This window comes from Saccostrea cucullata, unplaced genomic scaffold, assembly GCF_032062105.1.
Source record: "Saccostrea cucullata isolate Sc308-1 unplaced genomic scaffold, CSIRO_AGI_Scuc_v1 ctg1081, whole genome shotgun sequence".
NCBI lineage: Eukaryota > Metazoa > Mollusca > Bivalvia > Ostreida > Ostreidae > Saccostrea > Saccostrea cuccullata.
In genome coordinates, this window is record NW_026933989.1 from 49224 (window position 1) to 113050 (window position 63827).

General features: G+C 33.1%; 3 protein-coding genes and 1 non-coding gene across 4 annotated transcripts; 1 reads left to right on the forward strand and 3 right to left on the reverse strand.

Annotated features, from left to right (window-relative positions):
- Positions 1-22576: 22576 nt before the first annotated feature.
- LOC134239754 (uncharacterized) lies at positions 22577-24124 on the reverse strand. The gene has a single exon (XM_062721908.1). It carries the CDS (start codon positions 24108-24110, stop codon positions 22599-22601), a length of 1512 nt encoding a protein of 503 aa, XP_062577892.1. The 5' UTR covers positions 24111-24124; the 3' UTR covers positions 22577-22598.
- A 7367-nt stretch (positions 24125-31491) lies between these two features.
- Positions 31492-31563, reverse strand: Trnad-guc (transfer RNA aspartic acid (anticodon GUC)). Its single transcript has one exon. It is a non-coding gene; the product is annotated as a tRNA-Asp (tRNA).
- Positions 31564-34021: 2458 nt separating this feature from the next.
- On the reverse strand, positions 34022-35569 carry LOC134239755 (uncharacterized). The gene has a single exon (XM_062721909.1). The coding sequence runs from the start codon at positions 35289-35291 to the stop codon at positions 34074-34076; it is 1218 nt and encodes a 405-aa protein (XP_062577893.1). The 5' UTR covers positions 35292-35569; the 3' UTR covers positions 34022-34073.
- Positions 35570-41763: 6194 nt separating this feature from the next.
- On the forward strand, positions 41764-60576 carry LOC134239757 (SCO-spondin-like). Its single transcript, XM_062721911.1, has 22 exons — positions 41764-42031; positions 48319-48471; positions 48802-49200; positions 49432-49536; positions 49692-50165; positions 50742-50837; positions 51165-51332; positions 51906-52076; positions 52205-52375; positions 52447-52617; positions 54492-54599; positions 54691-54864; positions 55288-55458; positions 56538-56708; positions 56989-57096; positions 57280-57453; positions 57793-57963; positions 58551-58721; positions 58919-59032; positions 59386-59565; positions 59970-60091; positions 60457-60576. The coding sequence occupies exons 1-22, from the start codon at positions 41764-41766 to the stop codon at positions 60550-60552; spliced, it is 3936 nt and encodes a 1311-aa protein (XP_062577895.1). The 3' UTR covers positions 60553-60576.
- The last annotated feature ends 3251 nt before the right edge of the window (positions 60577-63827 follow it).

Below are 63827 nucleotides of genomic sequence, written 5' to 3' on the forward strand. Positions count from 1 at the left end.
CATAAGAACTATAGTCAGCTACAAATTTTTTTTCTAGTTAACGGTGGTGTTTTTGGTAAATTGAGTTAAATTCCCGATTTGTGTTTCGTCATCAGACAATCGCATTAAAACTGTATCTTTTCTATACAGTATTTATGACCCTTATAACTGATTTTTTTAATGAAGAAAACTTCCTTCATTTGCAATAATTAAATGGTATCTTTCTGTATGAATCAGATTAATTTATACGGAACATATGGAGAAACCCAACAGTATTCAAGATAAAAAATCCATGAAACAATACAAAATAGGAGCAGAGCATTCACGGACCTAAGAAACATCAGGGGTGGGCTCAGGTGCCATGGATAAATTAAGATGTTTAAAATTTCCTGTTTTCAAAACACAGAGATGTTTTTGCAAGTTGTTTCTTAATAACGAATATGTATAGTTCATAAACCATTAGTTATTTCGTGGCAAAGTTCAATTTCAAACAGTATGTTTTAATAACAAAATATTATATTATGAGGTACAAAATCGTCAATATCCGTTCATTATATTTGCAATAAAGTGACAAAGAAGTTCATTAAACAATATTTCAAAATATTTGCATAGAAATCTATGTGCATTGTCAGTTCTTTTTTTCTAAATTAAGAATCCAAAATTCTAAGTTTGAATCTTTTATACATACAATATGCACTCATTCCAGAAAAAAATCTAAAATATATCGTCATAGGTACAAGAATAATTTTCATGTGACCGAGATCAGAAAAACCCTTGTGGCGACTGTGTGCTAGTAAGCTGGAAGGGTTGTAGGAATTAAGAAACCAGAACATCAGATTGGTGGTTAACAGTATAATTGCACAAGAAGATAGCAATTTTGATCCAGCTCGTCCCACTGTAAAGCAACGAGAATGAATAAAGAGCCAAGTCTGTAAGAATAAGTCAAGCATCGAAATTAAGCAAGTAGGTATGGTGAATTTTGTTGGCGTGCTACCAGAGAGACCAGCCAAAAGGGCATATGTATAATATGCCGTTATTCCTGTGAGGCTAAAAATTAAAATATACTCTCGGTAAATCATCGACTTCCTAGTATATGCAAATTTTTTCTTTAGTTCACATCTACAAATATACACTATAACAGAAGTACATAATGCATTTATAATTACACTAGTTTCCAAAGCAATGTTTATACCTTCATTTCTCTTGTCGTACACAAAATTCAAGAGAACCACTGTTAGGAATATTGGAAGGTTTATGAATATTCCAAATATGAGAGCCAAGATGTAAGTTCCATTAGTTTCAGTATGTTTTGTACCTCGTCTTTCAAAATCATCTAAGGTCAATGCAGTGTAAGAATTATCTGGGTGCAAACTTTGAATCCTTTTAGCGTTTTTCCACAGAGACACCAGAAGGGTTGAAGCAAGAAAACAAAACTCTAGCTTTGGTGGTAGGAATATCGGAGATACTATTTTATCTAATTTCTCTTGAATTTCTGAATTGTTTAGACATTCGTTATAAAATTCTGTAGTATTCTTATAAACGTTTATGTTTTGCATTGTTGAGCTATACCAGATGGAAAAGTTAGTAGCAAGGATGCAGGCAATGCTAAAGTGAAAATAAATCGTTGGCTCCAGTTGGGCTCCTTTGTTATATGTGAGGACTACAATTTCGAGAATAATAAATAAAACTTGCAAAATGTTGGAAATAAACACAAATAAGTCAACCGCAAAACTACCGTCTTCTTTTCTTACGCATTTTTGATAAGCAATTATGTGCAGGCACATATAAGCCATGTTGGCCAATCCAAATAGCCATAAAAATCCTAGTTGTAAATTTAACGAAGGATCATCTTGAGTACAAGTAGACTGAGCCGCAGGCCTTTGACGACAACTATGAATCAGCAATATCAAGGCAGACAATATACCAAAAAGGACACATATAGTAAGCACAATCAACTTGCTCATTTGAAGAGTATCACTTGTGCTCTTTCCTGCTGATAATACTCCAAATATAACAAAAAGACCAGCACACACTTGAACTAAAAATAGCTGTGACGAAGCCTGTCCATCTTGAAGAGTTGTGTTTTGTAATGCTGCCGGAAAAACAGGTCGTAATATAAACTTGATGACGGATTTCGGAAGATTCTTCATACTGTATGCCAGGATCTCAAGCAAGGAAATTTTGTATGAGGACATTCTATTTAAATTAAATTATCATCAATCAATTTCCTTGTTACTCTACGCAGCATATGTTTCCGTTTCCTCATTTAATTTTAAAAGAAATGTATAATTGATATAAAGGATGATATGCAAAATGGTTCCAGTAAATTGACAAAAAAAATCTAAAATATATAAAATTCACAAGTTTTTTGCATGCACAGAGAATACTTCTAATACCAAAACGAAATTTGGAGGATATGTATCTTTATTTTGAGTAGAGGTACCTTGTTTGCATCAAATTCCCATAGATTTTTTGTCCCGACCCGCTCTTTGAAGCCCCTTAAATGTACACAAGCAAGTAGGTATTTTTCTCCTTCGGCTGGCCGAATCTTCCTTATGTGAAAGGAGAATATTGTACGTAGCTAGCATGTTGTATTTGAAATATTGTAAAAGCTAGCAGGCATATTGTATAGTTTCATAGGTTAAGTGGCAATTAGCTATATACGTAGTTCCGAGTATAAGTGAATACAAGTCTCATGTGCATTCTTTGACCCCTAATGATACATGCGGAGTTTCCATGAGTATTATCATTTATAAAATGCATTCAATTTTTTTCTGCATTATTCTGAAAGAAAAAAAAATAATGTAAATAAAACAAGAATTAATTCAGATAGTTCATACTAGTTTCAAAGATTGGCAATGTAATATTTACCTAAATATATTTTAATCTTTAATATTTAATGATAGAAAATTAGAAACATCAATAAATTCATTTTATATGGAATATACATTAAACTTAAGTCATTGTTTAAAGGTACTTGGACACAGATTTGAAGTTAATTTTTTCTGTATAATATCACAAATTATATATTTTAATAGCATTTCACACAAAAATTAATTAAAAATCTTATTTCACAAGTATTGTCATTCCGTTGTGTACAGAGTTTAGCAAATCGAGCACACTCGTGTTATGTACACATTTTTTGTAAACATGGCACGAGTTCTGTTTTTGTTTATGTTTATGAATTCACCGGGTGCGTTTAAACGCCAAAGTCTGCTCACCACAACTGCACGGACTGACAATATATTGTGTGTTTGTTTTGCTTTCGAACATGTCTGCTCTGAATTTTCTGGATTAAAGTATTAATATTTTTCATTAATACACAACAAGATAGCCATTTTTCCAAAGGATTAAGATTAAAGTTAAAATTTGTGAAAGTGCAAGGACGTGTCAATCAAACCCGCCAAAAAAAATAAAAATTTTAATAACTTAGAAGTGAAATAAGATTTTTATTTAATTTTTGTGTGAAATGCTATTAAAATATATAAGTCGTAATATTATAGAGAAAAAATTAACTTCAAATCTGTGTCCAAGTACCTTTAATCACTTCATAAACTTAAGGTTGTATAAAGATTGGACATAAAGCCACTATTAATCTGCAGCTAAAAGTCATATTAATGGTAGCATAATGAAGTTTGGACATCAAGCACGTATTAATTAGAAACTGCAGCTTAATGTTTGCTTAAGGGGCATAACTTCTATAAACAAACAGTACACGATAGCTTAAAAGTGCTTTTCGAAGTTCATTTTTTCCTCGTAGCCAAATTTAGCATTAATAGGCGTGGACCGCCAACGTACTGTGCTTCAAATTGTTACTGAAATCGAAACATTATATGGAAAGTATTATCAAACATTATTGTTATATAAACATTTGTGGGTGCGAGAGGATACCAAGATTATTCTTGACAAATGACATGAAGGGAGAAGGTAGTGCTTCGTAGCATTTCTTAGTTGCTTTAGGTGTTATGGCGAGATGCTCCTATAACTTGTTGTGAGATACTTACATCGAAGTCTCTTCCTTATTTAACAACTGTCCATGTTCAAAAACTGGTAATTAGAACGTAGTGAGATTTTCCCGTATTGTTGCATATATATAATAGCTCTTTTTTCAATAAATATGCCTATTGCTTGATTTTATCAAATCACAGTAAAGTTTTAGAAAGAATTTCCATGAACGTTTGAATCAATCTTCGTATGTATATGAACATTTTAATTTTCAACTGGTAGGGGGAAAATCATCGATTCAATTACTGGACATAGTTCGCAAACTCTTTCTTTTTCTTTATTATCAGAATTATAAGAAGAAAACTGACATATTTTATCAAGTTTACTAGTATCAGAGTATTTTCAGATACCAAGAAATTAAAGTCTCTGAGTTACAATATTCAACTGAGCAAACCTCAAGAATTATTTCATTGATATTTGAATCTTTTGTAGATGGTATATGCACTCATTCCAGATGAAAATCTAAAATATATCATGAGGGGTACATAAAATATTTCTACTCCTATCATGTAAGTGGTGAAACCCCTGTAGCGATTTTGTGTAAATATATGCCTTTTGTAGGAATTAACAAGCCAGTACATCAAATTAGTCGTAACAAGAATAATGGCACACGAAGATATGAACTTTGATCCTTTCCCTCTTACTATAAAACGACGAGAGTTGATCAGAAATTCAGTCTGGAGGAATATCTCAAGCATCCCAAAAATGGCGCTAAAAATGGAAAGTTTTGTTGGAGTGCACCCAGAGACTGTCGCTAAAAGTTCAAATGTAAAGTATGCCATTATTCCAGTGTTACTTAGAATTAAAGCATGCTCCCGAATTATCATTGGCTTTCTTGTATATTCAAAGTTTGCTTTGAGTTTGTAGCGGCAAATGATTACTATAATACATGATACTAATGCACTTACAATTACACTGACTTCTAAGAAAATGTTTACAACATTATGACTTGTATCATATACAAAATTTAGGAGTACCGCTAACAAAAATATTGGAATGTTTATGACAATTCCACATATTAAGGCTATGATGTACGTTCCTTTGCCTATGTTGACTCCAGTATAATCCCTGCCTCGTCTTATCAAATTATCACATGTCGTCAGAGCATTTGAGTTATTTGCTGTTAGATTTTGAAACTCTTTAGCATTTTGCCATAGTGATACCAATTGTGTTGAAGCAAGAATGCAGAACTCTAGTTCAGCTGGCAAGAACACTGGAGACACAATTTTCCCCAATTTTCTATGAATATCAGAGTTTTGGAGACACGTGTTGTTACGTAACTCAGTTATATTCTTAAACACGAACATTTTGTGCACCGTCGAGCTAAACCAGATAGAAAAATTAGTTACTAAGATACAGGCAATGCAACAATGAAGATAAAACGTTGGCTTCCATTGCGATCTTTTATTATATGTGAGAACTGCGATTTCGAAAATTATAAAAAGCAGCTGTAGTATGTTTGAAAACATCAAAGGTAAATCGTCAAGAATTTTCACTAATTCTTGTTTTACACAGTCTAAATAAACAATTATATGTAGGCATAAATGCGTGATGTTTGCCAATCCAAATAACCATAAAAATCCAAGTTGTAGACCAATAGATGGATCTTCATCTGATCTATTTAAATGTAAAACAGTTCTTTGACGACAACTTTGAATCAGCAGACTCAATACAGACATTAAACCTAGAGAGACGCATACAATGATAACAGTCCTCTTGCTCGTTTGAAAATTGTCAATTGTCTCTGTTGATGATGCTCCAAAAATAATAAAAAGAACAGCAAATGCATGGACCGTGATTAATTCTGAAGCTATCCGTCCATCATGTAGGTTGCTATTTTGGAAACCTGTTGGACAGAAAGGTTGTAATATAAATTTTATGACAGATTTTACTTTGCCTGCCATGTTTTATTTTGAGCAATGATCTTAATGAAACAATTTTTGTGGTTAAATATCACAAGGAATATACTGATGTGTTTCCTTGTCTCGATAGCATTTTGCTGTTCCTTATAAAACTTTATTTTTTTTAAATTGAACAAGCACAATGTCTTAAAAAATCACGTTCACTTTCATATTTAACGGTTTGAAAAAATATGAAAGAGGAATACGCAGAAATTGCTTTTACGATTAGGAAAAAATAATTAGTTTATTTAATATATGATTTTTAAAAAATGCAAAATGAATGTTCAGAAGTTTAAAAGCAGGAAAGATTGTCAAAATGTTTTATGAAGGCTATGTATAAAACAAGCCTTAAATAATTTGCTTGTTAAATAAATAAACACAAAGGAGACAATAAGCCAAAAGAAATTGCAAGACTATTCAACATATTTGATTTTTGACATAGCTGCCTCATTCGATAAACTACTCCAGATTAGAATGCTTGCATGTATGTTGTTTTACGTCCTGTTCGAGATTTTTTTTACTCATAGAGATGCGTCACAATTTCCTTGCAAAGTACTTAAAATTGATTTGATTTGAACATATTTTATTATGTAAAATACATAAATGGATTGGGCAGCAGGCATAGCCTATATAAGCCCTCTCCATGAAAATTGAAAGCTGTATTCTGTGCTTCAAGTCACTCAGCAGTGAGGGATCCATATTGAGTAACTGTCTACTGTGGTACAGGGCCTCGGTTTTTAAGGTCTCATCTAAAGAACTCACAACTTCCACTTCAAAGTGCTAAGCGCACACAACCTTCCAGTTGAACCTCAATTAACTAAAATGTAGCAATCGCCTTTATAGGAAACACATTACCCATATCATAGACAAACAAGTCAATGACAACACAGCTTGCATTACAATATTTTATTAAATAATTCTTATGACGACATGCTAAACAAAGTTTTAAAAATGTAAAATTCATCATATCAATCAAAATTTGCATATGATACATATTTTCCTAAAGAATCCAAAGACACTTTATTATATTTAGGAAATGGGGTAACATGCTCATATTCTCCAATGAAACATATGGAGATAACGAACAGTATCCATGATCAAAAGTCCATTAAACTATACAAAATAGGAAAAGAGCAAACACGGACCTCGAAAGCATAGTACGTGGGGTCAGGTACCATAGAGGAGTAAGCATCACCTGCCGACCGGTCATACCCGTCGTGTGCTCAAGTCATGATACGTATTAATCGAAAAGATGTTAATAATAGGACATCATAAATGAAACTTAATATTTTTCATTTCAGGATAATTTTTAAGTATGTTTTAATCATAATTAATGTCATATCTTTGTGCTTTTATGTTGACCACCTGCCTTTTTGTTCCTGGGTTTCACAATTTCTGGTCTTTTTTGTATTTTCCTTCCAGAAATACCTGGTATAGAGCTATCCAGGCAAGGAAACCATGGGAATTTAAATGATAATAATTGCTGTAGTACCAGGCACTTCGATATTGATGCGGAGATTCATAATTCCTGCAAACTTTAACTTTATGAAATTGATCATGTTGTGTAAAGTGATTTTGGCTCAGATGGCAAATAAAAAAGATACGTAAAAGAGGGTTTAGAAAAAAATATCTGGAATATAATGTCCGAATCATTTGGTGTTCAGTTTAGTTTACAGGTATGTTAATTTCATCGATTATATTTTTTGTTTGTAGACAGTCAGCAATTTACGTATCCAGGTCAGCCTTTCCTCTGTCATTCATTCAAATATAATGTAAAGGGACAACAATAAGCTGGACACTTCAAGACATAAGATTTATACATATCGAAAACTTATCTTCTATGATACTTGGAATGTGCTGCTAGAATCGCGAGGTACGAATGGTTTGAAGAAAAATCTAGGGTTATATGTATGAAATTCAAAACATCGGGTAAGGTTTCGTACGCATAAGTGTAATACTTATTTTACCGACCGGACAGTGGGATTCTAGCAGCAAATTTTAGGAAGAAGAGATGTTTTTCAACTATTCATTTACTTAAAGAAATTATTAAACTCCGGGGTACTGTTGTTCTGTTAACTATTTAATTATCAAGGAACATTTTGCTATTAATAGAAGTAACGTGATTGCGTGGTAGTGGTATACTTGTTTGCCTCAAACACTCTTTTATCTTTATGTAATACTAGTAGTTAATAACAAATTGCGTTTTATCAGTGGCTTTGATAAATCATTAACCTTAATTTTCATCAAAAAACTCTAAATTTCCTGAGCAATGATTTGAATGCTTCCTTAACATACACGCGTACCTTGTTACCAAACGCATAGGGAAGTTTTCATCAATTTTACAAAGGAAATTGTAAAACAATAATTATCATTTACTTAATACAAATTAAAATGTCAAGTTTACGTTTCTCGACTAGCAGAAAAACGCAGATACGTTAAGGCAGCTCACAGATAAGAATTCGGCGAATTTACACTTTTTTGGATGAAAATTTTTCCCATCTATCTTTATCAACGCTGGAGTCTTCGATGGGACTTAACTACAGGAAGCACTCCACATTTACGTCATCTTATGACGTCTATAAATAGAAAAACATGGCTTTAAAAAAGTGAAAAGGTAAACAAAATCCTGGGGATAATCCGACTTAACTCAATAAGAGTTAAGTCCCGTTATGGAGACAAATAGAGATAAAAAGTTCAGGGAAGATAACTCTCACTCAAATGCACTGGCTTCATTTAGCCACATCCATTACGCATGTGCATTTGCTCTTCCTTTCCATCTTCCGTCATCCATTGAAGCTCAGCATCGAGTTTAGTCTCAACAATATTCATCTTCATCTTGTGTTCCTTTGACTGTCCAACGTCGGAAATATGAACATAATTAGGGCAAATAGATCCTGGACTAAACGCCCATCCATATTACATGTACCCGATGTGAGAATAATATCATGGCATATCTAAAGTATCAACATCCCCAACGACGATATTACATTGTAACCACGTGTGCAGCAACCATCGCAGTAGATTAACTCTTGTTTGCGAACATGACCTCAGTGTATCAATACATTGGTGAAATCAAACCAACTTTTCCTTGTTATTAAAACCAACGTTTACAAATGGTGCCTACATACATTGGCCATTAGTGATCACGTGCCTGTTGGATCCGCCACGACATAGATGTCACATATCATCGGGTTCGGACTGCAAAATATTCCATCCATCATGGCTTCCGTGTAAACATATGTCGGTAAAATTGTTTTAATTTTTAAGTGCAGCGAGGAACTTGACTATCAATCAACCTTAAGAAGGACATTTTCTGCGCATTCAACCATAGTAGCATTTATCACTTTGATAATTTAACTGTTAATATCTACTTGCCATTTAATTTAATTATTTTTGTCAGTTTGTAGGTGACAAAAATAAATAAATAACTAAATAGATAAAATAATAAATAAAATAAAATAAATGAATAAATTCCACGGATTCCTTATAGAGTGTTCGAACTACTCAAACATTTCAATAAATTTGTCAGGAAATAGGAATTCCAATTAATGCAGATTAACATTGAAAGCCCAACCACTATATCTAAAATAAAATAAATAAATAAATAAATTCCAAGGATTACTTAGAGTCTTAGAAACCCCCTTAACATTTTAACAAAATTGTCTGGAAATAAAAATTCCAATTAATCCAGATTAAAATTGTAGGCCACACAATATAAAATAAATTTCAAGGATTCCTTAGAGTGTTAGAAACTACCTAAACACTAACAAACTTGTCAGAAAATAGAAGTTTCAATTAATTCAGGTTATAATTGAAGGCCCAACCACTAATTTAACATTTCTTGTTCTAGTTAAAAATTTCACAAGCCAAGTTGAAGTTCAAGTTTAATTTATTCACTCAAACCATATAAGTGGTACATGAGGTTCAACAATGTATGTACAATATATACAAAAAATAATATAAAAGATACACGTGAAATGGCGGAAATACATTCTTATGAAGTAACAAAAATAATTATGCCAAAACATATTCATTCCAGAGCACATTTGGAAAGAGTTAAAATTTGTTTGGCTGATTATTGTCAATTTCAAGAAGCCCACCTTTCAAATGCAGTATTGTTCAATGCCGTGGCCTTTGTCATTCAATTTTGGCTAAACAGTAAAGTTTAATCAGGAAGCGTGGCATGTAACTGAAGATTTCACGATGCAGCTTTAACAAAACTCTCTCTCTCTCTCTCTCTCTCTCTCTCTCTCTCTCTCTCTCTCTCTCTCTCTCTCTCTCTCTATATATATATATATATATATATAAGGAAAATGTTGTAGAAGTCCATGGTATAGGTTAAGTTATAAATCAAAATTAAATCCAAGATAAACAAACAAGTTTACGTTTAATTTTTTACACTAAGCGCTTTCGCCGTTACGGCTCTTCAGAGTGTAACAATGATAATAAAAACAATACAACTTCGTTGTTATGACGTCGTTATTATGACGTCACAAAGGCAGCGTTATACATTGGCACAGGTAAATGTCAAAAAAGCGCCAAATGTATAGAGTTAAACACATGTACATTGTAATAAAATGGAACATTTCTTTAGAGCTAAAATGTTCAATTTACATTTAATTTAGGCTGAAATAATTTAACAAAATAATCTTCCTTGGCCCTCCGTAATTGTTCATTATCTTCTGTGATTTTATAAAATGGAAATATCAAAAAGTTTCCATTCGCACATGAATCAAAATGTTCACTGCAAGGTGTATTCCTGACGGAGGGGTCTCGTATTTGTTGTTTATGGACTCTTACACGGTCAGCTAGTTTGTTACCGGTCTGTCCAATATAGTCTTCCCCGCATGAAGTACAAGTCATACAGTATATTAAATTTCTAGTTTTGCATGACATATTCGCATTGACGGTAAACGTTTTACCACATTTAAATGTAAAATTTTCTCCGGTTTTTAAATAAGGGCAGGTTCCACACAGGGGATCCATACATTTGGCTACAGTGCGTTTTTCCTCATCCGATGAGAATCTGGCTCTTGTTAGGAGTTTCTTTAGGTTTGGAGGTTGGCGTCGGCTATAGATGATGCTCTTCGGGTCAATTAATTCCTTTAAATTTTGGGATTGCTGTAAAATAGGAAAACACTGTTTTACGGAGTTATATATATTAAGGTTCCGTGGGTTATGGGTAACGACCAGCGGGATTTCCTTATTGTTTTCCTGGCGTCCTCGTCTAGTAGAACGGAGATCTGCAGTCGGTATTGACTTGGCCTTTTCAATTGCTATATCTATTAAGTCGTTAGGATATTTTTGTCTGAGCAAAAATGTTTTTAATTCCTGTAGACGGCCATTTCTTCTGGTTTCATCTATGACAATGGTACAAACACGTCTAGACGGGAACGAGAAGCTATCAAAAGCCTTGCAAGTGATAATTCTATTATTATAAAGGAAGCAGATAAAGGGGGAGCAATTGTCATCATGGATACGGATCATTACAAAGAAATGGTTTTGGACCAACTTAATGACAACAATTTTTACAAAGAATTAGTCTCTAATGAAGACAGTAAAACCATGCGCAGGATTAGGAAATTTACAAATAATTTTGCGGATAATTTAACCAAAAAGGAAGTGGATTATTTAACCAATTTTGAAATTAAATCTAGTAACTTTTATGGTTTACCAAAGATCCACAAATCCAAAGAAATACAGAACGGACTTGAAGGTAAAAACTCATTATATATAAAATTACCTCGACCAACGGATTTAAAACTTAGACCAATTGTAGCAGGCCCTGCATGCCCCACGCACAGACTCAGCAACTTGTTGGATATACTTCTAAAGCCTCTATGCCAACTTGTACCAAGTTATGTAAGGGATGATTTGGATTTTCTCGGCCACATTCCAGATACAGTTGAACTAAATACTGAGATGGTTAGTTTTGATGTAACGAGCCTCTATACCAACATACCGCATACACTTGGACTAGAAGCAATCGCTTTTTGGATTGACAAATACCACAATCAAATTCACGAAAGATTTTCTAAAGACTTTATTCTAGAAGGAATAAAAATAGTATTAGAGAATAATCATTTTGTTTTTGACGGGAGAAATTTTCTACAAATTAAGGGAACAGCGATGGGCACGAAAGTTGCCCCAACCTATGCAACCCTAGTTCTCGGTTTTTTAGAAGAAAAACTGTTCAACGAAACAGAGAGACGATTTGGAAATCCTTTTGCGCAATACATACGATTTAATTGGAAACGATACTTAGATGATTGTTTCATTTTTTGGACGAGATCTACTGAGGATTTACAAGAATACCATACCATTCTTAACAATCTACATCCTTCTATTAAATTTACCTTGGAAAAGAGCAGGTTAGAACTACCCTTTTTGGATATTCTTATAATTAAGGAGGGTCGCAAAATCATAACAGATTTATACTACAAGAAAACGGATTCCCACCAATATCTCGTATTTAATTCTTGCCACCCGTCACACGTTAAACGTAACATATAATATGGCAAGACGTGTTTGTACCATTGTCATAGATGAAACCAGAAGAAATGGCCGTCTACAGGAATTAAAAACATTTTTGCTCAGACAAAAATATCCTAACGACTTAATAGATATAGCAATTGAAAAGGCCAAGTCAATACCGACTGCAGATCTCCGTTCTACTAGACGAGGACGCCAGGAAAACAATAAGGAAATCCCGCTGGTCGTTACCCATAACCCACGGAACCTTAATATATATAACTCCGTAAAACAGTGTTTTCCTATTTTACAGCAATCCCAAAATTTAAAGGAATTAATTGACCCGAAGAGCATCATCTATAGCCGACGCCAACCTCCAAACCTAAAGAAACTCCTAACAAGAGCCAGATTCTCATCGGATGAGGAAAAACGCACTGTAGCCAAATGTATGGATCCCCTGTGTGGAACCTGCCCTGATTTAAAAACCGGAGAAAATTTTACATTTAAATGTGGTAAAACGTTTACCGTCAATGCGAATATGTCATGCAATACTAGAAATTTAATATACTGTATGACTTGTACTTCATGCGGGGAAGACTATATTGGACAGACCGGTAACAAACTAGCTGACCGTGTAAGAGTCCATAAACAACAAATACGAGACCCCTCCGTCAGGAATACACCTTGCAGTGAACATTTTGATTCATGTGCGAATGGAAACTTTTTGATATTTCCATTTTATAAAATCACAGAAGATAATGAACAATTACGGAGGGCCAAGGAAGATTATTTTGTTAAATTATTTCAGCCTAAATTAAATGTAAATTGAACATTTTAGCTCTAAAGAAATGTTCCATTTTATTACAATGTACATGTGTTTAACTCTATACATTTGGCGCTTTTTTGACATTTACCTGTGCCAATGTATAACGCTGCCTTTGTGACGTCATAATAACGACGTCATAACAACGAAGTTGTATTGTTTTTATTATCATTAGATATATATACAAGTCATACAGTATATTAAATTTCTAGTTTTGCATGACATATTCGCATTGACGGTAAACGTTTTACCACATTTAAATGTAAAATTTTCTCCGGTTTTTAAATAATGGCAGGTTCCACACAGGGGATCCATACATTTGGCTACAGTGCGTTTTTCCTCATCCGATGAGAATCTGGCTCTTGTTAGGAGTTTCTTTAGGTTTGGAGGTTGGCGTCGGCTATAGATGATGCTCTTCGGGTCAATTAATTCCTTTAAATTTTGGGATTGCTGTAAAATAGGAAAACACTGTTTTACGGAGTTATATATATTAAGGTTCCGTGGGTTATGGGTAACGACCAGCGGGATTTCCTTATTGTTTTCCTGGCGTCCTCGTCTAGTAGAACGGAGATCTGCAGTCGGTATTGACTTGGCCTTTTCAATTGCTATATCTATTAAGTCGTTAGGATATTTTTGTCTGAGCAAAAATGTTTTTAATTCCTGTAGACGGCCATTTCTTCTGGTTTCATCTATGACAATGGTACAAACACGTCTTGCCATATTAAAAGGTATGTTACGTTTAACGTGTGACGGGTGGCAAGAATTAAATACGAGATATTGGTGGGAATCCGTTTTCTTGTAGTATAAATCTGTTATGATTTTGCGACCCTCCTTAATTATAAGAATATCCAAAAAGGGTAGTTCTAACCTGCTCTTTTCCAAGGTAAATTTAATAGAAGGATGTAGATTGTTAAGAATGGTATGGTATTCTTGTAAATCCTCAGTAGATCTCGTCCAAAAAATGAAACAATCATCTAAGTATCGTTTCCAATTAAATCGTATGTATTGCGCAAAAGGATTTCCAAATCGTCTCTCTGTTTCGTTGAACAGTTTTTCTTCTAAAAAACCGAGAACTAGGGTTGCATAGGTTGGGGCAACTTTCGTGCCCATCGCTGTTCCCTTAATTTGTAGAAAATTTCTCCCGTCAAAAACAAAATGATTATTCTCTAATACTATTTTTATTCCTTCTAGAATAAAGTCTTTAGAAAATCTTTCGTGAATTTGATTGTGGTATTTGTCAATCCAAAAAGTGATTGCTTCTAGTCCAAGTGTATGCGGTATGCTGGTATAGAGGCTCGTTACATCAAAACTAACCATCTCAGTATTTAGTTCAACTGTATCTGGAATGTGGCCGAGAAAATCCAAATCATCCCTTACATAACTTGGTACAAGTTGGCATAGAGGCTTTAGAAGTATATCCAACAAGTTGCTGAGTCTGTGCGTGGGGCATGCAGGGCCTGCTACAATTGGTCTAAGTTTTAAATCCGTTGGTCGAGGTAATTTTATATAAAATGAGTTTTTACCTTCAAGTCCGTTCTGTATTTCTACAACCTATGCAACCCTAGTTCTCGGTTTTTTAGAAGAAAAACTGTTCAACGAAACAGAGAGACGATTTGGAAATCCTTTTGCGCAATACATACGATTTAATTGGAAACGATACTTAGATGATTGTTTCATTTTTTAGACGAGATCTACTGAGGATTTACAAGAATACCATACCATTCTTAACAATCTACATCCTTCTATTAAATTTACCTTGGAAAAGAGCAGGTTAGAACTACCCTTTTTGGATATTCTTATAATTAAGGAGGGTCGCAAAATCATAACAGATTTATACTACAAGAAAACGGATTCCCACCAATATCTCATATTTAATTCTTGCCACCCGTCACACGTTAAACGTAACATACCTTTTAATATGGCAAGACGTGTTTGTACCATTGTCATAGATGAAACCAGAAGAAATGGCCGTCTACAGGAATTAAAAACATTTTTGCTCAGACAAAAATATCCTAACGACTTAATAGATATAGCAATTGAAAAGGCCAAGTCAATACCGACTGCAGATCTCCGTTCTACTAGACGAGGACGCCAGGAAAACAATAAGGAAATCCCGCTGGTCGTTACCCATAACCCACGGAACCTTAATATATATAACTCCGTAAAACAGTGTTTTCCTATTTTACAACAATCCCAAAATTTAAAGGAATTAATTGACCCGAAGAGCATCATCTATAGCCGACGCCAACCTCCAAACCTAAAGAAACTCCTAACAAGAGCCAGATTCTCATCGGATGAGGAAAAACGCACTGTAGCCAAATGTATGGATCCCCTGTGTGGAACCTGCCCTGATTTAAAAACCGGAGAAAATTTTACATTTAAATGTGGTAAAACGTTTACCGTCAATGCGAATATGTCATGCAAAACTAGAAATTTAATATACTGTATGACTTGTACTTCATGCGGGGAAGACTATATTGGACAGACCGGTAACAAACTAGCTGACCGTGTAAGAGTCCATAAACAACAAATACGAGACCCCTCCGTCAGGAATACACCTTGCAGTGAACATTTTGATTCATGTGCGAATGGAAACTTTTTGATATTTCCGTTTTATAAAATCACAGAAGATAATGAACAATTACGGAGGGCCAAGGAAGATTATTTTGTTAAATTATTTAAGCCTAAATTAAATGTAAATTGAACATTTTAGCTCTAAAGAAATGTTCCATTTTATTACAATGTACATGTGTTTAACTCTATACATTTGGCGCTTTTTTGACATTTACCTGTGCCAATGTATAACGCTGTCTTTGTGAGGTCATAATAACGACGTCATAACAACGAAGTTGTATTGTTTTTATTATCATTGTTACACTCTGAAGAGCCGTAACGGCGAAAGCGCTTAGTGTAAAAAATTAAACGTAAACTTGTTTGTTTATCTTGGATTTAATTTTGATTTATAACTTAACCTATACCATGGACTTCTACAACATTTTCCCTATATATATACATATATATATATATATGTAATAATAAATAAATAGACAATTATGTATAAATAAATAAATGAATAAGTGAATTAATTAATAGATTAAATAGATATTTAAAAAATAAATACATAAATGAATGAAATAAATTAAGCAAAAAAAATAGAAATAAATAAATAAATAAATAATGATAATATAAAAAAATATAAATAAATAAATAAATTAAAAAATAAATATTTCAATAAAAAAAGAAATTGACAAATAAATATAATTAAATTTAATTACTTGATTTAATAGATACAATTCAAAAAAAAAAAAAATAATAATAAATAAATAAAAAAAAAATAAATAAATAAAATAAAATAAATAATAATAATATAGATAAATAAAATAAAATAAATAAATATAAATAAATAAATATATAGACAAATAAATATAATTAAGTTAATTAATTAATTGATTAAATAGATACAAAATGCAAAAGCATAATCATACATGTATATATATCTTCCACATCTTGTCAAACAAATACTTCACAGCTACTTGTCAATTAGTCCAACATTCCACGTTCAGTTTTTTGCTTACCTTGGCATGGAGCCTTCTCGTCATTCCAATTTACTTCAATGCTACAGAAATCTATTTCATTTGTTGGCTTTGACACTAAAACATTTAAGGGTAATACTTTTAGAATTGGGGGCGCTACACACTTGAATTTATCAGGCTTGTCTGAAGATTATATAAAGATTAAACGGGGATGGAAGTCCATGCATTTCAGACTTACTTTCAATTTTAGTCAGTCAGACACTTGTCAACACCTTTTTACTGTTTTTTAACATATCTTAAGTTTGCAGGTACTTCTGTCAAGGTATGGATTATTGAATCATCTTTAATAGTATTATGCAAAAAACCACACATTCATAAATTTAGATAATGCGAATTGGTCTTAGAACAATACAACATCAATATCAGATGGTTTGGTCAACAAGGAATGACCTGGAAAAAAGTTCAACCATTCAAATGTTCAAACACTAGTGTCATAATATGACAACCCACATGTTATAATGATTCATTGTGGATAATAATATTGGTTCCATGTCCCTTTCACATCTACAAAAGTTTATCAAGTTAACTGTCTGATTTTCGATTATGTTTAATACCAAGGTTAAAATTTATTGGGTCACAAATACTGCCAAGAAATTATTTCAGGCCCATGTTGTCACACAAGGCTTGCATTAGGATAAATAGCTCATTATACTGGTTCATTACTACAAGGGGTAGGGGTATATTCACTACCCCAATATTCAACAGGGCTCATCAAAATTGTATCCAGAGGGTGTCCACCTTTCTCATATAGCACATTCTACCATTATCCTCTGTACCATTCAGTGTGACATAATCAAAATAATTTGTCAAAATTTGCAGTGCTACCTACCAATTCCATTTAGTTATTGATCATTACATATATTATTGATCTTTGCAACTATTGATCTATTGAAAAGTTATCGATCATTACATATATTATTGATCTTCATATAAATTTCCCCAGTTCTACGGTATACTGCATATATATCAAGCAGTAATTAATTTTGCATAACTTTAATAAATAGCAGTTTTGTCATGGCATGGGCAAAATTTGCCGCATGTGGCGGATGTCTTCACATGCCACGCTTTATTAGCTCCCATGTGAAGACATATGGCCGAATTTTGCTAGAAGCTCGCTGCTGATCCTGTTATCTTCCAGGGCCAGTGGCCAATAATTGAGCTTCCGTCATTGTGCCATTGCTATTGATTCTACGTCATATACTATTGATAAAGTCGACGTAGACCATTGTCTTTGTAATACATTGCTACCTGCTCATTGCAATTCATTTATCATTGAATATCATTGCATATCATTGAATATCATTGCATATTATTGCATAACATTGCATATCATTGAATATCATTGTACCCATTGTGTAAATACATGTATACACTTTGCATACATCATTGATTGAATATCATTGAATATCATTGTACCTATTGTGTATTAATTATTCAATATACACTTTGTGTACATCATTGAATTGATACTTTATGTACATCATTGTAGAGATACCTTGTGTACATCATTGTATTCATTGTATTGATGATTGATTTGACTATTGATTGTATTGATGATTGATTTGACTATTGATTGTATTGATGATTGATTTGAATATTAATCAATAAAGCCATGACAAAAACTGCCAATCATTCTTAATCTATTTTGTCGACACAATTAATTTCTTTTTATATTATTAGTTATGTAAAATAGTGTCTGTACCATGAAAAGTGCTGCGCAATGCTAGAATCCTAAACTCCTCTCACAGTAATAATTATTCAAAACTTTCGGATAAAATCTAACCAAGAGTTTTACTTTTTGTACATAAGATCGAAAAAAAATTTCAAAAATAATAGAATGAGAACTTTTGATAGAAACAAAAATGTTTCAAAGTATGCGGTGAAGTGTTGAACTATTGTATCTTTTTGTTGCGAACCACAGAGAAAAGGCAGTAAAAAGTTGTCTGCTTTCATTATACGAAGAAATTGTATAAATATATATGCATACCTTGTTCATAAGCTTAACTATATTTTTATAAGCAGGAATCACAAATAATATTTATGATTTCTTGTGTCTGTTTACTTGAAATCTTCTTTGGTTTCACTTTCCCTCTGCTAAAACTGATCAACAGTTATGACGCCATGGGTTTAATATTTATACCACCCAGCACAACAAGATTTTGTCTAAATGCCAAAATGGTGAATCTCAAATAGTCATTGTTTCAGAAGTTCGTAAAAACTCTCATATTTCGTCTAGGAGCTAGGATGGTAAAAATTTTCGGAGCTAAGATGTTATAAAGCCCTCATGGTTCGTTTAAGAGCTAAGATGTTAAAAGCTATTGATACTCAGTGCGCACATATTTGGTACAAGAAGCTGCATCATAGGGTTCACATATTTTGTAATAGCAATTAGTGAGTTAGAGTGTCACTCTAAAAAATCCATCGTCAATTCAGTGTATAAATAATGGACTAACCATTGGTATGAAAAACGTCAGTCAACATTTGACTCAATGATAAATTGTATTTGCTGACAAGGTAATTGTATCGACCAAAGAACTTACGAAATGATGACTCTAAACGAGACTGTTGATATTCTTGTTTCATCAACTTGCTTGTCAATAATTTACCTCGTTTAAGAAATTGTACATACGTAGAGCATGCTCTTGCGTATCGAATCAACTGATATATATAGACTCCGTATGCAGGTGATGAAGGTATATTGCTGCATAAGTAAGGGAAGTTGACGATAGAAAAGTTAAAGTCATCGAGTGTATCATATAGCTTGGTTGTTAGATTACCATTAGGGTCTTTTTCAAGTAAAATATCCTAGTATGAAGCAAAAGTGTCGGACTCTGTGATTATCAAGCTGAAATATTCATTGATACGATACACATACAAGAGATGGGATCATGTGCCATGGAGAAAAAAACAGTCCATGTGGACCGGTTCCATACACCGAATTCTTTCCCATATCTTTTAACGAAATGACAATTTAAAACAGTTACAGAAGAATTTTAATAGATTTGTGACAAACAATGTATAAAAATATTAAATTAAATGATACGCCAAAGACAGTATATTTTGTGTCAAATGTTTTTCTTAATTCCTGTATAGCTCTTCTATTGTTTGTTTATTTGTATATAGTTCTTTAACACATCCATTTCATCGAAATGTCACCACTTGTCGGTGGAGGGCTGCAAATTTAGACCAATACTCGGCACTAAGGGTCATTAAACAGTGAGGGGTCTACTGCGTCATGGAACCTTGGTTTACTCGGTCTATCCCAAGAGCCAGTCTCCGTATCCTTCATGTATACATATTTAGGTTTAAGAGACGAAAATCTGTTTTTTATCAATAGTACTTGAATAAATAGTCCGTACTGGTTCCTGCCGACAAAGCAGGTAACAACATTGTCTACGTTTGTAAGGCACATTATATAAATTGCATTCTAGAAGAACTTGGATTTAATTCTACAAGTGGTAATCCTACTTATACTCATACTTCTCTTTCTAAGGAAGAAATTCTTCACCATCACCTGTCAGTTTTGAATACTTTTAATATTCGACAGAGCCAAAATGAATTTGAACTACCTTATATATATTGGATTCCGAAACTTTATAAGAATCCTTACAAACAAAGATACATTGCAGTTTCCAGTAAATGTTCAACCAAGCCTCTTTCGTTAATTCTCACTAAGATATTGATAGTAGTGAAGGAAAAACTTCAAGAGTACTTTGCAACTATATATTCAAGAAGTGATGTAAATCAGATGTGGATACTTAAAAATTCTAAAGAACTTTTGGACAATTTGAAATCACCAGACTTTACAAAAATCAAAAGCTAAAAAACTTACGATTTTGCTTTAAACACAACAATTCCCCACCACAAATTAAAATCAAGGCTTTTTGATATCATTGACAGCTGCTGCTTCAATGAAAATGGAACTCATAAATTTACTTACCTCTTCATTGGTCATTTGCAAAATTATTTTGTTAAAACAACTTCTGATTGCACACATAAATACTCTAAAGTTGACATCAAGAAGATGCCTGAGTTTCTGATTGACAATATCTATGTAGTTTTTGGAGACCAGGTATTCCAACAATTTATTGGAATTCCCATGGGTACAAATTGCGCTCCGTTATTAGCAGACTTATTTTTATATTCATATGAAGCAGAATTTATGCAAAATCTTATGCGTGAAAAGAAGACAACACTTGCTGTGGCCTTCGACTCGACATTTAGATATATCGACGACGTATTGTTAATTAATAATGATAATTTCCATTCCTACGTCGATACGATATATCCTGGTGAGCTTGAGATAAAAGATACCACAGAGTCTGACACACCTGTTTCATACTTGGATATTTTACTTGAAAAAGACGTTAATGGTAAGCTAACAACCAAGCTATATAATAAACGTGATGACTTTAACATTTCTATCGTCAACTTCTCTTACGTATGCAGCAATATACCTTCATCACCTGCATACGGAGTCTATATATCTCAGTTGATTCGATACGCAAGAGCATGCTCTACGTATAAACAATTTCTTAAACGAGGTAAATTATTAACAAGCAAGTTGATGAAACAAGAATATCAACAGTCTCGTTTAAAGTCATCATTTTGTACATTTTATGGTCGCTAAAATGACCTTGTCAGCAAACACAATTCATTATTGAGACAAATGCTGACTGACGTTTTTCATACTAATTGTTAGTCCATTATTTATACACTGCATTCACGACGGATTTTCCTGTTATTTCCCGATTATGACAAGGAGCATACGGCGGGTGTGACCTGTCAGCAGGGGATGCTCACTCCTCCATGGCATCTGATCCCACCTCTGATGTTTCCGAGGTCCGTGTTTGTTCTGCTCCAATTTTATATTGTTTTATGGACTTTGTTATTGAATACTGTTCGTTATCTCCATTTTCTTATTTGTACAAACCAAGTGTGATTACCCAAAAGAAAAGGCGGGTAATTGCGACATTATTCAGGCATCTTAAATCCTTTGTAAGGCAAAGTGGGGCCTTTGAATCTTTTCATATTTGTGCATCGATATCTTCAATTAAATTTAAACTGGAGTTAATTTTTAAATGAAAAATAGCGTATAATCCATATCAATAATTTTAAAGCACTGTGATAAAGATATGACACTTTCCCAGTCTAACTACCGTTTGTCCGATTCATGATAAATAATGTTCGATCCAAGGTGAATTCTGAGTCATTGGTTCCTAGTAATATTTTCTCAATAAATAACACACAATTGTTTCTCAAATTGATATTTTAATCATATATTAAATGTTACATTCCATTTTGATAATTTCGTAATTAAGTGAGAGTCCTCCAGTGCACTTTGTTTTTAGGCGTTTTCAACCTTTCCATTCTGGAGACATATAATGCAATGGATATTTCCAGGCGAATCACAAACTTCCTTCTTTTGAAGTAGGTACAGACATGTTTCCTCTCCTAGTTTGACGAGACATTCTTCAATGTTTCAGATTTAAACGATCAGATTTCAAAATCTTCGAGGACTCTATTCAATAAATTGTTCCTTTTGTCACCAGATTGAATTTAATTCCAATTTAAAATCAGGTTCCTCAAATAAAACTCATCCCAAGGACCTTCTAGTACTTTTGAAATGCTTTCAAATACCATCTTGTAACTCCAGAAGAGTTGCCGGAAACTTGGAACATCTATTGATTGATGGATTCTCTGTTCGTGGTATTTTTTTGAAATGAAAAATGATCTCTTTTTACCCCCCAAAAAATTTAATGTTTATGAATTTTTTATACATTTTGTTTTATATACAACTGAAAGACAGATTTTTCATAAGTTAGATTATTTGATTTTAAATCTTTTATACATTGAATATGCACTTATTCCAGAAAAAAATCTGTAAAATACTATAAGTGGCACAAGAATGATATCCACGAAGTTAAAACTGCTGTTATCATTATTACGAGTCAGAAGAACAATACCCTTGTTGTATGAATTCTCTAGCCAGTATGTCAAGTTTGTGATGACCAGAATTATTGAACAGGATGATATAACTTTTGAACCACTTTGTAGAATTTTGAACCGACTTGAATTAATCAAAAGTAAAGTCTGCAGAAACGTTTCAAGCATTCCGAATGTAGAACTAAAAATGATAAATTTTGAGAAAGATATTCCAGAAAATCCTGCTAAAACTTCAAATGTGAAAAATGCCATAATTCCGACTGAGCTAAAAATCAAGATGTATTCTCGAAAAATCAAGGATCTCCTGGTAAACATGAAATTCAATTTCATTTGATGGCTGCATACATACACAATGACACATACGCTGATTGAATATAAAATTTGTCCAACGTCGTACACAACTGTCATATTTTTATTTTTCCATTCATAAGCAAAATTCAGAAGAACTGTCGAAATAAAATGTAGTGAATTAATGATCATTCCAAATATTAAAGCAAGGATGTAAATACCGTTAATTCCTTTAGAAGCAACATACACACATTTTGCATTAACATCACCACTCAATAAACAATATGTGCTATGCACTTCGTTAGTTTTGCATTCCTGTGCTTGTTGCCAAAGGGTTAAAAGAAGAGCTGAAGCAAGAATACAGAATTCTAACTGGGGTGGCAATAGCATGGATGACACTTTTCTTCCTAATGTCCTTTGGATTTCTGAAGCATGAAAGCAAGAGTTGTTATAAACACCAGTTGAATTTCCATTGGCAAACATATTATGTATTGTTGAACTGTACCACAAGGAGAAATTAGCCGAAATGATGCAGACGATTGAGAAATGAAGATGAAATGATGATTTCAGCTGTGTTCTTTTGTAATAAGTAAGAAGAACAATTTGTGATACAATAAAGAGGAAGTAGATCAGATTCGAGAAAAATAAAAATGAGTTAAAAACAGTGTCATCTGGTCTTGTTACGACACATTCTAGAAAAATAATTATTTTTAGGCTCAAATACGTCACAAAGGCCAGACTGAATATCCACAAGAACCCTAGTTGTAAATGTATTGACGGATCTTCGTTAGTATTTCCACATTGAGTTATTTGTCTTTTACGACAACTTGAAATCAGTAAACTCAAAATAGAGATCAACCCAAAGGAAACAGATACAGTAAGGACAGCCCATTTACCAAGAACAACAGTGTCATCTGAAGTATTTTCTCCGGACACTACTCCAAAAATAACGAAGAGTCCCGCCAACACATGTGACAAAAACAATTTTGATGCAACTTGTCCATCATGGTCACTTCCATGTTTGATTGATGTTAAAAATATCGGTTGTAAGATAAGTCTACAGGCAGATTTAAGGATAATCATGATTTCTAGTGCAAGTTTCATCTTGATAATTCACATAAATTAATTAACAAAGGAAACTTTCTTCCTTCAATTATATTTTCTTATTTCAGTGACCAGTGGAGTAATACATGTAGATGTAGTTTTTGTTGTACTAAAGACATTACTGAAAAGTTCACGGTTACGAAGAGATTTTATTTTCTCCAATATTGTTTTTCATACTGCCGTGATCCTGTTGAAAAAGCGCCTGACTTTTTGATTTCACTTATGACTTTGCCTTGAACTAGAATAAATACAAAATAAAAAAAAGAATTATTTCATCATTCAATTAGAAATTCTTGTTTTGTAGAAACAACTTTATTATAAATTACTTACATAAACTGATAATGGTAAATCTTGAACCATGTTAGGGCTGCAAGGGGAGAGGGATGTGTAAATGTGAACAATGCTTTAATTTGATGGCATATTTTCAAAAGATAATATACATTTGCTTAACGATGAAAAGATAAGTAAAAACTCCATACCCAAAAACAAAATGCATCTCATAGAATGAATTATTCATACGTGTAGCTCTCCATATGTTTGGATGGATATCGACACAACTGTAATGATTTCGCTTTTCTGTCGGATTTTCAAATTTATTACCGTCTTTACAACTAATAATGTACCTCTCGATATAATCATTTATTTTGAATCACATTAAATGATACATTATATAAGACATAATATCTTCAAGTGTTTTTGAAATGATATTTTAACAGATGAACAATACGGAAATATTAATTAGGAAAGTTTAGATTACATTGGGAAAAAAAGCCGTTTTTGATGATATAAATGGAGTAAATATTGCGGAAATTTAAAACCATGCATCCTTCTTTCCCCAATAACTTAGGAATAAATTACAGGATCAATTTGTTCTGATCCTAACTAACAAAGCAGGTAACATCTTTGTCTTTTTTCACAAAGTTAATTATTTCAATAATTTAAGAGGGGATAGAATTTAAATCTACAAGTTACAATTCAATCTATACGCATATCTACTGTTCTAAGTAGGAATTTTTTTAATATCTTCTGTCAGCTTTAAATATTTTTTAAAATCAACAGATCTCTGGAAACAAAAGAAAATTTTAGATTAAACTAAGTCCATTCATAAACGAAATATGTTTAAAATGCAGGACTTTGCTATTCAGCCCCTTTCATTTATCATTTTTAATTTACTGAATGACACAGTTTAAACCTATGACAGATACTGTATAAAAGCCAAAATGGGGATGTGGTCACAAAGCTGATTTTCCACTATTTTCCCAAAAATTGTGAAGTAAAGGACATAAATCCACTTGCCTCTTATGAATACGGCTGTGAATCGTGCTTTCAAAGTTCTAATGTTTATAAATAGTTTACGTTTTAGTAAAGGATGGTGGTCTTCTAGTCGAGAGGATAACGTAAAAAAAGATACCGCGTCTAGCTGCAGTATGTCTAAATCGGCTACGAGAAAACACACCCTTGGCCAGAGCTAGACAGGCGTTCTTGGATTGTCGATTGAATAGATTCTTAAATGGGTTTGACAGAAAAAAAACAGAACTAAAATACAAGAAAAGCAGGATAAAAATAACAGAATTAATATTTCCGTATTTCTAATGCTTCCAAGTGGTTAATACAAGTGACGACAAGGAAAACACTATGGACATTAAAGGGAAACATTTAAAGAGACAGAGCGACGCCATCCCATCAAGTGTACCATTATGAAGACACAGAAGGGTACTTGAACCGTACTGACATCAAACCAAAAAAACCCAAACTTTTTTATTTATATCTTTTAAAATAATTGTATTTTATCGAAACACACACATAATAAGGTTAACTTTCGTCTTCTTTGTTTCTGCTCAGTTTATGTTGACAATACATGAAAATTGACTTAAACCCTTGATGGCGGTCTAATCCACTAAAATAAATTCTCGATAGTCTCTGTGATAAAATGTCAAAAAATGTGTCATAATCCATAAATCCTGTAAATATTTCAAAAGAGGCAAATTTTTTCTTCTAATTTTTTTGATTGCTTGTTTAGATCCCAACTTTGTTGCAAAATATATTTATAGATCATGATAAAACAGTTTTTATTTATTTTTTAATTAACATCTTAAAAATTTAATAAATGTTATTAATAGATTTTTTTTTAAAAGTATGATTTAAAAAAAAGATATTTTTTAGAATCGATACAATAATATCGAGCAATTTATTATAGAAAATACAATTAATGAAGAATAGATACCGATTTTTTAATTTTTTCATCAGATCATTTACCTTTATTAAAATCATAATATATATATCTCTATATGCGAGAAAAAAATTTCTGAATTGGACGTAACTGAGGAATTACTGTCAGATGTTTTGGTTTCATGATGTGATCAATCGAATTACTTGCGTGATAGATTATCACGCTACCCAATCTTTGGTCATCACCAGAAAACCAAAAAAGCTGACAGTTATTCTGTATTTTGCATGTTCTTGATTCCGCAAATTCACGTGCTATAATTTATGCTTTCGTCTCTATTTCTGCCGCAACGCAAGTAATTTTTTAACCACGCCCATCAATGATCCATGTTCTTTCTGTAGAAATAAATAATTTGTACTATTTGTAGTTTTTTCTAAGACAAAGAAATGTAAATGTAAAATGTAAATATAACAACATATTCTCAATTAATCTATCAATCTACATTTACAAAGGAAGTATATGGAGATAACAAACAGTATTCAATATCCATAAGTCCATAAAACAATACAAAATAGGAGCAGAGCAAACACGGACCTCCGAAACATAATGATCGGATCAGGTGCCATGGAGGAGTGAGCATCCCCTGCTGACCGGTCACACTCGCCTGGTGCTCCTTGTCATGATCGTGAAATAACGAAAAAATCCGTCGTCAAGTCAGTGTATAAATAATGGACTAACAATTGGTATAAAAAACGTCAGCATTTGACTCAATGATAAATTGTATTTGCTGACAAGGTCATTGTATCAACCATAGAACTTACGAAATGATGCCTTTAAACGAGACTGCTGATATTCTTGTTTCATCAACTTGCTTGTCAATCATTTACCTCGTTTCAGAAATTGTTCATACGTAGAGCATGCTCTTGCGTATCGAATCAGCTGAGATATATACACTTCGTATGTAGGTGATGAAGGTATATTGCTGCATAAGTAAGGGAAGTTGACGATAGAAAAGTTTAAGTCGTCACGTTTATCATATAACTTGGTTGTTAGGTTACCATTAACGTCTTTTTCAAGTAAAATATCCAAGTATGAAACAGATGTGTCAGACTTTATTGTATCTTTTGTGTCAAGTTCTCCTGGATGTATCGTATCGACGCAGGAATGTAAATTACCATTATTTATTGACATTTCGTCGTCGATATATCTGAAGGTCGAGTTGAAGGCCACAGCAAGTGTTTTCTTCTCTTCACTCATAAGATTTTGCATAAATTCTGCTTCATATGAATACAAAAATAAGTCTGCTTATAATGGAGCGCAATTGGTTCTCATGGGAATTCCAATATATTGTTGGAAGACCTGGTATCATAAAACCACATAGATATTGTCAATCAGAAACTCAAGCATCTTTTTGATGTCAACTTCAGAGTACTGTAGATCAATTAATTTTCGCGACACCTTATTTTCGCGAGATAGGCATTGATTCTTGATAAGCGATACAAAATTTTCACGAATTGTGGTTATTGCTCTATATAATCCTAAGGAATACTATTATTCCTAAGGAATACTATTATACGCGAGAATTAAATTTTCGCGAGCACACTCGCGAAATTACGCGAAAATAAAGTTCTCGCGAATAAAAAGTGATTTACAGTACTTGTAATAATTCAATATATTTTTTTAACTGACAAGTATTGTTAGGACGTTTCTTTGGTAATAACGCCCTTTACGGGAATGTATATAAGTACTTGAAATTGCATTTACTAATTTATGTACATGTAGTTCAATTTCTTATCTGGAGTTTAAACTTTATGGCACATGTAAAGATATATTCTCACTTAAAATATTTTCATGCTTTTTTATAATTATTTTTATTTGTTTTCTTTCATGTTAATGTAATTCATTTTACATAGATATTTGAAAATATATGCAAAAGCTACATTACAAATTATATGTAAATAAAATGCTGTTGAAGAAAAGTTTGATTTTTGTCATACTCCTCAAAGGTTCGAAGTCGTACTCTTCGTCCTAAAATACTTAAATGTTCAATGTCAAATGTAAAATGTAAAAACTAATCAAACGAACATTTATTATGGTTAATCAGCTATGTTATTTTAAATCTTTTATACATTGAATAAGCACTTATTCCAGAAAAAAATCTGTAGAATATCATCAAGGGGACAAGAATGATATCCACATAATTCACGTTGCTACGATCATTGTAACGGGTCAGTGCAACGATGCTGCTGTTGTAGGTATTCTCCAGCCAAAATGTCAAATTTGTGATAACGAGTATAATTGAACAAGACGATATCACATTTGACGTATTTCGCTGCATTGTGTAACGAAAAGAATTAATCAACAGCAAACTCTGGAGAAAGGTTTCAAGCATTCCGGTTATGGAACTAAGAATGATAAATCTCGAAAAGACAAATCCAGAGACTCCTGCTAAAAATTCAAAAGTTAAATATGCCACAGTTCCTGTTGAGCTTAAAATCAAGATGTATTCCCGTATAATTAGCGGTTTCCTGGTATACTTTGAATCTGCTTTGAGTGTATGGATACATATATACACGATAACACACGTGGTTAATGAAATGAAACTGTTACCAATGTCATATGCGATAAGTACATTTCTGGTTTTCCATTCATACACAAAATTCAGAAGAACTGTCAAAACAAAATTTGGAACATTGATAAAAATTCCAAATATTAGAACTATGATGTGAATACCATTTACTCCTTTGAAGGTAGCATTAGTATTTCTTTCATAAATATCACCGCTAGCTATACTATATGTATTACGTCGTTCTGAAGTTTGGGTTTCCATTGCATTTTGCCAAAGAGTAACAAGAAGGGTTGAAGCAAGGATGCAGAACTCTAACTGAGGAGGTGATAGCATGGAAGACACTTTTTTCCCTAATAATTTTTGGACTTTTGACTCATGAGAGCAGGAATTGTTATAATGGTGGGTGTAATTCCCATTTGCAAACATACTGTGTATTGTTGAACTGTACCATATGGAAAAATTTGCAGCAAGTATACAAACAATAGAAATATGAAGATGAAACGTTGATTCCATCTGCGTTCCTTTATTACAGGTAAGAAGAACGATTTGTGAGACTATGAACAGAAAGAAAAACAGATTAAAGACCAGTAAAAATGAATTAAAGGCAATATCATCTGGTCTTGTTATCACACATTCTAGAAAAATAATAATGTTTAAGCTCAAGTACGTGGCGAAGGCCAGACTAAATATCCACAAGAATCCAAGCTGTAAATTCACAGAAGGATCCTCGTAAACATTTTCAACATTTGATTCATGTCTTCTGCGACATCTTGAAATCAGCAGACTCATTGCAGAGATCAAACCAATGGTAACAGAAACGGTAAGCACAGCCCACTTCCCAACAACGACAGTTTCATCCACAGTTTTCTCTGCTGATATTACTCCAAAGATTACGAAAAGTCCAGCCAAAATATGGGACAAGAACAGTTTAGATGCAACTCGTCCGTCACTCTTTGCTTCACGCTCTTCTGTTTTTTGGGGGAATATAGGTTGTAATACAAGCCTATATGCAGATTTTATAAGATTTCCCATTTTTGAAGCGATTTGCACGATTTGTTTAACAAAATCCAAAGAACATGTTGCTTTTTTCAGTAGTTGACTTTAAAGTATTTCCTGGTTCTATCTCCCTTCATCATTCTGTGTTACTAATAAACAGTCAAAAAGAGAGACTTTTTTAGTTTTTTAAAAATACTTCCGTGTTTGTGTTTGAAATAATTGTATCACTTTGTTTCAGCTGAAATACCTAGTATGCACATAAAAAACTTGTTACGATTGAAATAAAAAAAATGTTGAATTAAATTATCTATATATTAGAAACAATCAAAATGTAACGTACTTACAGATATACTCTGTTAATTAACTATATAAAAATAAACGTACCTTAATCGCTCTGTTGGTTTTTCAATTTAATTTGTCCCGTTAAATGACATTAGTATATTAGCACATTTTTTTATTCGTTTTAATTGGAGGCATTCGTATTCTAAACAACTGAACAGGAAATATACGGCTTGAAATATATAACAAATATGCAATGAAACTTTATTTCCGATACATAATTTCCGTTTGCTGTTCTAATAGACCAGTCATTTATAAAAAAAGAAGAAGCCAAGACCAGAATACTTAAGTATAACAACAAATTGAGAATAGGCAATTAGACTGGAATTTATTTTTCGCGTATACTTTATATCTATTGAAATTCTTTGATCTTCATGCACGGAAATATTTGAAAATAATTTTGAATGGATATCCTTTTAACAAATCTTTAATCATAGATTTTTTTTCGCAATGAAATACTGGAGCATGGAAAAAGGGGGATTGACATGAAGGCTTTCAAAAAAATTCAACAACAACAACCCCCAAAACATTCCATAAATACACCAGTAAAATAATTCCCGTCGTGAGAATTCATTCGTTTAATAAACCAGTAAAATACTTCCCAAGTATTTATATTAAAGAAATAATTTAGAGCTAAAGAATAATTTTTTTTTTCTTTGTGGGCACTTTTACCGTAAATATTTCCATGGTGATTGTTGTAAATATTGTTTGCAATCGTTAGACAAATCCGACTAATCATTAACACTATGTACACTGTGCCACTTTTTTCCTTTACTGTATATTTCTTCGTATTCAAGTGTACACTTTCCTCTCTACTTTCATATTTAAACTTTCATAAACTTTATTGTTTCAATATATCACCATAAACCTGATTTTACTTTACGTTATGCCATCTGAATATGAATGGATGTTCCTCGAAAGGACATTAAGCAAACAAACAGATTTTAATATATCAATTGAAAATTGAACGTTTATTCCAAAAATATAATTTGAACATGAACGTTTGTAAATCAGCCAAATATTTAATTTTACTATTTAACTTGGAAATATTAACATTAATCAAATAAAAGGTTAACATTAAGCTTAATATGCAATCCATTCTTCCATGTGACTCCTGTTTATCAAAATGTATCAATAAAGGCGAAACAGAATCTTAACTTTCACAATATTTTATAATAAACAAATTTGTTCTCACTATTACAATAGTACAATACGGAAAAGAATAATTACTAAAGTTCTCATTACGGCTCTGACTTGTGAGTTTAAATATTATATAAAACCTTATATAGAAACTAAAGTAAAAAGTCATCCTCCCCGGCGGGGAATCGAACCCCGGTCTCCCGCGTGACAGGCGGGGATACTTACCACTATACTACCGAGGAGTTAATTATATTAATCTTAAAATAATGTTAAAGTTATGTAAGTACAGCTGTAGGTATGCTATTAATTATCATACTCATTAAGTCAAAAACACTTTTTTTGTCTTTGAGGTATCAAAGCAATCATAAAGTAAACGTTATTAATTATAGAACTGTTAAGTTGGATTTATCTGAATAAGGAAGTTTTAAAATTATTTTGATCACCTCCCTTCAAAAAAAGTTCTGTTTTTCAACATGAATCAGCTTTCTTTTAAAACAGATGTCAGAATAAAGTTGTCACTCTATTGTAAAATGTACCCTTCTTAACTTATTCTCTTTTAAGGCATATTCAAAATTTAAACCTTTTGCCAGCATTAGGTTTCTTATTAGGAAAATTTACATTGCTATTGTAAACATTTATGAAATTCATTAGAATATGCTTATGAAACTTCCTTGATTTAGAATCAAGAATTAAATCTAAATGAAATGACATTTGCTAGCATTGGAGGACAGTGACCTCTCTATTTTTTGAATTTCATTATGTCCTTACTAAGATAATTTTTAAACATTTCATTATGTCCTAACAGTACAAATTAATGTTCACCAATATCATATGATTAAAAAGTTCAATATGAGTTAAAAATATTATAGTTAGATTGATGTTTTTCCGAATTGCATTAAGTAGTTATCAATTAGACTCTAATATTCTTTAATTGTCTAAATATTTTCAAGAGGCAGTTCAACTCGTATTGAACTTATTAATAAAAAAAAAAAAACCAACTGAACCTTGAAGGGGGGAGGGGGGGGGGGGGGGTATGACATATGACAATTCCAGATTTAGGAGGAGTAAACATCCCCTGTTGACCGCCGTGAGCCATATATTTTTAGATATGCGGAAGTTTTTCATTTATGAATTGTAAAAATAGATATATAATAGCGCTTTTAATTTTCATTTTACTCTGTTTAAGGTCATTTAATCCTTAGATCACTAAAACTCATCTGTTCGGCAATTTGAAATGCCTGAATTCACTCTATTTTGTGTATTACGCGCAGTGTTTTCTCAAGATCCATCATTATACGAATAAAAATATATAAATATATAAATCTTTTTGAAATGTAGTATTAATTTCAGGAAATGAGAATAAAGAGAACAGATAACCATTTTCTAACAACAAATTATATAAGAATTAAAAAAACCCATAAGTTTCTAGAAATAACTCTGGTACAACATTTTTGGTTGTTGTTTAACGCCCTCGCCTCGAGAATTTTTTCACTAGAGACGCAAACACTTTTAAGTGGAGGGCTGTACATTTTTACCTACACTCTTCACTCATGGCCATTGAGCAGTGAGGGATAGTTTTCAGGTACTCGGTTTATATGGTATCATATGAAGGGCCGGTCTCCACGCGCCTAATACTTCAATTGTTACCGGTATATATAAAACATTGTTTGAAAATCTCGTGCTATCATTGGAAGACATCAAGCATCAGTTCTTATTTTTACCATTGCAAATAAGGTTAGATTAAAGGAAAATCGATTTCCTTAAAATGTGTTTCTTTTTGTTCTTTATATCAATTAATTAAAAGTCTAATTTTTACAATACATTTTGAAGATTCCAAAAGCCTTGCAATTTGATCATATTAAGATAAAGAAAATGAAAATTGTTACTAAAAAAGATTTCAATGTCAAGCTCTGTTTTAAGACTTAATTAATTCAATAGTAATTATAGGAGTTACATTTCCTGACTGAGGCCGGGGCGGAAATCTTTATCATATACGCAATATTAGCTCTGGGAGTTTTTTTTTCATTTCCACAAAATACAGCTATATCAATAAAAATACTAAACCTTCCAAATTCTCTTGAAACAATCCTATTCAATTATCTGTCATTTTTCATGTACATTTATAATTAATACTACGATTCACTAAAGTCCAAAGAGCCTTAGTTGAGGGGGTTCATGTTATGTATTATTAAATTTAATCAAGAATTTTAAAAATGTTACTTACAGGCGCCAAAGTCAAATGAGCCCTCCTTAAAAGAAAAAATATTCTGATTTCTTTCTCCTATATTTCACCCTTTTATTGTTTGATGGCTTATTGGCATATTGAATGTTTTTGACAGTGTGAGGGAAGGGCCACAATAATGTTTATAGTTCATTTCTTAATTTGGTTATTTTTAGCATCAAATACGCTATTTACAACATAAAGAAAAAAGTTAACTATATCTTCGAACAAAAAAGTCAATAGTCTTTTTTGGATATTTAAAAATTCTAAGACAAACAAAATCGACAATGGTATTTCAAAGTTTTTTTAACAAGTATTTTAAACTGGATACAGAACTTTTTAACAATAAATTGCAATCAGTAAAATATTCAATGAACAACATTATATAAAATTGTTAAAGTAGAAATAAAGTTCTGCAGGTATTAATTCATGTTATCTTAGATAAAAATACTGTTCTTAAAATAACTTTGATCTGACTATCTATTTTTCAATTATTTCAAAGGAATAGAGGATTACAGTCATAGCACCGTCTTACATTACATTTTCATAAGATTTAAATTTCTTGTACATAGAGTATGCACTCATTGCAGAAAAAAATCTGTAAAATACCATCAGGGGCACAAGAAGAATCTCCATTTTGTGCCATTCGATAAAACCAATGTAGCGAGTCTTGGTAAAAATGTTTCTGTTGTAAGAGTCTTGTAGCCAGTACATAAGATTGGTGATTACCAGAATCATTCCACAGGCAGCGATGCATTTTGAACCATATTCTCGAAGTGTATAGCGATGATAACTTACCAAAAGCAATGTTTGCAAGAATGTTTCCAATATTCCAAAAATACGACTAACAATTGTAGACTTTGATAGAGTTAAACCAGACATACTTGCTAAACATCCAAAGGTAAAATAGGCCATGATTCCTGTTGAACTAAGAATTAAAATATATTCTCGAAAAATCATTTGTTTTCTAACAGAATTTGAGTAACTCTTCAGTTTTTGACAGCATACATATACAATAATACATGTGCATAACGCACTGAGAGTCTCACTGCAGTCTAGGACAATAATAAGATCTTTATTTTTCCATTCATACACAAAATCCAAAAGGACAGTCGATATAAGAATTGGAAGGTTAACAAATATCCCAAATATAAGAGCTAATACATCGTAACCATCCATTTTTCTGGTGTTAAATGTGGTGTTATTGTCACTGTGTATTTCAGAAAATGCAGAACTTTGTCCTAAACTTTGTAATTTGGATGCATTTTGCCACAGAGACACCAGTAAGGTTGACGCAAGAATGCAAAATTCAAGCTGTGGTGGTAGCAGCATTATAGATAAATTCCGTCCCAATAATTTTTGAATTTCCGAGGCATGAAAGCATGACCTATTTTGAAAGTGTGTTGTATTTCCCTGTGCAAACATGTTGTTTATGGTAGAACTATACCATATAGAAAAGTTTGCAGCGAGGATACTGGCAATTGAAAAATGAAGAAAAAATGTTGATTGAAATTGTGCTTCTTTGTTATACGTAAGAAGAACGGTTTGTAAGATCAGAAATACTAAGTAAATTATGTTGGAAAATATTAAAAATGTATTGTGAGCATCATCATTTGTTGTTTTTACCAAGCATTCGAAATAAATGATTATTTTAATGCTCAAGTATACCATATTTGCCAGTCCGAATATCCATAAAAATCCCAACTGCAAATTCACGGAAGGATCTTTTTCTATAATATCTGAGCTCATCCCAAGCCTTCGCCGACAACTGGAAAACAGTAAAAACAGAATGGAGAGTAATCCAAATATGATGCATACAGTAAGGGCAGTCCATTTGCTGGTAATAACTGTATCAATGACATTTCTTTCTGCAGATAACACTCCAAAAATGACAAAGAAACCTGCCAACACATGTGATAAAAATAAGTATGATGATACTCTTCCGTCATGTCGAATTGTTTGTCGGTTTGCACTCGGTAATATTGGTTGCAAAATAATCCGAATGGCAGATTTGACAAACTTTATCATTTTTATAGTACACCACTTTCAGGCGACTCCTATAAAAAATTGCTTAAGAGGAAAAAAGAATGAAACATAACTTCTTCCTTTTTGGAGTCGTAATTTAAAATGAACATTTTATCTTCTTACAATACTTTCCGAGGTTTTGAAAAAACAAAACTCCAGATATTTACTTCCTTGTTTTAAGATATATGACAGTTGATAATTGGAATAAAAAGTAACGTGCTTGACAATAGAATTGCCAAGTGGTGATGATAATTATAATCAATTAAATATATAAAAGATTATATATAATACAGGCATTTACACTAAAATTATAAATAAGCAAGGTGTTTTTCACTTAAACTAAAAGATTTCTTTTAATTCACTTATCTTCTGTAATTATGTTAATTAATATATATCTTCCTTAACCCTTCTGCGAATTTCTTTCACTCAAGTCTCCACCACTTGATGCAAGATTGCAAAAAATTAAAACCTATCATACTTTTACAACACCAACAGCTATCAATCAATCTTATCTATCTCTTATCTATCTACATGAATTATTTAGTTTTATACAAATTATTTATTGCTTCTGCTTATTTGTTTTCTCAGCAAAAATTGACAGTTTTTTTTTTATCTTTTAGGTATTGAACAGCTTAATAATATCAGATATGTACTTTCGCAAAGAACATGAGGAAGTAGATAAGATTACAATTAATCTTTGTTCCCTTGAATACCTTGATTAATATCAGCTTTTCATTTCTAACTCGTTGTTTAAACTTTCTGATTTGTAAGGTAGGATTCTTCTCATATTTCTAATATTTAAAAATTAATGAAATTTTCACAGAATCAAGAAGACAATATCAGTAAGTGAAAGTATCAGTGAAATTAAATTTCGTTTTATATTAGAAGCAAGGTAGGTCAAGGTCGTTTATTTTTTCAATCATGTGATACCTACTTTTATTTCAAAAGTTTAATGATTGTTCTTTTTGCATAAAAAATTTTTTAAGGTCTATAGCGATATTACCAAATTTACATAAATAATTTAAAACTGGATATTGATTAATCCGAACTGTTTTTCTTAATTTTTTAGGATTATTAGTTATTTTCATATGTTATATTTAACTTTTTCGTATTTTAAAATAAAGTAGTATTATAAATGTACAAAATGATACAAAAACAAAAAGCTTATAATTTAATTTTTATTCATTTGTTAGTTTATTTGAAAAAATCTTTATTTGATATATTTTGAAAGTTTAGTCCTTCATTATTAACAAAATGACTTCAATTTGTACAAAATTTATAATTTTAACGATATTTTCAAGCAGATTGCCAAAAATATACGTTTTTCAAACACAGTTTACCATTTCTATTTAAAGTTGTATTGTTGAAGAAAAATATGGTCTTTTAAATTCCTTACCCCAATATGTAAGACATTATATGCTTTGAATGTTTCATAAAGTAAATTTTTTATCCAGTTTTAATCAAATACAGCCTTTATTATAACCTGTTAACTTTTTTGTACCTGTTAACTTTTGCATTAAATTGTTTGAAAATAAGATATATAACATAGTCAATACAATGTAATCAATAACTTGAACACAATTTATAGAAGGAAAGAATATTTGAATAAGTAAAGATTTATTTGATTTAGAAATCCCTTTCATTCATCGATATACCATCACGTTAGCTCAGTCGGTAGATCAACCGCTCCGCGTTCGGACGATCATGAGTTCGAATCTCGGCCGCAACTGACCTAAAATGTGGTATCCATTCCCAGTCGTTCGGCACCTCGAAGTAGCATTTTTGGTCCTTTTGATGAGACCTTACAAACTGAAGCCCCGTGTAACAGTAGACATGCACGATAAGGATTTCTCACTGCACAATGGCCTTAAGTGCTGAGTAAAGGTCAAAATTATTCACATTTTACAAAATATTTTTATGAACATACGCATAGGTTCTACATGTACTTAAATAATTACTTAAAAGTAGACAAAATATCACACTTGACTTAGATATTTTGTTAAATGTTGTGTTTTTTTTTCAGATTTTTATGCGTCCGGATCGATACATACGGTGCGTATATTGCTTTTTGTCTTGTCTCGGTGTCTATTTCACTCCTACTAATGTTATTGTCATCTAAATTCAAGCCACGTGGTTTAGGTTGACCCATTCAAAGGTTATACGATAGAACCGCTTTTATAAAAAAAAAATTGCAGTAAACAGGAAATTGTTATAGTCTGTTTCTCTTGAAAACACGTCCTATGAAAAATGTGGGGTTATTTTTCTTTGTTCTTTCCTGTGTTAGACCTTTCTGAAAGATTTTCATGATTGGGTGGGTATAAAGGGGGCCTGTTAAAACAATATACTTCAATTTTACTCTCTAGACACAATATTTTCCTAGATCGCCCGATATCGTTCTAGAAAAAATGTATATTTTCATTTACACTGACCAAGCTTTGTTCGCCTTATATGGCTATTGCTATTAATGCTCACAGCAGATCTTACCACGCACAACTGACCAATCGTTAAGGCCGGTATACACGAAAAGATTTATATTATAAGATTTGTATTATAATACAATATCTTATTGTGTATACTCTCTTAATACAGTGTATCATAAGATTTATGTTTACAAAACATTTTATTTCCTAATACAAGTCTTAACTTACCTATCACTTTTAACCAATGAAATGTACTGACACTAGGGGTCATCCTATTTTTATAATTACTAAATAAAGCACATGGTAAATAATAATGGTCGAATTTTCAAGTAAAGACAAATAAAGACCGGAAAAATCTTTTATAGGGGGAAAGAATATACAAAGATGATAGACACCGCTATCAGAACCTCACCTTCCATTTATATTATAATTTTTGACAGAGAGAGAAATATGACGGGGAATACACGTTGGAAAACGTAATTTATAAATTTACAATCTTTTAAGATGTACATGTGTATTAGCGTGAGTACAAGAAAGTATTATAATACTTGTATCATACTACAAATCTCATCATGTATACCGGCCTTTAAATGAATAGCAACATTTACGCCGACTATGCATGTTTACATTTTACTTCGAACACGTTGTTCAGGTCAATCTATGATTGATATCAAAGGACCGCAAAAATATTCTTATGAAAAAATACAAAGATTGGGAACTATTAAAGTTGTCAGCAGCGTTTTAATATGTTGTTAACTAGAAAATATGCATGCTAAAATGTAGTTTGCTTCAAGTTCAGAACACCAGAGCTTCAGAGAAAAGGAAACGAGCAGCAGTATTTAAATGGACAAACATTTCTTTTTCCTACTCGTTATCACGTGTTTTGGCCAAGGAATCCAACTAACAATTGTATTCACCAATAGTACAACAAAGGAAACAAAAAAGAAACAATTGAAGTTGCTCTATGAAATGGGTGGGGAAATGTGCTTTGTGCCTTTCTGGTCGCCATTAGATTTGCTTTATCAAGCGTAAATTCCTGTAGTACCCGTAGTAACCCATAATGCAATTCTCATTCAGCTGATTTGTCAGTTAAAGCCATGTTGATTCCCCATTTGCTAAGCTGACGCCATAAAATATAGTCCCACTTCCCATGCAAATATATTTGACTGTCTAAGAAGAAATTTTACTACATGACTATAGGAAACTTTATATCATAGAGAATATATGCTTATCAAAAAGTTTAAATGAATTCAAGATAGATTGAAGTACACTTCTTCAGAATGGTGAAAGCTAAAACACAACATAACTTCTATGTTTACCAGAAATTATATAGCTACATTTCCTAAATGATTTACCTTATCTCACTGTAAAACACATCATTCCAATAACAGCGTTCTTTGCTTGTTTAAAGTTTCACATGTTGATTACCATATTACTCATCGATTGGATGTATGTTTTCAATAAAAGCAATACTACTTGCATATGAAATACAGAATCCAGCCACGTATGGAATAATGTTCACGAGAATGCAGTAAACAATAATCACATGTGGACAGGCAAAGCAAGTTTTTATCCTTATAACACTGTATAATGATGGAATTGATCGCTATATACAATATAATACCTATTATAATATTATAGCCCTACTTATTCCATGCTTTAAATATTCTCATACGTATCAAATTAACTCAATTCGGTCAAATCACACCAAATATAACACATGCGTTTTGGGGGGACAGTAAACGGGCTAAGACTGACCACGTGTTACCGGTGACTACAAATGCCGTGCTGGAATACAATCATTATATGCAAAGTAGTATTGATTTCATTAAAATCAAACATCCAATTGATGAATGATATGATAATCAATTTGTGAAATTTGTACCACGGTTGATCAAGCAAAGTGACACGCTGTTATATGCTAAAAATAGCTTGCTTGAACCTTCCCCATAACTTTTGAACCATGAAAGATAGACTTCATATTTGGTATGCATACTGAACTAATTTGGTTCTTCCAAATGGCACCAAGTTCAATGACTGTGACTTTGAATCTGAACTATATGCTAAAAATAGGGGGTTTTTTTTTAGAACTTTGTCGTCGCCGGACGCATGGTGTTTCACAAACACAACTTGTTTTTTTCTTCTTTTTCACTTCTTGTTGATTTGCAGATCAGTTTGCAATAAGTTTATTACTCTCTATGTTTCAAAATTAGAAGGAAAAGTAGAATCAACGCCCATTGACAAGGCTCAGTCTGATACAACTAATTAAGTATAAAAGTCATGAATAGAGTATAAACACGGAAAACTGAAAACACATGTAATATCATCAGGTGCCAAAGAGGAGGAAGATTTTGCTATCGACCGTCGCACCTGTTGTTGTCCCTCTGAACTGTTGAGAAATATGGAGTATATTCAAAAGAATTTATATGTTGAAAAACCATGGCTTGACCATTGATGGGAAACAATAGGTTGTATTTGCAAACAAATTCATTATAATGACCCAAGACAGAGGTAACAGTCTTATATGACAAATATCGACATATTCATCAGAAGCTTGCTTCCGTTTTAGTAGTGATGGTATTCAGAAAATGTTCTTGAGTACTACAGCAGTTTGGAAACATATATACCATGAGCAGGTGATTGTGGATTGATTATTACTAATGAAAAATTACAGTTTTCCAGTTTGATACCAAATTATGTGGTTTGTTGGGTATTGCAACTATAGTAAGCTTATATCTAAGTATGAAGCAGATCCTGCAGACTGTAGTGCTTTTATTTTAGAGTTCACTGGGGTAAATCGAGTTAACATGTAGAATACCAGGATGTTTTTATTTACCTGTTGCAATAGCTCTAGCAAGATATTTCTAAAATACGGAACATGAAGTTGAATTTAAATATTTTGTTCAAAGTTAACAAAGAGAGGAAATAAATATATATATATTAGTTGATAAAAGGAAGAAAACAAATGCATATTTCAATTTGAAGAAGCCAACACTATGGAAACTAAACTCAGATATGCCTTGAGAGTTCTTTCTCTACCAATTTCTCCTTCTTCCTTGCAAAGTGATCATTTGCAACAGAGAAACAAACGAGATTTGGCTCCTTCCATATTATCTCTGAGCCATGTCCTTGCAGGTCTCATGGTAACTTTGAGACTACTGTCTGCAGAACAGGACCAAAGTGAATCTTCTGATATTGTCAATTGGTGCGTAGTTATGATGTGTTCCCTAAGTGGATTGATGTCCTCTATAATTTTGCTTGCCTGTGGATATCAAAATTCAGGAGATAATCGATGGAACAAAATGAAGGAGCCATCTTTGTTCTTGCGTTTATGTTTCTTATGGATTTTTGGACTAGCTGATCTGCTTCACTTCAGTGTAAACCTGCTTGTGTATATAGAGTGCATAGGCCAGATGGAACAAATCACGCACGTTTCCTTCTCTATCTTTACAAGCATTATTATGATATTGTTTGTAATACTTCAGATGGTATTGATTACCTATTACCGGTACTCTTTATTCAAAATTTCAAGATTTGTAAATATTTCTGTTGTATGCATTCTTTTGGCAAATTTCTCTATTTGGTACAACACTGTAATTAACAATATAACAACTGGTCACCGAATATCTGAGTACAGAAACGCTTCATGTTTTTATAATTCCTATATACATAACAATCTAAGCAGGAAAATAGCACCCTTTCTCCTGCCTCCAAGAGTTGAGTTTGGTATCTTAGCATCAATTTTCCTTATATCAATTTGGCATAAATCGTTGAAAATGACTGCCAATTCAGACAGACATTCTCAGTCGAGGTACCACCATGAAGCTATAAACTGGAACGAAGACGATGAAACACAAGTTAATGCCAGTTTCAGAACAGAAACAAGTGCTCATACAGCTGGAACAAAAGCCATTGCACCCATACTAGGAATCCTGTTAAACATGCCAATATGTTTGTCAATGTTACTATCTGCTGTGATTTACAAGTGGACAAATGAATCTGTAATTATAATAATGGACTATACAGAAGCCTTCAGTGCAATATGTACGTGTGTGTTGGTCTGTATTTGTACTCACGTGATGCAAAAATATTGCAACGATTCACAGATGCCTTTGACTGCCAATGAATACATTTTGATTCTAAGTTCCTCGGGAACAATGGCTTTCTTCACAATTGGCCTCATTGCTGGACTTTCCGGTCGAACTTTGACCAAATCAATAATCGTCAGTCGGTTATTTGGTATGCTAGAAACATATCTACAAACGCATCTGTTCATAATAACGCGCCGGTTTAAAACACAAGGGAGGTCGTTAAGAACTATTTCTTTCTGTGGAACCATTCTGGTCATAACAAATTCTATGTACTGGGTTTTAAATTCCTACAATCGTGGTATTTTCTCTGTGACTCGATTTGGATATTTCAACGACAAAGGTTTCATCAGATCTACGCTGATTCCATTACTTACATTTTACAGGTTTTTCTCTGCGATGCATGCTTATTCTATGTACTACAGAAATAAACATTGATATGTGTTTTGTGTTATTTATACTAAAGTAAAGGTTTTGAAATTATCTATATATTAAAAAAATGGGCATAGTTACCTTAAAGTTTGTTATTTCGTACATTGCTTATTAGCTTTAGGGATGCTAGAATTTTTTCTTGTTTAAACACAGGTTATTGAAAGAAAACTGTCAATATACATGTATCAGTGTTCTCCCAACTTTTTACCACTGAGCAGGACAGCATGAATATCTTGATTCTTATACAACAAAATACCTCATATAAGTTGCTGTCCTTTAAAAAAGGACTGCAATACGTGGACCATATGTATGTTTTTTAAACTGAAATTCAATTAAGAAAATTTCTAGGTGTAGGGATATTCATGTAGGTTTGTTCACTTTTTCTACAATGATCTTCCTACTTATAAGTTATAACTGATTGTGGTCTCAAAGCAATATTGTGAAATTTTATCTCCGATTAGCGACCTTTATAGATTTGTCAGTTTAAAAAATCGCGGGTTATTTTTGATGGTTCACGAGTAGCACAGCTCTGTAGTACGCTGATTTTTTTTGTCGGAGCGCCCCCCCCCCCTCGTTGCTACAGCTAGACCTATACCTATGTCAACTGATATTTAGATTTTTGAAATATTGGATTATTTTGCGAGCCTTGATGCACAAAACTAATGCCGGTAAAACTTGCTCTATCTTTTAAAAGCTATCTCTATTTGTTGAGTGACGTTTTTTCATTCAAGTTGTTTTAAAAGTTACATATGTATCTACTCTATACTGTAATTCCTTAAAATGCTTACACCATAGAATCAATGTTTAGATTGTATATAAAAGTATATGTAAAAGACAGAAAATCAGATCTGGCAATGAATATGTAAATGCGATATGCAAATTTAAAAGCGCGATTTGCCAGTGAATGGCATATTTTAATTCAAAGAGGGCGAATTATTCTACGGGCAAGTTATCTAAGGTGCGAACTCTCTAGCATTTTCGCGCATGCGTAGCCTGTCGTTTGCCCAGGGCATCCGGTTTAACCTCGCTTATATATTTTACTGCGTGGACCTCACGGTCCCCGCAATAACTCAAGACTTGTATATTTCACTTGTATCACTTTTTAAAATTTATATTTCTATGTACTATTTCAATTGCATCATATGTACTTATGTTAATTAATAAGTAAGTTGATAAAACTTTAATTGTTTTCAAACCTAATGATTAACTCAATAAATGATGCCAAGGTAGTACCTGAGTTAAGGACAGAAGAGACGTTCCTTAATAATAGATAAATTTTTCTAAGAGTTTGTCATTGAAGTATTGCTACTTAAACATGTTTACTCACAAAATATTGAGGTACCTTACCAGGCATTTCTGCAAGATATCAAGGGTAGTTTTTCTTATATAATCCTTTAGGGAAGAAAAATAATTTTCCAATTTCAAATGTTTAAGTGTTTGGAGTTTTTGAAAACGTTTAGAAACTGGGAAAGAAATCAGAATGTCATTAAATTTTGAATATTTTTCATACATTACAAAGATATACAAAACAAATTTTTAGGACCGTCTCGTCTGACCTTAAATGGACTTTTCTACAAATCCAAAGAGTCAGACACTGGATTGACAAAAAATTGTAAATAAGTCAGGTCATATGTAAGCTTATATAAAAAATTAATATACCTTGCTACGGAAACCCAGTAAGGACTTATCAAAAAAATTGAATTCGAACTGTCGAATTTGTTAGAACGATTTTAATTCGTTACAACAATTTCTTTGAATTTGCAAATATGTTGATTTGTTTTAACGAATCCAAAAAATTTTTATAACAAATTATATTCGTTAAAAGAAATCCTAAGACTTGATATAACGTAGTATTTAATTTGTTAAACCGAATTTCATAAATTGTTACATCGAATTCATATATATTTTTTTTATAATCTCTGATTTTTAAATTTGATCAAACAAATTTTATTTCTCATTACAAATTATAGAATGTTAGTAAACAAATTCATTTTTATATATTATGGAACAATTTTTTTTAATTCTTTGTAATGATTTCAATTAATTTGTTATAACTTATTAAATTTGTTATAAGGAATCAAAAGAAACTGTTACAATGAACTGAATTCGTTATGAAAAATTCGACAAATTGTTCTATCGAATTCAAAAATATTTTTGATGGGTCCTACATGTAAATGGCCTTCCGCACTAAGCTTTATAAATAGTTCAAATATATACATTGTATACACTTGATAAAGAATGAATGTAAATAAAAGTACAAGTGAATTGGATTTTTAAATACGAAATTTATTCATGATTTTTTATTATGCGTGGCGTCATCTTTGAAAACTTATATATATATATATATATATATATATATATATATATATATAGAAAGCACAAAGAAATTCACTTTTACATGGATACCCACTTCCGCCCCAGCTGGGGGTTGAACTCTCGACCTTCGAAATCTGTCTCCTAGCAGTACAGGAACAGCGCGCTAGACCGCTCGGCTATCTAGGCAAGTTATAAAACTTGCTTTCGATGCCGATGGAATTCTCGCAGCGCTGCCCTACACTACACGGTCAATGAGAATAGATGTGAGATACAGTTATTTGGACATTAGTTTTAACAGAGGATTGTTACCAATACATGTTGTAATGAAATTAATTATTATTTTATAAAGCACATTTTAATAACTGTATCTCACTTCTATTCTTATATATATATATATATCAGGGCTGATGTCCGCAACCTGAGTAAAAACTATCAAATCATTGATAGGACTTTACACGCACGGCCTTGGTTTGAATTCCTTCTTACATTATTGATAAGAATAGCTAAGTAACTGTATGCCTGTGCCATGAGATGGGAATTGTTATTTATCATCTCTTTGCGTGAGTATTTCGAGCGTTTTCGCTTACATGATACAAATGAGTGTTGCAAAAAAAGTGCATCAAATGGCTCATAATTCAAAATCATATAGTAGAAAACATAATGTGGATGAATAATTATTATTCTTTTTTTCCTATTATTTTGGTTTATATATCGACTCCTGTCTAAGGGTTCATAATAATGATAACAACAACTCCTATTTATACATGTATTCTATTTTACCTATTTTGATGTGTAAACGATCTCTCTTCGACATTTAATATTTAGCATATAAATAAATCACCAGTTAATCTTTACCATATTTTCAAACACTATTTGTTCTTTAAAAATGGCATGTTTTATTGGATTTTTGAAAATTATAATCTTTAGTTATCATCAGATTTATAGATTTTTTTTAATTTGACAATACATCTCTTTATATTTGTATGCACCGCCAAAATCTCTAACTAAAGTAAACTTAAAGACAGAACCCCAAGAGGTCTTTTGCTCACAAGTATTTGTAAAGGGGTGGATCTAAGTTTTATATTAAACTCAATTTCATTTACCCGGTATATCAATAATACACCTATTTATTCCATATTGTATGTTTCATAATATATACAATTAAAAACACACTGCTACACTATTTATAGAGTATGTGTAAACGACCGTTCGACATGGAATAGTCACCCCTTTTATTCCGTTTTCAAACACTATTTGTTCTCAAAATGTCATGTTTTATCGGGTTTTTGAAAATTATAATCTTTAGTTATCATCAGATTTTTAGATTTTTGAAATTTAGTTAACAATCATTTGAAATTTTGATTGAATACGTACTCAGAAAAATAGAAAATTCAAATATATATCTAATAATATTTCATTCCATGATGATGGTGATTAATTACTAGATTTCGTAAGTAAATAGCACATCTAAATGTTATTATTATGGTTATGAAGATTCATTTAGATTCTATCTGTCATCTATGGTATTTTTGGAAAACAAAATTTTATGTCTATCAATGATATTATCTCGGCCGACTTTTTTTTTGCGCGGTGGGAGGGGGGATGAAAACAAATAAATGCAATAAAAGGTTGATAATTTAGGTAATATCCAACAATTATTTTATCTGTAATCCAAAACTAGAACTACAGCTGTATCACATTTTCACAACTTGAACGTGTTTGTTCCACTCTTGTTTTGTAATGTTTAATGAAGTTCTGAGCTCAAATACTGTTCGCTATCTCCACTTTTCATTAATACAAATGATGTCAGGATTCTTGTCAGGGTGCCGAATATTATCTCATAAACAGGAGTTTCTAAATGTTTTTAATGAAATATCGGAATCAAAGCGAAGGAGAGAGAGAGAGAGAGAAAGAACTTACAAAAACGCAGAGTATTTTTGCAAAGATTATTAATGCATGCTCTCCACCATTTCTTTTTATTTAGTACCTCCACATTTTCAGTCCACTCCCCTTTGTGCGCGATATACATGATATAACAGGGTTTGTTTTATTTGAAACTTAAAGCTAAAAATGGCGTATCTGAGCTTAAAAAAAATATAAATACGAAATTGAGTGTAGATTTAGACGATATTTGTGATTTACGTTCGAATTCAAATTTTCACCGATATTGAATTAAAATATCACAGAAAACCTTTTGAATTTTAGTTAGTCTTAACTTATCAAAAGTACGCCATATATGAATGATTGTTTAACTGTTTTTTTTTTTATATTTAAATTTAAAATTTTAATGATCATGAGTAATACACATTCGACCTTGATAAGTTCTTAACTCTATGCATATATGTTGCAAGAAAACATACTGTCATGTATAAGAAGGCAAAAGAAGGCAAACTAAATATAAACAGAATTCAGGTCCTTTATCATTAATTCAAAACCAGTTAATTTTATCTTTAAATAGTTTGCTGCACTGTTGAATGTAATTGTTGAATGAAAAAGAGCTTTAAAAATAGGATTCTAACTAAATGCGATTTTGAAAATTTTGTCATAGACAATAGCGTTCTAAGTTTATTATCAAGTTTGCGAAATGCACCTAATAACTGTTATCATCTATGGTATTGTGTGGGATGATACATGTAGATCAGAGTGTTGAATATTTTTCGGTTCATTTTGAGGAACAGGAGTGGACAATTTCGCAGTAATTTTTAGCATATGATACCTGTTTATACTGGGGACTTTGAATTATAATGCAATTAATTGTTTTGAGGAGTGTACATGTGCAATGACAAGGAATTAGATTCTGAGGTGTCCCTCTTGACTTTGTGAGACAAACATAATTTTATTTGGTTGGATGCCTTTGGCAACTGCGATATCATTAGATAACAATCTGAATTTAAATGATAAAAGCTAATGGCATAGTAAAGATATTGACCAACAAAAGATCACTTATCATACTGCGACAGACGTTTATACATATATTGTGACATCATTAAGGACGATACATCAATTCTTCCGACCTCAATGATGATGCACCTTCTCTGAAAGAAAATTTCAAGCTACATTGTATAAAAGTATTAAAGTAAAGAAACATGGCTTTAATATGCAGAAGCAAATTTGTGGGTGACAATATAGCAACAATAGCAATAGAACACAAACAATTCCCCTGCATTAATACTTGTCAAGCAGGAAATAGTCGTAAATACCTCATACCTTCCTTTGTCATATTAAATTTTGATGATAAAGCTACTGGAGTCGTCCGACATCTCCAGGAGAATTGGACGAAAGACCTACTTAAGCGTGTTGCTTTGCAACTAGCTCATCTGGCTTTTAGTATTTTTTGCTTGTCATAGCTTTCAAAGTATTCAAACAACTTCAAAAATAAGTAGGTCTGAAATGCAGTTTTTGCACGATAATAAGAAATAATCATGTGTTTCTTTTGCACATTTATTTAATACCACCTTTTAAAATCCAAAGTCAATATGTCATGTTTTATTGCAGATGTGTTTGAATATGACAAAGTAGACTCTAGCACGTACTTCACTTGTACGAACAGCACAGAATGCCCTGCTACGTGTTTCTATCAAACGGAACATTCAATTTGCGGGGTAGAGGTCATCGATGGATACTCAGCACGAATCTGTGTCTGTGTTGGTAAGCAAATGTAACATACAAAAGATATCTAGGTCTCCATCACTTTGCAAACTAGGTAGTGTAGATCCCCCCTTTGATTTTCCCCTTTATTGACGTAGTCACTTTACCAAATCAATTTAACATTTATCATGGACAAGTCAAGCAATAAGTTTTAAAGCAATTTAGGGTTACTTTGAAGACCTAATTTTGATATTTCGAAGTAAACGTTCCCAAACTGTAGTTTGAGGAATGTGTCTGTCTGCTTCATAAATTTCGGATGTTGTCTATTTTAATTTTTCAAACCATGTGCGTACAGCTCTGCAGCTAAGACCTTTATTAACTTGCTTACAGCACACGAATGCTCCAAGAATTCAGACTGTATACGGCATCATTGCAATTCAGGATACAGCTCCATCTGTTCAACAACTACCAATAAGTGTGTGTGTCAATATACCTGCGCTCATAACTCTGACTGCAACAAATACTCTTGTCCACAAGGAGGCGACATAGTGTGCTCTGCAATCTATGGAACAACACACATATGCGCATGTCAGAGGACATGTGCTTCGCATTCTGAATGCGATAACCACGCATGTCCTGGAGGAAGGACTTCCGTTTGTTCGGGAGGTAGTTGCCAGTGCCACAAAGTCTGTAGAGCCGACTCTGAATGTCCTACCCAGGTCACGTGTTCAGCTGGCACTATGCCAAGATGTTCGACCTCGGCCAAACATACCTGCACCTGTGAGACACGTAAGTGAACATTTTTTCTCGGATATATAATAAAAAGCTATAAAGTTATTATATAAAGCGGTGAATATATGTCCATATTTGGCCCTTAGATGCATGAAAAACTGTCACACCTTTTCCCAATTTAACTGATTTAAAACAACATTCAACAGGTTCGGGCAGAAAAGTACATAAGTACTTGTACAAATCCAAAGAAAATGAAGCTTTGCACGCCTCAATGTAATATACTTTTAGAAAGCAACTATGTTCGAGACTGTACCTCATCTTCTGCTTGTTCCAAAAACTACTGTAACACAGGACTGGTACCGTACTGTTCATCACGTCACTGTGGCTGTACAGGTATATAAGTATTTTAAGGATTTAATCTGTAGAAAGAAAGATACACTATAGAACCGTTAAAATACACATAACAGTAATTGAAATATTCATTAAAATAAAGTGCATGATACAACATTGTATTCATTAAAGAATAATTTTGAAATCCAAACTTTCAGACTGTCTTACAAATAGTGATTGCCATCAATACTGTCAAAATGGATTTGAAAGGCGATGCGAAAGTCATAAATGTTTCTGCCGAAGTCTTTCATGCAAAGCCAACTCGGACTGTACCCCTCACACATGTGCATCAGGATATACTCCTATATGTTCACCTACTTCACACATGTGTACCTGTGGCCGTGTTTGTCAAAGCACTAACGACTGTTCTTCTACAAGATGTACAGGAAGTAATGCTATGTGCACGCCTGCGCAAAGGCATACAAAAACATGTACGTGTGAAACTACGTGTTCAAAAAGCAGTGACTGTTCGAACCATAAATGTTCCAATGGACTTCTCCCAGTTTGTGATTCTGCATCGTGTGTGTGCAGAAGTCACTGTACCAGTGATGCTTCTTGTCATTCTCTACTATGTGGCTCAGGAAAGCAACCATTTTGCTCTACAGCAGATGGCTCTGCTTGTATGTGCTTTGGTAAACTTCATTTTACAAAATATGCATTTCTTTTAAAGAAATTGTTGAAGTACATTACTGTATATGTATCCTGGACGTATTACTTAAAATGAAAGAATGCTCACCTAGAGGAGGTCAACCTCCTGCTTTGGAATGATTATGAGTCATAAAAAAGATTTGTATCGTTCAAAAATTGTGATATTTATATCATCTTTAAAACCTTTGATGTTTTGTAAAACATTCCACTTTGGAGTACTTTTATTATTGTTTTGTCTCAGTGGGGTCAAATTAAGTTTATTGACAAGAGTCATCTTAGAATTTTATATAGAACGGGTATATAGTCTATTTTTCAAAATTAAAATAGATTAACCATTTATTTTTCTTTTAAAATTGGTAGATTGGAAAACACACCAATTTTTATGACTCCAATTGATATAAATAGTCAAATGTTTTCAAGATAATTGACGAAATTACTTTTTGAAAAATAAATAACATTAATGAAAATTTTTTAAAAAAATTGTAAAATTGTACATACAATATATTGAACGGGGGTTGTGTTCGTCTTCTACATCCTCATTCTTGGAATCTTTTTTGTAGAATGCACAGCAGACTCACATTGTTCCCATCATGCATGTAACAGTGGATACCATTACAAGTGTAACAAAAACACTTGTACATGCCAGCATGATCCAAGTAAGCTGGTCATTTAGGCATTTAAATGAATGAAATCAAAAAAAAAGTTTTGCAGTTCGATATTTCTCTTTCATCAGCTGACGAAATACTATGTCAAGAGATATAACCTTTACTTATTCATTAAAAGGGGCATTATCATTCATTAGAGGTAACATCAAAAAATGATTTTATTACGTCCCTTGCTTAAATTTACTTCCTAGAATATTTAAATCAATACAAGAACCAGGTGGTGATAATCCTTTTTTAACATAATTATAATCATTCATATATAAAAAATTATGTCTCTAAGACTGTGTCTAACGTCTATAAAAACACATTTTAACTCAGTAAATGGCGGCTGGTCACCCTGGGGATCATGGGGTAGCTGTTCTACTTCCTGTTTAGCTGGACAACGTATACGTCACCGCAGTTGTAATCATCCCAGCCCTAAGTATGGCGGAGCACATTGTGTTGGAAATTCTCAAGAAAGTCAAACTTGTTCAAAGCCATGTCCAGGTAGATAAAGATTAATTCAGACTACTTTTGACAATTTGTAGATAGATATTTGCTTTTGCTAAAATAGAAATCTCTCTTTGCTGAATGAAATATCTCATACTCTTTGAGAGAGATATCTTTTTTCGTGAGAAGCACATGCATCTTTGTTTCTTGCATTATTTAATAATTATATATTTTCTTTGTGTTAAAGTTACTTCTAATTCTGAAAGTATGTCTTTCTCAGTAAAAGACGTACATGTAATTCTTTGAGTAACAGTGATTTTCCTTTCTATACATAATGCAATACATGTATCATATAAATATATTTGACTATAAAAACACATTATTTAATAAATGCATTCATTACACTTAAGTATAATACTTCTGTCAAAATTAAAGAGATCCTGTTTTCGGAAGAATTCGAAAACGGCATTTTTAATTGAAAAGAAATCTTTGTTTTCAGGAAAAAAACTTTTCAAACAGTCCATCATAAAAAAGAAAGATAAAAAGGTTTTTCTTTCTTTTTTGTAACTTTTGTCTTAAAAATAACTTGCAAAAAATCAAATATTGTAAAACTTATTGTTATATATGTAGTTGACGGGGGATGGTCCGTTTGGAATAATTGGTCGTCCTGTTCAAAGTCATGCGGAAAAGGATCGCAGACCCGTAGTAGACAGTGCACGAACCCAGCCCCTGCCAACGGAGGGACGAATTGTGGAGGATCTAATCAAGAAACTAAGGACTGCCAAGTTACACATTGTCCAGGTAACCTACAATAGCATGACCTGTATATTGATTTTACAAAGTACAGGCATGCACATGCAGTAGTAAATCCCAATGTCAAAAAATAGTACCTTCAAATTTGAAAAAGAAAACTTTTCTCTTTTCGATAGTGAATGGAGGATGGTCAGGGTGGGGCCGATGGGGTAGATGCTCTACTACGTGCGGTGCTGGGGCTCAAATACGGACCAGACATTGTAATCATCCCAGACCAGCATATGGCGGGAAAACGTGTACTGGCAGCAACCACGAGTCACGAAGTTGTTCCCAAGTTCCATGCCCAGGTAAGATAGATTCTGTCGTGAAATTAGCTGATGATTTTGATATACAAACACATGATTTGTTCTTACTTAAGTCAACGGAGGATGGACAAGCTGGGAGAGTTGGTCGACTTGCAGTGTATCATGTGGTGCAGGAATAGAATCTCGAGTCCGATCTTGTACACATCCAGCGCCATCCCACGGAGGAAAACCATGTACTGGAGATCTTAAAGAAACACAGACTTGCGTCCTAGCACCTTGTGCCCGTATGACATTTCCTTTAAATACGTTTTGTTTATCTTATAGGATAAAAATATACTGGACAAAAAAGCTAAGGATTATCAAATTAAATATGTTTTACAAATACTGTATCAAAGAAAACAGAATGCATTTTTAATTTTAGTATCATATTTTATATTTAAAAAGTGAATATTAAACACTGGATGTGATAAATTTGTTTGAACACACGCTACGAATTGTTCATTATGGTCATTTTAGAATTCGGCATGTTGGGGGTAGACCTGAAAATGAGATTTTTTTCAAAAGAGTCAAATTACGTCACTAAAATAATTACCAGTATTTTGTATGACCTCCCCGCGAGGCCCTGCAGCGCAGACCCATGCTGCCCATCAGCCGTCCAAGGCTAGCCTCAGGGATCTGTTGCCGTTCCTCCTGCAATGCTGTTTGAAGCTCCCTCGATTTTGAGGAAGTGCAAGACGAACTAAAACGCGTTGCTAAAGAATGTTCCAGGCATGTTCAATTAACTTCAAGTCTAGAAAACGACTTGGCGGGTCCGTACGCTAAGTTGTTTCACTTTCCGTGTACTCGTTTACGATTCGGACTCCATGAGGTCGAGCATTATCGTCCATTAAGATGAAATTCTCCCCCAGAGTACATGCAGTACGTCTAACAATAGGATGAAGAATATCATTTCAGTATTTTAAACCTGTAAAGTTCCTTCCATAATGTGCAGATCAGTTTTGCAGTAAATACTTATGCCTGCCCAAATCATCACCAAACCTCCATTTACTCTGTATTGCTCAGAAATGACACAATCAACATATCTTTTCTCATTTGCAATCCAAACAAGTCTTCTGTCATCATGGAAGTCAAAACAAAATCGCTACTCGTCTGAGAAGAGAGCAGAACACCAATGACGTTATTGCCAAATTTTTGTGTTTTGTTGCCCACTGTAGTCAATTTCTGCGGCACTCTACTTTTAATACAGGACGTACGGTTGGTCGGCAAGCCTTGAGCTTTGCTTTCTGAAGTCTGTTTCAAACTGTTTGAGCAAAAATCCGTCTGTCCTTTGCTCTCTGATGCCCAGTCCAAATAACGATCCTCACGGACTGCCGTACCCCTTGAACGTCCCGATTTTAGCCTTTTTTGACAATATTCTGCCTGTGAATATCCGTTTATTCCGTTTTGGGTGAGATAAAGTCTTTCTGCAACGTGACGTTGCGTTTTGCCAGCTTCGAGCATCTCTGCTGCCATTGAGTGTTCGTCCATACTCATATGCCTCCTCATAGCGTCTTATCACTAGTTCTGGCCAGATCTACTGAAATTTTCTTATGTTCACTAAAGAAAACCCTCTTTAATACTTCTATGCTTCCATTGTTCCACTTACTTTCTTTCTTGACCAATATGTCGCAAAACTCCTTAACCACGTCTGACTTAAGTATCGAATCGTATTAATGGCATGTTTTTAAAACTACTTAAGCCTTGTTGTCACATAAATTCATGGGTATGAAAATATTATTCTTGTGTAAAAATATGATCCTTAACTTATTTTGCCCACTGCTTAAGCGTTTAACACCAAAGTCTGTAAAAATTTGTTTCTTTTGATTAAACAGTCGGGCTCTTAATTTCCATGCCATTTTATCTATCATCAAATAATCGGAGCGCAAACTACATACTTGATTGATAGTTTTCCATAAAGGAATTATTAACAAGATAATAGTAAACTGATTAAATAAAGCTCTAAATAAGTTTTTAGATGCAAACAAAAAATAGTAATCAGTACAAATTCTTTAATTACCAGCATTCTCTTTTCCTCTTTATCATTTTCAAATAAAAAGATTTTGGCTTCATTTTATCAAAGACTTACTAACAAGGATTAGTTTTTTTTCCCTGTATGTAGGTTCATGTAAAGATAGCAGTGCTCAGTGTGGGTTGTTGAAGGACGTTTTCTGTGCTCCAGATAACACGGACGGCCAAAATGTTTGTCCAAGCACCTGCGGACTATGTCGTAAGAAGCAAATCCGTAAACTGCTGATAAAGAGTTAATTATTATATCAATGCAGTCATCTTTTATTAATTTGAGTTTATTTAAACTGAAGCGGTGGATGGTGTTTGGGGGACCTGGGCAAAATGGTCTGTGTGCACTTTGACCTGCGGGGGAGGGGTCAAATTAAGATCACGTCTTTGCAATAACCCACCTCCCTCCCATGGCGGACTGATTTGTAGCGGATCTGCACAGGACGTAGCTGACTGCAACACTCAACAATGCCAAGGTGATGAGATATATTATAGGATTTGCGATATGGTTATCCTATGAGCAGGACAGTTCCTAATGATAATAATTCGTAAAGAACAAACTGACTTTAACAGTGGATTGCTAATCATAAGAAATTTGTAAATGTTTCAGTTTTATGTCGTTTATATATGGAACGTTTTAGATCTGTTTAAAACATTTAATATACAAGCCGAAAAAAAAACTAACAAATCATTAAAGAAATAAATATTGGTCAGCAGAAAATCTTTTTGAAATTTTATTTCATCTTTTTGCATGTACTTATTTAATATGTACATGTTACAAGAAACTATAGGAATAATCCATCATCAATATTCTTTCTAAGTTGACCGATTGTCATGTACTTGTACTTGTTTTTCTTAAAGAAGAAAAGGAATTATACAATTAACAATATACATAATAGTTGACGGGTCATGGGCGGTCTGGGGAGATTGGACATCATGCACTATATCCTGTGGCGGAGGATCACAATACAGGTTTCGGTCCTGTTCTAATCCCTCGCCTTCCGGTGGAGGTAGAGATTGTGTTGGTAGCTTACATGATGTGCAGTCGTGTTCACAGACACCATGTCCAGGTAACCTTTCACAGATATTTAGTTTGCCTCCTATATAGTATATTCTAATTTTTATAACAATGTAAAGAAAATTCTGAAATGATAAGAGATTAAAACAAAACAACTAAGAAAAGTAAATTCATGTTTTTGGCCGGTTCAACAAAGTCTGAAAACGTTATGGAGCAGCTAAAAATACAAAACGTTTTACAAAACTTTTACAGGTATATTTGTCCCAGAACTATGGGCCTACTTAATGCATCGGTAACGCGGCAAACGTATATGACTTTGGCTTATCACTTTGGAGTGATTATATAATATATAACTATTATAATATAAAATATACAAATATAGACCTCCTTGGACTTTAGTTTGCAATCACTTTATTGTTATATATAGAAATCAATGTCAAACAGTATTCTCCTCAGATTTCCGTATGATATTATTTTTTTCGGTCAGTATAACTTACCCAAGTGATTTGGATCTGAATATAGACATATACTGGTCCGTAAAACACTGAGTGTAAAACATAATTTTCTTACTGACCTTCACAAGCTTTTTTCTTCTTCTAGTAACACAAATTTCAACAATATCCTGAATGCCAGATTTATGTACTATAAGATTTTAGAGTTGCCAGTTGGCTTTTAGTTTGACAATTTTCCTGCACATTTTATACACAAAAATCACAATAATTGTGTCATCATTTATTCTGTTCATGCAGGTAGAAAATTTCATCTCATTCTCTACAATATCCCGGAGGACAAACTTACAAGCCTTATCATTATATATAATTAAAATATTGTGTTGTGGTTAAATGGTATTATGTTGAACTTCCCTTAATTTATGAGTTTGTATCAAGAAATGATCAGACTGATATAGGTTAGAAAAAATGGTAACAAATATCTCAGCAATATAAAAAGTAAGAACTAATAGATGATTTTATTGAAATTACGAAAAGTGTAATTATTATCAAGGGATCTGCAGTTGTAACAACTTATGCCATAAACCAACGTTTGCTACTGTTGACATTATTATTTTTTTAATAAATAGAAAAAAATTAAAATGCACGAAAAACAAATTTACTGAAAGTGTCCATTTTTTAGTGGACGGAGGCTGGTCGTCTTGGACGGACTGGTCGTCCTGTAGTGTTACCTGTGGATCCGGCCAAGAAACTCGAACACGCACCTGTAACAGTCCGGTTCCTTTATATGGCGGCAGGTCATGTGTTGGAAACGTCACAGAGATGCGCCCTTGTAACAAATCTGTGTGCCCCTGTAAGTTCAACTCATCATAGCAAAACGTAGATCATTTTCTGATAAAAACTTGAAGTAAGATTCGCATTACGTAAAAAAAAAAGAAATGCAAGGAAAAATATGACTTAAAGCATAATAGCTGGTAAAACTTTTATTAGATAGTTTGGCTAAAGAAATGAGGAAAAGTGTTAAATGTAGCAATTATCATGTTTGCGATTAACATATCTAGTCCATTACAAAAAATTATACTTCTTCAAAATAATACCTATTTTCAAGAGAGTTAGCATTCACTTTTCTTTAGATGTTTGTAAAGACCTGTCTCCCGACTGCCAGACGTTCAAATCTATGTTCTGTTCTCCTGCTCATCCTTCCGGTTTCCAACTCTGTCCAATCACGTGTGGAACATGTAGTAGGATTCTATATGATTTAATTTTACAGTTCCTTTTATAAGACTGAAATTTTAGAATAAATAAATATTTTTCACTATACTGTTTGTTTTTCCGCGCCTTTGCTTTCCGTCTTTAAATTTTTCTTTAAATGTTTGTTGTTTTCCAAAAATCTTTTCCGGGTAACTTTTAATGTATTTTTACAGGAGTTGACGGTGGTTGGTCCGATTGGTCTTCTTGGAACGTATGTAGTGTATCATGTGGAAACGGCACCAAAACACGTTCCCGTCAGTGTTCTAATCCTGTGCCTGCTTTTGGAGGAAGTGACTGTAATGGGACATCAAAGGAAATAGACAATTGTATCCAACTGCCATGTCCAAGTAAGTTTCATTGGTAAAAATAATTTGAATAAAACGTAAAAAATAACATATGCAAGAGGAGTGTTATTGAAACAAATCAATGCATTGTAAATTACAAATAAGAAGGGAAAAAGAAAAGAGAAATCTACGTCGAAAACATATAATTTGTCACTAAAGTTATTGAGATCTGACCTTTCCAATGTCTTCCTGTCTGTCATTATCTTTTATTCACAACTTTAAAACATTGAAAATATGTTTGCTAGATATTAAACTGTAAAATCTATAAATTAGGACGGAAGTTCATCATTTGAAAAATACCTTTTACATCGATTATCAACTGCAAATCAAATTGTTTTCCAGTTGATGGAGTTTGGTCAGACTGGACGAGTTGGTCGTCGTGTTCTTTGACTTGTGGAGCTGGAGTACAGACACGTGACCGACAATGTGACAATCCAGCGCCCTCTCACGACGGACAGTTCTGTCCTGGGGATCCTTATAGTATCCAAAGTTGTACCGAAATGGAATGTCCTGGTAAGGTCTAGTAATATTACGTACATTGTATGAAAAACTTAAAGTTTGATTCTGATTTGGTTGTAGAGATGAAAAAGAAAAATCTGCATGCCCTGAAAACTAATTGCAGTGTTTGTACATTACTATAGAAGAGTATCTGAAGTAGTTCTAGGTATATTTAAAAGAGCACTTTGATTGCAAGATGCAGTATATTTCTCTTCCAGTATAATACATGTGAATGATTTAAGATATTTTGGGTTTTTTCTCTGTATGTCTGTCAAGATGTCTGTCTCGCTGTAAAAACTTGGAACTTGGTCATTTCTCTTAAACGGATTATTTCAGAATGTTAATGACAATACCTACCTTTTGGTACCAGCTCTTTAGTCTTCATAACTTAATCGTTGGATTTGTTTTTTATTTGATCTTTGAACACCGATATATTTTTATTTAATGAAGTTAGCCTTGGAGAATGACCTACTCTCTAAACATTCAAGGTTATCTATGAGCTCATTGAGCTGACATACGGAGACATTCGTTTCACATCTTTTTTCCTATAATTTGATCAATCTCAAGTTAATTTCAACTTTCATGTATGTCCCCGGTTATAGTTGACGGGGGCTGGAGCGACTGGACGGGGTGGTCGCCCTGTAGTGTCACGTGTGGTGCAGGAGTAAACACTCGAACACGTGCATGCACGCAACCTGTTCCCATGCATGGTGGTTTGAACTGCACTGGAGCAGATACAGAAACTCATCCATGCAATAAGTCAGACTGCCCAGGTAAGATTTGTTGATCAGTACTATAGATACATGTTGCTTTGTTACATGTAAATATCTTTAAGTTTAGTTCATATTAATTTGATAAATGGATGAAAAATGAACATGTATCGTACCTTTCAAAAAATAATCCAAGAGGAACTATGTATTGTAAATGTATTGATCATTTACTTTCATGAAGATAATTACTCTTTACCCAGTCGTTTGTGAAGACCATGATCCTGGGTGTCCAGTGTTTGCCAAGTACACAAATATGTGCGCCCCGGATAATCCACAAGGTCCCATTACCTGTCCCAAAACCTGTGGTATATGTGGTAGGTAATGCATAAACTCCATACATGTATGTTATTTCTTTACATTACTTGAAATATATTTTAGACTTAAAATCTGTTGGAACTTGATAAAATTAATGAGTTTATACATGTATTTTGTGCTTTTCTTAAGCCTATATCATTACAAAATTCTGCTCACTCGTCGAGAGAAAGATTTCTTAGACATTTGCACGAACAATGGTTTATTTCAGTAGGCTATAAAAACTACCAATTTTTATTTTATATCTCATGTGGCCCTTTCTTCTTGATACATGTAATTATGTGTAAGTGATGTCGATCAGCTTGTAATTTAATAAGTGTTTACACTGATCAGAACGTTCTTTATACATTTGTAGTTGTTGATGGTGGTTGGAGTTCATGGGGACCGTGGTCTGCATGTAGCGCCACCTGTGGTGACATGATTGCTAGGAGCCGGAAACGACAGTGTGATAATCCGTTGCCCGGCAATGGAGGGAAAGATTGCGATGGGAAGTCATTTGAGTTAGGGTTGTGTAACGTTACAGCCTGTCCAGCAGGTGCGTTATCAAATGTTTCATTGTGTCCGCTTTTGATAATTATTTCCTCATGGCTCTGTTTTTTGAGTCTTATGTCCTGTTATATGCAGTTAAGAGTTATTGCTCCAAATCTTTTAAATGTGTAAAAGGTCTATATTTTAAACAGGCAAATTGAACCTTTTCTGCATAGATGAAAAAATACTGGGAAAAAGTTACTTTTGTTCAGGTTTCCAAATCGTGTTTTGTAATAACTTTTCATATGATTATATCTTTCTAGCTGAAAATATTTCATCAGAAAGAAAATACATCAAGCTTTATTTCAGAATAGCGAAAACTTTAGGATATTTTAGGTTTTTTCTGAATATTGTTATAAAAGACTGGTACAAATGCATTAACAATTATAACAAACGTATCATTTGCTATAGGAAAACCATGTCCCACCTGTGATGAGAATCTCTCGTGTAGCTGGGATTCTATCTGTGATGTCTCAGAAACCTGTATGATTAGGTCCTACACTGGATACAATTTTACTGTACACTGCTCTAAGGTGGGAGACAGTCATATGCATTGAGAATAGATATGTAGAAATACTTGTTTATAAATCATGAAGGAAATCGTAGAGTGTATACTTGAATCACTGAATCTGGCTTATCCAAACCAGATATAATACATCATTATCATTGCTGAATCACTTCTGTAAAGGGAATTTCAATTTTTGTGAATAAATTTCATTAAGGTTTACACCAAAAGCTCTATTTGAATTTGAATAAAATGTTTTATATAAATGTAATCAAATAGACTAAGATTACTGTTAAGTTTGGAAATGAACATTCTAACTCAATATTCTAAATAATTAGGTTTCATTGAGATGAAAGTATCCATTCTGGGGTTTTTTTTCTGAATATGTTATAGGTTGAGGATTGTTCATTTGAGAGGGATGTCCTTTCTACGGGGGAGATATACTGTTGTGACGATAGAGCATGCCTTCGTACTGTACTCGGAGTTTAAGGAAGATTTTGCAGCTTTGTTTATTTGTCAAGTGAAATAAAATGATTGACTGATAGCAAGTCTCTTCTCATTTTGATAAAACCTATTGCTTGGTGCATAATAGAATTTATGCTTATTGAGAGCTATGTTTTCACACAAATCACACGAGGAACACCTGATTTTTGTCATTTACAAAAGTATTATGTTTTATCTTAAATTAGTCATTAATGGGATTATAGGGCATAAGGATCTTTTTAAACATCATTGGAGTTATTACATCTATTCTAAACTTTTTATTTCTGTTTGAACTGATTTCCTGTCCTCAGATTGTATATACTTTATATTCATTCCTTTTAATACGTTTTCCTCTCATCATTTTTTGTATGTTTGGAACCCATACAAAAAGCTTTTTTACTCTATCAAATAATATTTTATACGTACTATGTAACTTCTACACTTTAACGCAGGATTGTGTCTTGCCTATTGCATGGCTCATCCTTCCGTGTGAGATAAATGCAAGACGGACTGTTTGCAGATAATTAATTTTTAATCAGTATAAGGATGCAGATAAAAACGGTTATATTATTTCCTTGCATTATCCTGAAGATATATAAAAAAAGACAACACCATGCCTCAAATTTAGTCTTACTTCACCATTTGTGACACAATTAAGGAAATGATGACCAAATGCTCATGTCTTCCCACGTTATTGCGAGCGCTGGGCATTTCCGTCACGTCACACGGCAGGTCCAATCATGATCAAGAAAAACGACAGGTTTCTGTCCTTATGATGTTTTGCCATATGACTTCTATTCTTCTGGTCGTTATTGGAATCTATGCAGCAAAACAAACCAGTGATATTACGGCCCATTTTGTTAACTGGTTCGTTGTCATGGGTTTTGTGCTTCTAGGCTTAGTCTCTATGGTAATCATTTTTGTGGTAACCCATCGTCAGAAACAAAGTGGTTTGGTTCCATCGATAAAAGAACGTGATCCTTCAATTAACATCAGACTTGTATTTCTGTGGATCTTTGGGCTCGCTGTCATGGTTCATGTATCGTTGTATTTGGCGATCATAATAGAATGTGGCGAAAAACATGTGCCTACTCCTTATTTCGCAGCATCCTTCGCCAGTACCATCGTTCTTTTGATGTTTCTGATTATACAGTTAGGTCTTATAACATGTTATAGACACGGATTACTACGAACCAGTTGTCATACAGATTTAGCCATTGTACCAATCTTGTTAGCAAATTTCTGCATCTGGTTCAACACAACAGTGAGCAATGCAAACAATGAATACACCATTCGTCTAAATGGAAACCTCACAATCTTCAACAGTTCCTATTGTTTTGTGCACTCTAAAATTCAAAACGGACTGGTTCGTAAAGTTGTTCCCTACCTTCTTCCAGCTAGAATGGAGTTCTGCATTTTAGCCTCAGACTTCATAATGAGTCTTTGGTCATCGGTAAAGAAAGAAAGAACATGTTCTCTATCTTCAGAACGTGAAACTTGTATTGAATCCAGCCACTGGCTCCTGGAAAATTCAGACACAGACGAAGAACCTTTAAGACGTACAAAAAGGCATAAACCAAACAGAGCGCTGAGTTTATTATCTTTGATTTTTGGACTTGTTTCCATGCTGCCTACATTCATATCTACAATGCTTCTTTCTTTTGTGTATAAATGGAAGAATGATCCGACTTTTATAACTTTACAAGCAAGCGAGTATGTTAATTCTTTCATAGCTTGTATATGTATATTAATCATCAATTATCATCTCAATACGTATTACATGGATAGAAAGCTGCCTCACATATTGGCCTCAAATGACTATTTTCTTATCCTAAGCTCTTCCGGCTTGATGGCATTTCACACATTTGGTTTTCTAACAGGTATCTACAATGACGACGGTGTCCATAAAGTCGTAATTCTAGTCACCAGACATGTATTTTCCATGATAGAGACTTACCTTCAGACTTCCCTGCTGGTGCATATTACCCGCTTCAGAACCACTGAAAGGTCCTCTCCTTGGATATCTTCGTGTGCGATGGTGCTGTTTATAATAAACCTCACATACTGGTTTTTGGACTCAAATATCTTCTATGTGTTTTCGGATAGCAGCGATAAGGTGGTTAGTAAGAGAACTTGGATTTACTTCCAATACATCCTCGTTCCTCTTTTGATATTTTATAGATTCTCCTCCGCGATGAAATCTTATTGTTTATATTACAAATTCATATCTCCGTAATACCGGTCACGGTAGCCTAGTGGTAGAGCGTTCGCTTCGTGAAAAGGGGGCCCGGGTTCGATTCTCGTTCGCAGCGCCACGTCCTACCTAAGACCTAACCATAGGTAGTGACCGTTCCTTCGCCAAGCGCTCGGCACTAGAAGTAAAAGTCACAGGTCTTTCGGATATGACTTTAAAAACGTAGGTCCCGTGTCATGGTAGGCGTTGGCACGATTAAGAACCCTCAGTGCTCAATGGCCCTGAGTGCCGAGTATAGGTTTAAATTTGAAGCCCCCTACCGGCATACGGTGACGTCTCCATATGAGTGAAAATTTCTCGAGAGGGATATACAATCAACCAATCAAATCTGCGTAATGATTTATGGATCATTGCTTTATTAGACAGAAAAAGTGGAATTAACAATTATGGAATATGATTTTTATGTTGTTCTTTTGTAAACTGTTAGATGCAGAGATGAACACATTTTCAGTTGAAATTTAATAAAAAAATGTTTTGTGGAAGTTAAAAGTTGAACATGACACCCTTATTTGTTTTATGTTTCGAATTTTTATTTCTTTTTACCAGGATTAATTTGTGTTAATTATTTTATCTAAATCGACATGCACATTGCAAACAATTTATCATCACATAGACGGGAAAGATACTTCATTGCAGCCAAAGCTAGACACAGTAAAATTGGACATACGTGTACAAAACATGACAAAGTCAAAAAATAATGAAATATGGTCTACATAATCAACTTTTAAAGTATTATATTTTTATAGGAATTTACATCATAACTTTCAAATACTGAAAAAAAGAGAAGTAATGTACGGCAAATAAATGTTTTTTTAAAGACTCGAAATAATATATTAATATCGATATCCCAAGCCAAGACAACCTAACTTATCATGGAAAAAATTAGAGTGACACGACTTTGCACCGTTAGCGTTAGTTCTAATTCGTCCCTTGATTTATCAATGATAAGAATAACTGCAAGTCTGTGCAATGAAGTTGAAATTCGTATTTTGTATCCTTTTATGTAAGTAGCATTAAGTTTTTTTTC

Bases quoted from the DNA above. Each gene is read 5' to 3' on its own strand.
- LOC134239754 (XM_062721908.1), bottom strand. From the start codon at position 24,110: ATGAAACTTGCACTAGAAATCATGATTATCCTTAAATCTGCCTGTAGA.
- LOC134239757 (XM_062721911.1), top strand. From the start codon at position 41,764: ATGACTGCCAATTCAGACAGACATTCTCAGTCGAGGTACCACCATGAA. The intron at 42,032-48,318 runs GTACGTGTGTGT...GTTTTATTGCAG, and splicing joins AGAAGCCTTCAGTGCAATAT to ATGTGTTTGAATATGACAAA. The intron at 48,472-48,801 runs GTAAGCAAATGT...ACTTGCTTACAG, and splicing joins ACGAATCTGTGTCTGTGTTG to CACACGAATGCTCCAAGAAT.
- LOC134239755 (XM_062721909.1), bottom strand. From the start codon at position 35,291: ATGAGCTCAGATATTATAGAAAAAGATCCTTCCGTGAATTTGCAGTTG.